This window comes from Spinacia oleracea, chromosome 5, assembly GCF_020520425.1.
Source record: "Spinacia oleracea cultivar Varoflay chromosome 5, BTI_SOV_V1, whole genome shotgun sequence".
NCBI classification, from domain to species: domain Eukaryota; kingdom Viridiplantae; phylum Streptophyta; class Magnoliopsida; order Caryophyllales; family Amaranthaceae; genus Spinacia; species Spinacia oleracea.
The window spans coordinates 34,326,256-34,398,344 of record NC_079491.1 but is presented as its reverse complement, the minus strand read 5'-3'; the positions used below and the strand labels follow the sequence as shown (position 1 = coordinate 34,398,344).

The 72,089-nt window shown below is 36.2% G+C and overlaps 6 protein-coding genes across 6 annotated transcripts in view; 5 read left to right on the top strand and 1 right to left on the bottom strand.

Annotated features, from left to right (window-relative positions):
• The first annotated feature begins 23,518 nt into the window (after positions 1 to 23,518).
• LOC110802142 (glutathione S-transferase T3-like) lies at positions 23,519 to 24,295 on the top strand. Its single transcript, XM_056829519.1, has one exon. It carries the CDS (start codon positions 23,519 to 23,521, stop codon positions 24,293 to 24,295), a length of 777 nt encoding a protein of 258 aa, XP_056685497.1.
• An 876-nt stretch (positions 24,296 to 25,171) lies between these two features.
• Positions 25,172 to 25,822, top strand: LOC110802143 (uncharacterized). Its single transcript, XM_022007572.1, has one exon. It carries the CDS (start codon positions 25,172 to 25,174, stop codon positions 25,820 to 25,822), a length of 651 nt encoding a protein of 216 aa, XP_021863264.1.
• A 4-nt stretch (positions 25,823 to 25,826) lies between these two features.
• Positions 25,827 to 29,769, top strand: LOC110802144 (uncharacterized). Its single transcript, XM_056829518.1, has 3 exons — positions 25,827 to 26,145; positions 27,352 to 27,477; positions 29,750 to 29,769. Exons 1-3 carry the CDS (start codon positions 25,827 to 25,829, stop codon positions 29,767 to 29,769), a joined length of 465 nt encoding a protein of 154 aa, XP_056685496.1.
• Positions 29,770 to 33,782: 4,013 nt separating this feature from the next.
• Positions 33,783 to 44,132, top strand: LOC110802154 (cell division cycle protein 48 homolog). The gene is made up of 9 exons (XM_022007586.2): positions 33,783 to 33,942; positions 34,069 to 34,234; positions 35,372 to 35,600; positions 40,965 to 41,731; positions 41,820 to 42,041; positions 42,133 to 42,204; positions 42,286 to 42,567; positions 43,209 to 43,568; positions 43,651 to 44,132. The coding sequence occupies exons 1-9, from the start codon at positions 33,917 to 33,919 to the stop codon at positions 43,939 to 43,941; spliced, it is 2,415 nt and encodes an 804-aa protein (XP_021863278.1). The 5' UTR covers positions 33,783 to 33,916; the 3' UTR covers positions 43,942 to 44,132.
• Positions 44,133 to 44,955: 823 nt separating this feature from the next.
• LOC110802156 (small polypeptide DEVIL 16-like) lies at positions 44,956 to 45,650 on the bottom strand. The gene has a single exon (XM_022007587.2). The coding sequence runs from the start codon at positions 45,456 to 45,458 to the stop codon at positions 45,249 to 45,251; it is 210 nt and encodes a 69-aa protein (XP_021863279.2). The 5' UTR covers positions 45,459 to 45,650; the 3' UTR covers positions 44,956 to 45,248.
• Positions 45,651 to 61,105: 15,455 nt separating this feature from the next.
• The window catches only part of LOC110802152 (exosome complex component RRP41-like), a 20,855-nt gene continuing 9,871 nt past the window's right edge, over positions 61,106 to 72,089 (top strand). Inside the window, exons 1-2 of the mRNA XM_022007584.2 lie at positions 61,106 to 61,361; positions 63,529 to 63,607. Coding sequence (XP_021863276.1) covers positions 61,226 to 61,361; positions 63,529 to 63,607 — 215 coding nt within the window. The 5' untranslated portion in view covers positions 61,106 to 61,225. The remainder of the gene's footprint in view (positions 61,362 to 63,528; positions 63,608 to 72,089) is intronic.

Sequence of the window (72,089 nt, the reverse complement as noted above, 5' to 3'; positions counted from 1 at the left end):
TTTTTTATTATTTTATTATTTTATTATATTATTAAGGAGGCGGGTACAGGCGGGTAAAAGCGGTTGGTGGATATCCACGTGGGTGGTGGAGCGGGTACGGTTATAGGAATGTACCCGCATAGGCGGGTGTGGACGAAAAAATTATACCCGCTGCGGGTGGCGGGTAGGTGATGGGTGTAAATTTTTTTGGCGGGTACGGGTGCGGGGGAGGGGGCCCCCGTACCCGCACCGCCCAATTGCCATCCCTACATTCAACCCATCTTTCAAGCCGTCTCGAGTCACAAATAAAAAAGAGACAAATGAAGAGTACATTCTACGCTCAACGTAAAAATAAAAAAAAATGTAAAAAAGAAACTTTGCAAAACGCCTCTAAAGTTAGTCTAAAAAGGGAAAAGAAGCATTTAGTGCACCAAAAAATATTCGCCCAGGAAACATTTCCAGCGCCCACACCTGGGCGCCGAAAACTTTGACGCCCCAGCCTGGGCGTTGAATCTCTCTGCTTGCCAAATTTTGTCCAGAAGTGCTCGTCATTTTATCCGCACATGCACGGAAAAATAACGAACACTTGGAGGGGTACAACACGTAACACGTATTCAGATATACTACCACCAAAAAATACATGTACTCGAAAAAAAAATATAAAACAAATTTTTGGCTTACGGCAAAGCGACAGATTAAGATAAACAAACTTCACTTATTTCACCCTATTTCAAACATTACGATTCCACTCGAACGTACTTGTTTAAAATCGGCATTCTAAGAAACTATTTTCTAGGCTAAGAACTACGCAAGACCAGATTCCAAATTAAAACTATTTAAGGCGGATACGTAGGCAATCCATGATTCGGTCCAACCAATTTGCAAAAATATTAAAGCCTATAGAATAACAAGAATAAGAAATAGAGTCCCTTATTGAAATTTAATTACTTGCAACCCAAGTCGAAAGAAAAAATTAAGTTAAAGGAAAAAAACAAGTCATCAAGGTGCCAAAATTAATGAGCACACATCGAAAAATAATAAGGGCACGTACCCTTGCCAGAAGGAGCACTCACACTCCTAGGCACTTAGCCAAGACCCAAAAGATCGCTTTGCCTAAATTGAATGGGGGCTAGCGCAAGCGTCCATGACCTCTAAAGTACTCGACTTGACCCTCCCTAAAGCGAACTAACTCACTTAAAGACCTTCTTTCACCACTAGACATAGTCGTTCGCTTAAAGACCTTCTTTCACCACTAGACACAGTCATGATCGCCAACAAGTAGTAAAGGCAGTAACTTTGCAATGGAAAAGATTGTTCTACGGCATCGCCCCATCGTTCCTTCGAACTCAGGACACCCGTTCATGGTAATTCAAATGCTTGCTAATCCCCTTGGAAAAAAAAATCAGAAATTGTCAATAGGACTTGGCACTTAACCAAGGCTCACCCTACTCAAACATATGACACGGGCATCTAAAAATCGAAATCTGAAAGCATCATTAATGGGAAGACATAACAGCAACTGGGGGCTAAAAAATTGAAATGAAAGAGCTAGGGAAAGAACTAAGTATACCTTGACCTTTTGTGCAGACATACACCAAGTAAATCTAAGTCAATTTGAAAACGATTTATATTCCCGCAATTCTGGAAAAGATGTCCTTAAAAGCCTAAAGCATATGCCAAATGGGCACAAGTATATCTTGACGCCTGCACCCTGGCTTCCAGCAAATCCTTAGACAGCATTCCAAAAATCGTAACAGTATTTTGATTCATTCATGTAATCATGTACGAACCCTTCTATAAGTAAACTTACTTAGGACACCTCGGATTGTACACAGTAGGACTCGGATTTTAAATAATTTTCAAATGATTTTTAAAAGACTTTTTCGAACATAATAAAGTGTCGTTGGTTTAAGCTAAGTATGCGTTTATCTCAATGTTGCAAGTAAGTCAAAGGCTTTCCAAATATGATTATGGGTAAAGAAAGGCACCTAGCTTTTGGACAAGGCACACTTCAACATGTGACTACCTTGACCATAGGCAATGTCGCACAATACGACATCTACAAGAGAAGTAGCAAAATCACTACCCGAACATGCCTCGCACTAAACGAGTCTGGTTCAAACTGTTCATGATCCATGTCACCATGAAACTATAAAAACGTATGCCAAGCATTATAACACCAAGCCAATCCCGTAGCTACAATTGGGGGCTTGAGAAAAACACTCTAAAAATGCTCGAAATGACGATTTTATCGCAAATTCTCGACGCTAATGCTATACATACATCATAGGGGCACAATCCTAAGCTTAATCGTGTAAAACGAACCTTAGAATGGCTACAACCCATCCCAAATTCTAAGCACTACTTAGAATATATAAAGTCACCCCACTAACAAGGGTAACTGAAAATCGCGAGTCACCAAAACTCCGATCAAACTACTGCACATAACGCTCGCCCTACAAGCGCCTGTTACACAGTCTACCTCGTTCCAAAGCAAAAGCGAAAGAAAAAATCAAGGATAAGAACCGTCAAAATATACCCAGAAATCATTTTCAACACCCAGAGCTGGGCGCCGATATCTTTAACGCCCCAGCCTGGGCGCTGAATCTTTCTGCTAGCCAAATTTTTCCCAGATATAAAAACGAGAAATAAACATCTATGAATCCTCGCATCGAACGAAGTAATAAGCCGTGCAAACCCACGCAAAAGGTGCTACACTTGTTCGAACACCTGAACGAGGCGTGATAAAGTACTCCAATGCAAAAAATAAATAATGATATACCAACACCTGGAGGAATGCTCTAAGACACGCTGTTAGGCCACACAAGCCTACGTCGCACCATAAGTTCAACCATCCCACAGTACAAGTCTAAAAAAGTAAGGCACATTGCACTAATGCAAGCACGACCAAGAGTAAGAGGCAAAGACTACTTATCGCCCAAATGCAAGCCACACGACTTCTACATTAAGGATTAAAGGTAGCAAAACATTACCTACCACGAAAAGGATAGCTCGCACCTGCACGAGCGGAACCCCAGGGCATCTGTCTCGAAAGAACCTACCAAAATCGTACGCCAAAAGGAAGCATCCCAACATGCATACTTGGGGGCTCCAAGCTACGAAACAACCATAGCAAAATAAAAAATCTCGAAGCAAATGTTTGAACAAACGAAAGGGCACGATGTTTGAGCCCACTTCATGAATGGGCCTGAACCCTATCAAGCTTCTAAGCAAACTATTCAAAATCAGTCATTGCTCAAAAAAAAATGATTCAAGCAAACTGATTAATGGACCGCACACAACGGCCATTCCATGAACGCTCGTTCGCACATACATATCATCATTCTAAGTATCGAACATTCACGAACACGTTCAAAAATATATAAGAGCGATCAAAGTCTTACACCTCAAGGTATGTTCCTCGGGCCATATAGACTCGTCCGACTATTGCAATAACTGTACACCTTAAGAGCAACAGTTCCTTAAAATAATCGCCCCAAAGCGACAAGCACCGTAGTCCACCAATCGGCTACGGCTTCTCAAGAAAATCATCACGTTCTAAAAACAAAGCAAAAAACAAAAGAAAAGAGAATACATAGAACTTCCAAGTGAAATAAACGAATGAACAAGAGGCCAACTGTGTCATCAAAAGACCAGCCCAAACAACACTTTCAACGCCCCACCTGGGCGTGAATTATTTCAATGCCCAGGCCTGGGCGCCGAAAATGAACCCAGGCTCAAAAAAGGCCCTAACTTCTATTGGGCCCTGCCGCATCCATTTGACTCGAAAATTGCCAATTTCCTTACTGAAAGTTGCACCTCACGACTTTGTCAAGAGTAGCACACCACTACGAATATCGCTCGCACTTACGAGCACGATCCCAAACACAATCAAGGACATTACAAAATGCATATCCCCAAAGAACCACTTTGACAAGAACTGACCGCCAAGCACGAGTACTTGGTGGCTCGAAAGAAAAAATATATCTCAAAAAAAAAGGGTATGCAAAGTTAAACAATATTCCAGACTATGCTGTACAAGTCCCGTGTTTGGATGTCTCAAAAAATAAAACCGGATTACGACCTCAAGACAAAGGTCGCCATTGATACTTATACATAGTCCCCTAATCAAGGACCCAGGTAATGGCAAAATTGAGCCATAAAGACTAGCTCAAAACCATGAAAGAAGATGACCACAAAGACAATGGTCCGTTCAACCATGTTGTCAACCCACATTCAGGTTGCAACTAAATCCGAGCATCCCTCGAAAGAATTCGCTCTTACAAGAATGAACAAAAAGAAATTCTCAAAAGAAATCACGATAGGGACTTGCCCACCTAAATCGGGCAAGATCGCGCCACGAACCACGCGAATCCCAAATCAAAAAGGACGAATTCAGGTTCGCTCACCTCCAGCGAGCGGGGCGTCCACCCTTAGCGGACAGGGCTCGCCCACCTTCAGCGGGCGGGGTCTGCGTCACTAGCCGCGCATATCCTCAGTTTTCGAAAAATAGAATCTTCAAAAACAAAAATGTAACAGGCTCGCCATCTTCAGCCGGCGGGGTCTACTTCACAAACCACGTAGGTCCTTATTTTCAAAAAAGCACAAACAAATTTAAAAATAGATTCGTCCACTTCTATCGGACGGGGTGTCCACCCTTAGCGGACAGGTTCGCCATCTTTAGCCGGCGGGGTCTACGTCACAAGCCGCGTAGGTCCTTATTTTCAAATTTCAAAAACAGATTCGTCCACTTCTATTGGACGGGGTGTCCACCCTTAGCGGAAAGGCTCGTCGTCTTTAGCCGGCGGGGTCTGCGTTACTAACCGCGCAGGTCCTTAGTCGCTGCAGCGATAACTTTTTCTGGTTTTCCCTTTTCCAAAAATCAAAAGGATTGGTTTTCCGTTTTTTCCAAAAAAGAGCGATGTGCTGGATTTTCCTTCGTTATACGTCCCATAAAAACAAGGGGGTTTTCTCGTTTAGCTAGCCCTGAAAATGAGAATCTTTAAAAAACATTTTTACCTCGTGGTTGGGCTTGGCCAGGCCCAATTACACTTTATAGCTTTGATTTCGAAAACATCTGTAGCTACTCCCAATGACAAAGTGAGGGAGTTTCTACGCCTCTTTAGATACTTCCAATGACAAAGCGAGGGAGTATTCTAGACTACCCGTTGACAAATCCCAATGACACGTGAGGGATATGTCGACATTTCAAGTGATGACCCTTAAGTCAAATGTTATCACTCGGGGGCTCGTGAGACCCTCGCAAAACAGGTCACATACACCATGGCTTGTGTGATGCACTCCGTCTAGTACTTTGACCATCGTCTTACTCCAAGACTCAGTCAAAGTGGGGGCTAACTGTAGACACCCACTTTTGTCCCCATTCCCGAAAGGGAAAGGTTCGATGATGAAAACATAAATCTCCACTTGACAACGCATCTCCTATAAAATAACGAATCTCAATCCCCTGTTCATTTCACCCGAAACCTGATATTTATAGAAAACTGCTATTTATGGAAACCTGCTAAAAATAGTAACTGCCGTAAAGGGTAGCTTCTAAAAGTGGCAAGTCATAAAAGATAGAAACCTGTCAGAATTAGGTGTTGCACTCCAACATAAATCCTAAATGAGATAGAAAACTGCGAGAATCCTATTCCTAATATGATTCGGAAATAAGAGTTACGTATTAATTAAAATCCTAACGAGCCTAGAGTTCGTAACGGGCCCAGACGCATTCCGTCATGAAATTGATACGCACTAAAAGACTCGATTAAGTCTCAAACGCTACGGATTTCAGGAATCCGAATCTGACTAAGAAAACAGCCCAAACATCAATTTCAACGCCCAGCCCTGGGCGCTGAAATTGCATGGGTCCTATTTTCAACGCCCAGAGGGCGCCGAAATCTTTGACGCCCAGGCCTGGGCGCTGAAAATACCAGGGTACGTGTTTTTTTCCTAATTCTTTGTGGATTAGAACTCTGCAATTCTATCTTTCCACGAACTCTTCCCTATAAATACAGCCCCAAATTCGACGTGAAAGGAACACAATACAATTCATATTATGAGTATTGACTCCAACCCATAAGCCTAAGCCTCACGCTACGAAATTGATCATGCGTTCTGTCTCAATCGATCCATAAATCGAACATAACGTATCTTGTCCCATAATTTGAGATTCGTTAAATAAAAAGGAGAAATAGCAAAGTCAAAGTGGTTAGTTTTCTGAGAACCATGACGCACCTCTCAAGGGTGCGTCGTAATGTGTCCCTTTTCTATGATTTAATTGCTTTCCTCGCCCTTTTTATGAACTGTTAAACTAACTAAATCTGATTGTTCTACTACGCCTAACAAATATAATATGTTTGGGAAATTGGATTATCATGCTAGGTCCCTTAATGCTATTTAAATCAGATAATCGCGATCGATCTAGTATTATATGTTGCATATTGCTAAAATCAACTCAGATTAGTTTAATAGTTAACGCATGTCCCTTCAATTATTTATGCTGAGCTATTAAGGATATCCTGCCTCTGGAGTTATCGACGAGCGAAGTACTCCTCTCGGTAGTTACAGTCCCCCGAACCCTCAATATCTACCTTGTGGGTGTATGTTGAGAGATCCCCACACCAGGGATCACAAGGGAACCTACGGCCGTCGTGGTCAAACATAATTGCACTCCCTTTATGTCACGATAACCGGGTTTTGTCAGTTTTTCTCATTGTTGTTAAAAACTGAATGGCGACTCCTATATTACTAGTCAATTGGGTGTAAACTCACAGGAAATCCAATTACACTTGATTGAATAAAAAAGAATCGTCACATCCACGAGGGACGAGGTCACGCATTAGCCTCGTGCTTTTTCGACCCCCTCACACGTATCAAAAAACACATGAAAAGATTTTTGTGCAAATACATGTACTCAAAAAATAAAACAAATTCTTAGCTTACGGCAAAGCAGCAGATTAAAATAATAATAAACTTCACTTATTCTACCGTTTCGAATAATATGTTTCCATCTCAGAACATATTTATCAAATTCGACATCCTAGAAATTATTCTAGCTAGAACTACGCGCAACCTGATTCTAAGTTAATGTTATTTAGCAAGGATACGTAGGCAATCCTATTTATGGATTCGGTCCAATCAAATGAAAATATAATGTGCATAAGTGTTGGAAATGAGCAAATAAAAAAGAAAGGAGAAGCAAAAGGAAAACAAGAAAAATAAAATTACGCCTTTATTAATATTTAAATATAAATAAGAAGGAAAACAAAAAGTGCTAAGGAATGAAAAACAAACACAACTGAAATAAATAAAGGGCACCTACACCCTAACAAGAACTACACTACTCGAGTTCTTCCGGATCATCAAATAAAGTGTTGTAGAGGGCAATGTTCGCAGGGTCCACCTCCACAGGCTTCTGCACTGCCTCTATATCAATCTCCATAAGAACAGGCTCCTTGACACTAACTTCCAAGGATGCCAAGGCCTCAGAAACATTTTCAGTTTGAACAGCTATAGCCCGCTCAGCCTCAAGGGCACAAACAATGGGAGGGGGAGGATTATCAACATCAATTGGATTAGCCATTGGTTCTACTAGGGGCTGAACTTTCCTAACCCATACATTATTCCGGCGACGATCTCCGCGAGAGCTTGCATTTCTTTTGTGAACGGCAGGCCCCTTCGTGTTAAGCACCTTTTTAGGCATAGAACTGGAACGGGGAGGAACTTCTTTTCGCTTTCGATCAGGACGAGCTTTTACAGTCTTAATACCATGATCGCGAGGATTAGCAGTATCACGGCTCTCATACTTGCCCTACCTCGAGGTATCAAAAGCTCAGTCGGCTCTTCATTTCGAGCCTTAGTTCTCACAGCCTTATCATCAGAACTCATCCACAACTTGTAGTTTTCGAAAGACCCACAAAGGCATCTCTAGCCACGGTCCAACGCGGGAGACCACCGTAATACTTAGCCCACGCTCGAACCCGTGCTTAGGAAAATACCTCTACTTTAGGTGGTACCGTATCGGAAAATCGGATAGTCTGCCTTAAGCCGTACTGTCGCATGACCCGGTAAGGAAAGATGTAAACAGGCTGAGATAGCCCCAACCAAGAAACATAAACTAGTGCCTCGGAACCCCCCGTCATATTAGTCAAACACCACCACGGTACCACCCACTTAATAGAGCATATGCCATGAGTAAAATAGGAGGCCCACTCGGCCTCGTCCTGGCCTTGGTGCAAATACTTTCGGTTACCCAAGGCTATAGGGCGATAACGTTTAGGATCCGCAGGAGCTTCTAAAAGCCTAAGTTGTTTCATGAGCCAAATCTGCAAAAAAAACGGGTACGATCAGAAAAAAAAAAAAAAAAAAAAAAAACGAAAGTCCTGCCTGGGGCGCACTTTCAACGCCCAGGACCAGGCGCCAGAAATTCCGACGCCCAGCTCTGGGCACTGAAAATCAGCTCCAGGCAGGGGGCTGTCGAGGCAAACGAAAAAAGGAAAGAAAAAGAAAAAATAGGCGTATTACTTTGCGCGAATAAACGATCGATTACCTGCAGCAATAAGGGGCTCCCCTTAAAAATTTCAGACTTGGCATCCTTTTTCAACTCATCCGCATTCAGTAAGGTCTCGGCAACAACCAACGGCATAATGGAATAGCAACTCTCCATCTGGCTGATCAAAGGGATCAACCTTATGTCACCGAAATCGCCATTGTTATTCGACAGTAAATAGTGGTTCAACAGGCAGAATACAAGTGCTCGAATATTCAATTTCTGTTCGGTCATATTTTTACTAGGTCTAAAGTGATGTTTTACAAGCTTTGCCAAATTAACCTTATCACCCACAACGATCTCAGCGAGCATATTAGCATCTAGTCCTAGGAAATCCCTTATGGTTGTTTTACCCTCTTCAACAGTGCCAGGGGTAGCAGGAGTAGCGTTGGTAGGATAACCAAGGATCACGGCAAATTCATCTGGCAAAGGGCATACTTCATTGCCCCGAAAGACAAAAACATGGTGATCAGAATCCCAAAAGTCCAGGGCCGCATACAGAAAATTATAATCAATATTAATTTTTTGTAAGCCTAAGAGTGCCTCTAAGTGGTATCCTTTCAACAAAGCCTTTTATGTGGGATTAAGGGCTCTTAACCAGCGCCTAACAACTCATTGGAGGGAGAAGGGAGGAATCGACATGGCAAGAGCAGGGAAGAATAAAAGCTAAGCAATAGCAAAAAAAAGAGGAAGATTGAGAGTGGTGAAAAAGAAAGACGTACTTAACCCCCTATATATACAAGAGAGCATCGAGTGACATCCCAATCCCATTCGGAAACGCGCAAAAAAATCCGGGAACTGCTGAAATAGAACTTCCAGCGCCCAAGGCTGGGCGCCGAAATTTTCAACGCCTGGCCAGGGGCGCCGGAAATGAAGCCCAAGGCCCGGATCCAAAACACGGAGCGGGAAAGGAATTAGAACCGTGTTAATGGACACGAGGCCCTGCTGTAATCAAGATCAAGCCCAAAGCACCTTTAGAGCCCGAATAGTGAAAACAAATGTTAAAACTTGTCGAGACTTAGACTCATCTCAAGGAAAAAATATGTGTACATTTTTCAAGGCAATATAGAAAAAATAAAAAATCAAGGTCATTCTTCGAAACGAAAAAAATCAAAATTAAAAAAAAATCAAGTCGTTGGTTTCTCAAATTTAAAAGCGTTTATTTGTCAAAAGATCAATCCGGGCCAAAGTAAGCTCGATGTATTAATTATTGAAAAATGAAGCAAACTTTGTCGCCCGGAAAATGAAGTCGCACTCCACGAGTTCATCAAAGTAGCATACCACTACAAAGATCGCTCGCACTTACGAACACGATCCCAAACACGATCAAAGACATTACAAAATGCGTATCCCCAAAGAACCTCTTTGACAAGAACTGACCGTCAAGCATGAGTGCTTGGGGGCTCGAAAGAAAATATATATTTCAAAAGAGAGTATGCAAAGTTAAAAAGCAATATTCCTAGACTACGCTGTACGAAGTCCCGTGTTTGGACAATCTCAAAAGATAAAATCGGATTACGACCTCAAGACAAAGGTCACCGTTGATACTTATACGTAGTCCCCTGATCAAGGACCCGGGTAGTGGCAAAATTGAGCCGTAAAGACTAGCTCAAAACCATGAAAGATGATGACCACAAGACAATGGTCCGTCTAAGCACGTTGTCAACCCACGTTCAGGTTGCAACTAAATCCGAGCATCCCTCAGAAGAATTTTCTCTTACAAGAATGAATAAAAAGAAATTCTCAAAAGAAATCACAAGAACAAATGAAATAGGGACTTGCCCACCTCAATCGGGCAAGATCGCGGCACGTACCATGCGAGTCCCAAATCGAAAAGACGAATTCAGGTTCGCTCACCTTCAGCGGGCGGGGTCTGCGCCACTAACCGCGTAGGTCCTCAGTTTTCGAAAATGAAAAGAAAATAAAGTCTTCAAAAACAAAAAAACAGGCTCGCCATCTTCAGCCGGCGGGGTCTACGTCACAAACCGCGTAGATCCTTATTTACAAAACATCAAAACAGATTCGTCTACTTCTATCGGACGGGGCGTCCACCCTCAGCGGACAGGCTCGCCCACCTTCAGCGGGCGGGGTCTGCGTCACTCACCACGCAGGTCCTTAGTCGCTGCAGCGATAACTTTTCCTAGTTTATCTTTTTCCAAAAATCAAAAGATGGTTTATCTTTTTCCAAAAATCAAAAGATGGTTTCCCTTTTCCAAAAATCAAAGGATGGTTTCCCTTTTCCAAAAATCAAAGGATAGTTTATCTTTTTCCAAAAATCAAAAGATGGTTTCCCTTTTCCAAAAATCAAAGGATTGGTTTTCCGTTTTTCCAAAAAAGAGCGATGTGCTAGATTTTCCTTCGTTTTACATCCTATAAAAACAAGGGGGTTTTCTCGTTTAGCTAACCCTGAAAATGAGAATCTTTAAAAAATTTACCTCGTGATTGGGCTTGGCCAGGCCTAGTTACTCTTTATAGCTTTGATTTCGAAAACATGTTAGATACTTCCAATGACAAAGTGAGGAAGTTTCTATACTATCAGTTAACAAATTCCAATGACACGTGAGGAATGTGTTAAACACTTCAAGTGATGACCCTAAAGTCAAATGTTATCACTCGGGGGCTCGTGAGACCCTCGCAAAACAGGTCACATACACCATGGCTTGTATGACGCACTCCGTCTAGTACTTTGACCATCGTCTCATCTCGAGACTCAGTCAAAGTGGGGGCTAACTGTAGACACCTACTTTTGTCCCCATTCCCGAAAGGGAAGGTTCGATGATGAGAACATAAATCTCAACTTGGCAACGCGTCTCCTATAAAATAACGAATCTCAATCACCCTTTCATTTCAGTCATCAGTAATGTTTACTTCCTCAAGTAAATCATCAATTACATCCTCACTATTATCATTCCCAACAAATTCAACCATGTTTATGCAACATTGTAAATTTCAATTAAGTAAAAACCCCTTTCAAAACCCTAACCCTAACAACGTTTTCAATATCCATTCTCAAGGCTTATATATTCACACTTATTTAATTATCAATACAAAATATATATATTCACACATAATTAATAATCAAGTCTCAATTCTTATAAATTACCAAAATTTGTTTTGCTCATGTGCGACTTTCAAAATATAATTGCAATTTATCAATAGCAAATTACCCTAATTCGTTAATTGAAATGCAAAATTTATATACTGATTTACAAAATTAAGATAAACACATACCTTAAATAAGCTCGACCAAATGTTTATTTTTGTGGAATACCAAATTCAATTATGCTTTCTTTATCTCTCCAAAAACACTAAGAACCCTAAATTCTAAACTAAGCCTAATATAATCGATAGAATCCTCAGTACTGTGCTTTCTATTTTTCCCGCCCTTCATTTACATAATTTCCCCCCTTTTATGTTAAATATTTGTTAGACAGTGACGTGTCGAAATAAGGGAACCAATGTGCTCTGACAAATAAGACCTTCAAAAGGTAAAAAATATCCAAATAATTCCATCTATATTCAAAATTTTCAAAATTTATATACTTGGTACAAATAAAGATCCAAATTTCGTCATTGAACATAATCAAACGACTTTTATGTCGTACCAAACTTCCTATTCTTTAAACAAATGGTACAATAGTTATCTTTATTGTATGAATTTTGTACCAAATCTATGTAGGGTACATTTTTTCATAATTGTTACATGTAAAGTACCAAACAAATTATAATGGTACATAAATTAACATTTTTTCTTCATTATATGCATTTGCTTGTATTAAATTTAAACATATATTTACATCACATATCTTAGTTTAAACATATATCTACATATTAGTAATCAGCGTAAGAAGTTATATTTGAAAAAAAAAGAATTATTATTCAGTAATATTATCAGTTTGTTTTGTTTAATCTTTTTATTTTTTTGTAGTTCAATTGATAGGGTTGAAACGTGATAGAAAATAATATTTATTATTTAATATATATTGAAATAGAATAAGAACTTCGAAACGTATCATAGGATTCTGTACAAATGTATTAAAATAATGCCCACATTAGCCATGTAATGTTATTACTATTTTTCAAAGGTTATGTCTCACCAACTCTCCATGGCCCAGTGGGAATGCTTACAAATTATAACCCTAAGATCATGGGTTCGAGGGTTGGTACGACTGTGATTACGTACTGTCTAAAAAAACAAGGTATTCTAAAATACCTTTTTTTAAGCAGTGTTAATATACCGAACCCGTCGGATATCGTTGGACAGACCAGGAACGACCTCTTTGGGGGCCTTCCCCGAACATCGAACAACCTAATTTTTTTAAGCATATATATATATAAATGTACGTACTAAGTAGTTAAGTAGGCATTGGTTCTATTTTAATGCACCCTTATGCCTAAACCCTAAAGTTTCAGAACAATTTGGTATTATTTTAATACCTTTCTTCGTAAATTTATGATATGGTACATAATACGTACCAAATATTAACATTTTTTTGCATATGTGTAGACACCTACTTTTGTCCCCATTCCCGAAAGGGGAGGTTCGATGATGAGAACATAAATCTCCACTTGGCAACGCGTCTCCTATAAAATAACGAATCTCAATCACCCATTCATTTCAGTCAAAGCTGCTATTTATAGAAACCTGCTAAGAATAGTAACTGCCGTAAAAGGAAGTTGTTAAAAGTGGCAAAGTCATAAAAGATAGAAACCTGTCAGAATTAGGTGTTGCACTCCAACATAAATCCTAAAAGAGATAGAATTTGCATTCCTGGTTTAATTCGAAAACAAGAGTTACGTATTAATTAAATTCCTAAGGAACCTAGAGTTCGTAACGGGCCCAGACGCATTCCGTCATAAAATTAATACGCACTAAAAGACTCGGATAAATCTCACAAGCTCCGAATTCTAAGAGTCCAAATCTGACAAAGAAACTCGACCCAGATCCCATTTTCAACGCCTGGATTTGGGCGCCGAAATCTTCGGCGCCCAGCCCTGGGCGCTGAAAATGCCTGGGGCCGTTTTACCTCAGGATTCTTTTTGGATCCGTATCTTAAAATCTATCTTTCCACGCACCCTTTTCCTATAAATACAGCCTCAAAACCGACATGAAAGAGGACACACAAGTGCATAACCTGAGTATTGACTCTAGCCTTAAGCCTAAGCCTCACGCTGCGAAATTGATCCAGCATTCTGTCGCAATCGACCCAAAAGTCGAACAAAACGCGTCCTGTCCCTTGTAGCTTGATGAATTAAGCCTAAATACTAGAACGTTGCTTGGAAACCCGAGATTTGTTAAATAAAAGGAGAAATAGCAAAGCCAAGTGGTTAGTTTTCTGAGAACCACAACGCAGCTCTCAAGGGTGCGTTGTAATGTGTCCCTCATATAATTTAATCGCTTTCATCACCCTTTTATAAAATTGTCAAACTATTAACTTGATTGATCTATCACGCCTAATAAGATAATAACTTGGACAATTGAATTATCATGCTAGGTATCTTAAATCAATCTAAATTAGATAATCACGATCGATTTAGTATTATGTGTTGCATATTGCTAAAATCAATTAAGAATAGTTTAATAGTTTAACGCATGTCCATTCAATTATTTATGCTGAGCTAGTAAGGATAACCTGCCTCTGGAGTATTATCGATGAGCACTCCTCTCGGTAGCTACAGTCCCCCGAACTCTCAATCTCTGCCCTGCGGGTGTACGTTGAGCGATCCCCACACCAGGGATCACAAGGGAACCTATGGCCGTTGTGGTCGAACATAATTGCACTCCCTTTATGTCACGATAACCGGGTTTTGTCAGTTTTTCTCATTGTCGTTAAAAACTGAATGGCGACTCCTATATTACTAGTCGATTGGGTGTAAACTCACAGGAAATCCAAATACACTTGATCTGACAACGTCACGCCCACGAGGGACGGGGTCATGCATTAGCCTCGTGCTTTTTCGACCCCCTCACAATATGGTATTGTTTTAATACTAATTTTTATTAAATTCACATATGGTATAAATTAAAATACCAGAATTTATGTCCGGTACTAAATTTGGTACATAAATCATACCATTCCACAAAACTGTTATGTAACGTACAAATTAAATACCAAATTTGCATCATGGTACACAGTGAATATAATTTTACTATTAATTTAAGGAATGGTACTAATGAAGTACCAACCTTAGTTTAAACGTATTTCTAGTGTACTAAATTTCAAAAATAGTATCATACTTTTTACCTGTTTTCTATCACCTTTAAATTTCACCTGTTTATATTATTATATTGGTACTTGTGTCCATTTTGGACGCAAGCTATTATGGATCAATACTTCCTCCACCCGGTTGTATGTAGAGTTATGTGCAACCATGTCATTTCGTAATTTTTAACCCTTCTAAAAGTACAAAATTTAGTTTAAAAGCACATTTTTACGGTTTAAAAGCACATTTTTACAATTTTAACGCACATATAATTTTTCAAATACTATAATACGAAGTACCTTTTTCTAATGAAGAAAAAATCTAAACCTAAGATTCATTTGTTCTTTTGGCTATAATACTATAATACGGAGTAATGGAATAAATCAAAATAGCTCTTAAAATCTCTTCGCTTCCTTTCCATAAATTAGAAGATCATCTTCCCGTTGTCGTCCCGTTATCGCTTTTGGGTCAATTGAAAACAGGCTCTCTACAATTGCAGGGGTAAGGTTGCGTACACCAGACCCCCTTTACCCCCGCTTCTTGCGGGAGCCTCTTTGAGGCAACGGGGTAATGATAATGATAATGATAATAGGTGAATAACCAATACCAAAAATTTACATATTCTCTCAAATCCTTTGCACTAAAGTTTGAGAACCCCAATTTATTCAAGTGTAGATTCTAATTTCCTAAACGGTTAGTTGTATACCTTTTAATAATATGTTATACTTCGTATTATTAACAATATGTTCTTTTAAAACGTATGTGTTTTTAAGCTGTGAAAATGTGCTATTACTCTGTAAATATGTGCTTTTAACTATAAAAATGTGCTTTTTAAGGGGTCAAAAGTAATAAAACGACCCAATTGCACGTAGATCTACGTGCAACCGGGTGTACCTTCTACTAATTGATTGATGATTGATGGCTAGGCTTACCATAAATACGATAATAGTTATTTGACCTTTGTTGTAATTTTGGTATTGCCCACGACCTCTTCCTATGCACCAAATTTTTGGGTATCATGGCCTCTTCCATGTTTATACCCATTTTCATTTTCTCCCCGATTCTCTAAATCTCCATGGTATAATTTGTTTGATACATTCTATTGCGATTGGAATGCTAGCTCAACAAGTTGATCAACATTTGTATTTCTTTTCAATCTTTGCTCTTATCATTCCAAGGATTCCACAACTCATGCATTGTGAGTGGTGACAAATCTGGCTCTTCTATTATAAATGCGGCAGAATTATACTTATCATTCATACTTCTTAAACTTTCTGGAAAACTTTGTTTTCTTCTATGGTGTCACCGAGGCTTCTTATTTGATTAATTATCTCCGTAACTCGTGAAAATTATACTTGGATGTTTTCTGTCTTTTTGACCTCCAAATTATCAAAAAATTGCCCATTAAGTTTGCAATCTAGCTAATTGTAATACTTTTTCATTTTTGAGAAATTACTTCTCTAATTAATGTATCCCAAGCATCTTTGATATTTTTAAATCCATATAAACAGAGAAATATTGTTTTATTCATGGCTGCATGCATATATAGTAACGCGAGTACGTCTTTCTTCTTATTGTCCTTGTACATATTTTGTTGTGCTTCATTAGCACTTTCGGGAAGATCTTCATAACCATCTTCCACGAGATACCATAAATATTGAGAAATAAAGAAGGTTTGTATTAAATACTCCAATAATCATAATGTTCTCCATCGAATATAGGAAGTGTTGGTTGAGAATACGAGATAGTTGGGGTTGAGTTGCTTGTAGCCATATTTTGGCTCTGGTATCAAATTTTTTGGAGACAACATGTAGCATAATGGGTAATACAATTGAAAGTACGAGATATATATAGAAAATAATATATGTGAAATAAGCAGAGCGCATCACCTACTTTATATTAATGAATTAATTATACAGAATGATAGATATATTATATTTTGTTTGTTACATGTAATTATATAAACTAATACATCAATACAATATAAATAATAAAATTCATGCTAAAATAAGAAAGGTGTGAATTTTAGTTTATCCTACACAATAAACTTTATGTTGTTTTTACTATTTCTATTGTCAGTGTTTGTTCATTGCAAATTCAGGGGGTGTTATGTTCACCTTAAAAAAAAGTTTCAAGTTCATTAAGTTCAGATAAGTTCAGATAACTTCCAATAACCTCAGATAACTTCCGATAACCTCAGATAATTCTAAATAAGTTTCAGGTCCAATAAGTTTTAATATTTTTATTATTATTATTATTATTATTTATTATTATTATTATTATTATTATTATTATTAATTACTACTGTTAATATTATTAATTATTATTAATAATAATTATAATTAATGAATATTATTATTAATAAGTATATTTAATATAATTATATATTATTTTTTATTATTATTATTAACTATAATTAATTATTGTTGTTATTAAAATATTATTGTTATTATTAATTTCACGGAGTATTAATTATTATTTTTAATTATTAATAATATATTTATAATTAATTATATTAATATTAATATTAGTAATATTTGTTATTATAATTATAATAATTACTAATATTAATAATAATTATTAAGTATAATTATTTATTAATATTATAATTATTATATTTTTTATTATATATATTTAATATTATAATTTGTATTGTTATTATTATTAATATTATTATTATTATTATTATTAACTATTAACTATTAATTATTATTATTGTTTTTATTATTAATTATTACTAATTAATTTATTATTAATAATAAGGTCCTATCAGTTCCATTCAGGTTTGATCAGTTCCAATAAGTTCAAATAAGATCCAATAAGTTCAAATAAGTTCAAATAAGTTTAGATAAGTTGTAGAGCGCCCCCTTAATCTCTTGCAAAAATTATACTCCATCCGTTCCGGAATACTCGTCTTGGTTTGACCGGCACAGAGTTTAATGCAATTTAATTGACCTATTATTTAATTATGTGGTACTCCCTCCATCCCTTTTTGTTCTTTACGTATTCCATTTAGGGTGTCCCAATTTTTTCTTTACATTGAGAATATTTCCTTTTATATTATCACATAAATGTCTAATATTCTATCAAAATTTGTGCCTAAAGATTATTTTAACCAACTAAATTCATTGGGGCATTAAATCTCTCACACTTTTTCATTGGGGCATTAAATCTCTCACACTTTTTCATTGGGGCATTAAATCTTTCCCATTTTCATAATGTCAGATTTTTTATAAAAGTGAAAACATCATAAATAAACGTAAATTGTGTTGTTTAAATAAAAAAATAGAGGAATCTCAATGCACATTAATTAGTCGTTAAATTGTGTGCACAATACCAAACGTAAACATAAAAAAAAGGATGAAGGGAGTATTTGATAGTGGGGGTTTTTTAACGTATTTAGTGAAAAATATGTCAATATTTTGCAGGAGAGTGAGGATGTATGGGATCACTAAATAAATTGTGAGGGGGAGGTGGTGGTGGCGGTGGCGGGGGGGATTGGGGTTGAAGTTTTAATGTTTTGTTAGGAAGTAGAAATATAGGTGGGTCCATGTGGTTAAGTGAGAGAAATGATATAATATTAGTAAAAGTATGCCATTATAGAAACAAAGCGAGTATTAAGGAGCGACTTTATATGAAAAGCGGAACGAGTATTAAGGGACAGATGGAGTATGAGATTTGATAGGAAAAGTAAGGGAAATGGAAGGAAAACCCTATTTTAATATACTTTCATTTTCCATTCTTCCCAAAAGTGAGGGAAGTTGGAAGGAAAAAGAACATTAAAAGCTATCAACTAAGGGACGTTCTCTTAACCTTAAAAAATAAGTTTCAGATCCAGTAAGTTCAAAAAAGTTCAGATAAATTGGAATCAAATTAATCTTATCACGCTAATAAGTTACTATTAATTAGGTCCTATAAGTTGACTTTCTCAAGTTTACTCTCTTGAAATCAGGTCTGCTTCGTCCCAGTTGAAGGAAATAATTCCCTTGGTCTAAGTTTTCATTTAATGCTAAGTCTAATAAATGCGATTCAGTATTAATTAATAAAGTTAATTATTCAGTGAGATCAAGTGATCTGAATGCCTAGCTAAAGGTCGCTTCAGTTCAAGTGGAATTAATGTTATTAATTGCACAACTTACTCTTTTCTGAACCCGTAGGTTCACACAAATAGTACGTGAACGGATCAAGTATTTAGTTGAATATTATATTCAATAAATACTCTAATTATGGATATTCGGAAATGACGGATGTTGGTTTCAGTGGGAGCTAAACAAACTGTCAAAAGGCAAAGAAAGAATATTTGCTGGAAATGAAGATATTACCGGAAACGAAAATATGGTTCATAACAGAAATATAAATAATATTGAAGTCGAAGATATTGCCGGAAACGGAAATATGTTTCGTATCGGAAATATTATCGGAAATAGAAATATTGTCGGAATAGGAAATATTACCGGAAACGGAAATATTATCGGAATCGGAAATATTATCGGAATCGAAAATATTATCATAAACGTAAATATTGTTCGAATCAGAAATAAATTCCGGAATCGGAAAAACGAATCGGAAGCACGAAACGAGCGACGGACCATTGCACGAAGCAATGGCCCATCGCTCGATGAGCCAAGCGCAGCGCCAAGAACCAAGGCCCAGCCCCAGCGCAAGCACGCCAGGCACAAAGGCCCAGCGCTCGGCACAAAGTTGTGCTTGCCTTGTGCGGGTTGTGCGTTGCTTGGTCCATGGCGCCAAGCTTGCTTGGGCCGCAAGGCTGCGTGCACACAAGACCTTGTTGGTCGGTTTGCTTGCCTTGCAAGCAGCCGGCCAACCCTAGCATTTTAGGAAAGTTGGTTTTTGGTATATTTCCAAGACTTTCTTAAAATAGTTCTAAGGTTTTGGCTCCTAGGGTTTTTTCTATTTCCTATAAATACATGGCCTATGGTCATGAATAAACACATCAATTGAAAGACAATTCAATACTCTTTGCCTATCACCTAAAGTGAGATCCCGAAACCATAAAACCTTATATTATATCCTTGTTGGTACGATTTAAGGCAGATCCAAACGTATTGTGGACTATCTACGAAGGGACGACGTTCGGCGTTCTATCTTGTTCTTGTTCGGTTCGGTAGCAGCAAGACAAAGCACGCATCACAAAGTGTGTTCGCTAAATTATGCTAAATGATTATGTGCATTTTATTTGGATTCTGGCATTTATGGTTTTTCCGCATGACTTTAGATTGTTCATAACCTAACACCAGTAAGTTCCAATAAGGCATGATTAGGTTTATAAGGCCAATTACTTAAAATTATTTCCAATAAGTTCAGATAAGTTCATGATTCATCCGACGAAGAGAACACACCCTAGTTTTTCTTTCTTTTCTTCTTACCTACACCTGCCCAAAACTGGACGGGGCCAGAACTGTTTTAGACCAGAACTATAATCAAGAAAATTATTGAACGAAGACCTTACCGAAAAAATTCTGGTATGGACCGGGCCCCACCTGTTTTTTCTGGCCCGGTCCGGGTTTAGACCAGATTGGAATGAAATTACTGAAATGCCTCAATGCAATTTTCTAGGTTATTTATTTCCCAAAAAATATAGTTTGAAAATCTTTCAAATTTTAATTCTCCATTTTTAAGGGAGTAGATATAGATGCAGAAGACAAAAGAGTAGGAAAACAACATAAAATAACACATGATTTTAGGGCACTAAAGAAGATTAATGATTTATTTAATATAAACTGGGTCAACCCGACCGGACCGGACCAGACCAGAAACCTAGAAACCAAAATTTAAAGGATCAAAGATCGTACCGGAATCAACCAGTACGTCTGGACCGAATTTTGAGCACCCCTACTTCCTTATATCAAACCAAACAATGAGAAATAAATTAACTTCCCTTTTCATTATTTTCCTTTCTCATTCCTTCTTTTTCTTTCCCTTCATTCCTTTACTAATGTAAACTTCGTACTTTGTACTACCAGAGTACCAGATAAAGTGTTGGAGTTAATTTTTGTGTCACGGGCCCACGGGAACTATTCGACGCCCCATATTTACTTATGTCGGCCATCAACTAATAACGAGACCGATTATAGCCTTATCTCTTACCTCACCACACTTAATCCTCTTTTCTCTTACTCAACCCTCCTTCTCTTTAACTTCTACCACAGTCCCTCTTGCCAGCAACCACCATCCTTTCACCGCCCCCTTGTCGCCCACTTTTCTCTCAACCCACCACCCTCTGCTCTTTCTCGATCTCTCACTTCAACACACCCAACCCCTTCACCGCCCCTGCCCCTGCCCAATTCCCTTCCTCGCCCCCTTCTAACTACATCACCTCTATTTGCGCAGAAGCACATGACTTTGCCACCATGCCTTCACTTCGTTGATGGATCAGAGCATGTATTCACCGTCCATCAATCAACCGAGTTAGCAAATCGAGCCCTTCATTCGCCGTCAAGAGAAGATCGGAGCCGATAGCATTTTTTATATATAAAAAATTTGCCTTGAAATCGGCCCGAATTCCCGATTCCAAGGAGATTTTTTCCACATGGAATCGGGTAAGTTTTTTTTTCCCGAAGGAATTGGGTAGGGTACCCGATTCCTCGCCTAGGCCAATTGGGATCCTAGTCGAATTTCAAGGATTTTCAAATTATTTTAAATATTTGTTCACATGACATCGGGTATTACTCTCGACTTTTCCTAGGTGGAATGGAACAGGGTACCTGATTCTTCGCCCAAGCCAAATCGAAAACATTACCCGATTTTTATGGTTTTGCTGGTCAAAATAATATTTTTTTTATTATTTTATATTTGTGAAATAAGTACGTTTATTAGTGATAATTAATTTGGTTAAAATTCTTTTATTATTTTTTTTGTTAAATTCGTTAAAAAAGTGAAAATTTTGTGGCGACAGTGGTGGCGGTGACTGCAATACTGGGCATAATGTTTGCGGTGGTGGTGGTCGTAGCTAGCCTTATGCAGACAATGTAAGGGTGAAGCAGTGAACGTTGGGGTGAGTGTATAGGTACGGAAGATAATCTCTTCTTATGAGTGGGCATTTTAAGTAAATATTGGTCTCGAATAGTAGGAAAATTTGCAAATTACTGCCTACTTCATTAGTGACTTTGCAAATTACTACCTAACTTGTTAAAAGTTGTCAATTACTTACGCAGGGGTTTAGTTATTGTTGTCAATTACTACCTTAGCCCATATTTCGGATAACTAGTCACTGATCATATCATAATCAACCGTTAATCATATTTTAACTATTCTACTTAATTAATAAAATTTAATTTTAAAAAAACTTAAAGTATGATTAAATGTTGATTATGAAATATTTATGATTTTTTTTAAAAAATACAAAATTTTATTTTTATTTTTAAATTTATTAATTAATTAAAATAATTAAAGTATGATTAACTGTTGATTATGATATGATTAGTGATTAATCGGTCGAGATATGAGCTAATGTAGTAATTGGCAATAATAACTAAACATCTAAATAGCAATTACGTACTCCCTCCGTCTCTTTTTGTTCTTTACGTTTTCCTTTTTGGGTATTTCAAAATTTTACATTTCCTTTTATATTATCACATAAATGACTTAGTATTCTATCAAAATTTGTGTCCAATTATTATTTTAACTAATTAAATTTATTGAGTCATTTAGACTCTCACACTTTTCCATTGGGGCATTAAAATTTTCTCATTTCCCAATATCAGAATTTTGATAAAAGTGAAAAAATTATAAATAAACGTAATTTTTCTTGCTTAAATAAAAAAATTGAGGAATCTCGATGCAAATTAATTAACCGTTAAAACGCGTGAAAAGTACCAAACATAAAGAACAAAAAGAGGACGAAAAGAGTACAACTTTTAACAAGATAAGTAGGAACTTGCAAAGTCACTAATAGCACCATCAATGGTGAGTTGCTTCTAACTCACAACACCTTCTCTCCTACTTGTGAGTTAGCTCACTATTGAGGAGGGTGACTCACAACAAGACCATAGCAAGGGGATGCAACTTCTGAAGGGGGACCTGACGCGCGGGACCCACGTTACATCCATCTTAAATCTTAGCCGTTAATCGCTGAAATTTTAAAAAAAATAATTAAAAAAAATTACCTGACAATTCTGACGCGCGTCAGCAGTACTTTGAGGTCCAACCAAAATTCGCCAAGTGTCCCTTGCTAGAATCTTTTGTTGGGTTTATTTGATTTCAACGGTAAATATTGGCATGAAACAATATGACAATACAACGGCTATTATTTTTCACTCATTAATTTTATAACGTTCACTTGATAACTTATTTAAATTTTTTTCAAAAAAATAATTACACCAACGGGATTCTTGTTATTTTATCTATAAATAGAGCCTAATATTGATATAGTTTTGCATCCTTTAAATTTTACCCTCTCTTTATCATTGTAAAATCAAATTTACATAGTATTCACATATAAATATATTTCGTAATTATGGATCTTAATAATCCTAATTACGAAAGTGGTTCCTCTCAAAATAATCAAAATTACCGATCTTCCAATTCTCCAAATTTCCAAATTAATTTTCCTTTTGATCCAAATAACCTTACTAATCCAAATGCTCAAAGGATGTTATTTTATAACATGCCTAACCAACCAATGCATCCAAACCAACAATTTGTACAACAATTCCCAAATCAATTTTCAAACCCAAATTTCCCACAACAATTCCCAAATCATTTCCAAATCAAAATTTTCCCCAAATTCCCCAAAATTATCCATCTGGTTTTATGTTCCCAATGTCACAACAATATGGTGTAAACCAAATAATTCAAAACAGACCAACAACTCCCGGGGGAGAAAGAAGCAGTAACCTAACCCCACCCGAAGATCCAAGGGGTTCACAACAAGCTGGTAATGATGTTGATGGTGCTAATGATGATGCCGATGATGATGTTGTTGAAACTCCATATGAAAGCAACACCATTGTGTCGAGAGAAAAATGGGGTGCAAAAGAAGATGATGCACTCATATCAGCTTGGATAGAATGTGCAGTTGAAGATCCAGAGACGGCAACGGATCAAAGTTTGGCTATAATGTGGAGAAACATTATGGCCTTGTATGATCAAGCTAGAGAAGATATTCCATCCACCATGCGCCCTAGAAGTTTGAGATCTATGAAAAGTCGGTGGGGAAGAATAAATAGAGATGTGAGTACATGGGTTGGTTGTTATGGTGAGGCAATAAAAAGATATAAGAGTGGCACCAACACTCATGATGAGATGACTGAAGCTCATGAAATATATAGAGGGACGTGTAATGGTGCACGCTTTGGTTTAATTGGTTGTTGGGAGATGTTGAGAGACTTAGACAAATGGAGACCAATAGACCTAGAAGTACCTTCTAGTGGTGGTGGCAATTCGAAAAGATCAGAACCTGATACTCCAACTGATGAAGGTCCAATAACTCGTACTCGTCGTCGTCGTCCTGATGGGGTGAAAAAACAAAAAGGAAAGGTAAATCTGTTGCTAGTTCCGGTATTCAAAATGTTGGTAGTTCTAAAATTCAAAATTTAGAGTCTTTTACTCAAGCCTTGTCAGAGATGAATGTGATAAAAGGAAAACACAAAGATGTTGACGAGAGGCGTATTGATGTAGCGGAACGTATGCTCGAGTATCAAAAGGAACGAGATGCCATCAAAGCTCGGAAAAAAGAGGGGGAAAAGAGGTTCAAGTTATTCAGTGTCCTTCTTGCAAAACCAAATCTATCTGAAGACGAAAAAGAAAATTATCTGAAATTAAAGCAAGAATTTGCACATCTTTTAGGCTAGTGTAGGCATCAATTAAGTTAGCCAAACTATCTATATTAGTTTTAATTGATGTAATGTTACCTTTATTGTTTTAAATTTCCTTTGTAATATTTTATTGTTATTTCTTAATGTAATGAAGTTCATATTTTTATTATAATTTCTCTATTTCTATTAACTTTAAAAATTATTTCTTGCAAATAATAATATCATTAATACTAACTCCACAATGAGAAATATTCTATACACCTGCAAAATTTACTGCATGCTACATTGAATTGTCACATTTGATACATTGAATTGTCACATTTGATACATTGAATTGTCAGAAAATTATCATCTTTTACAGTTATGTTTGCCCATACATTGAATTCTCACACAAAAGAAATCTACAAACCTGATCAGAAATCTAATATTTTGGAGTTGGTTCCCCATTTATTTATTTATCAATGAAAAAAATCTGTAAACCTTATCAAAAATCACATTTGTTATACTTTTGTGCCCGTACATCATAAACAATAGTTATTTGCTTTGAATTATTTCACAAGGTCTATATAAGGGGGTTTTACTTCATAGTTCAACACACAAATATAAGTATCATTTCTGCAACAAAACACTCTCCTCCTCTCAACAAAAAATATAACAAATGAACTCTGATTCAAATTCTTCTAGTTCATCTAGTTCAGGGTTATTTGACTACATGGTGAACGACTTTGTAGAGTGGCATGAATCAATTACTGAAAGGCGAAAAGAAGATGAATTGATCGAGGAAGCGATCTATGCATCTGTTGTTCCCCTGGTAACCTCTACTTATCAGGTCCCCTTCACTCCTGAACCTACGTACCAAAGGGGGTATGTACCAAGAGATCGAGAAGATGCTGATGTACGACTATATAACGACTACTTTAGTCCCCGACCATTGTACACAGACGATATGTTTCGCCGACGATTTCGCATGCGTAAAAATGTGTTCACACGCATTGTTAACCAGTTAAGAGAAAGTAATGTTTACTTTCAACAAAGGCCAGATGCCACCGGAATACTAGGTGCATCCCCCCTCCAAAAATGCACTGCAGCAATTCGAATGTTAGCATACGGTACATCAGCCGATGCAGTTGACAAATATCTTAAACTCGCATCAAGTATTGCAAGGGAATGTCTCTCTCACTTTGTTGAAGGGGTCGTCTCTGAATTTGGACCGGGGTACTTGAGGAGGGAGAATACTACGGATACTGAGCGACTCCTCCGCGAAAGTCATATTCGTGGATTTCCTGGCATATACGATGGGAAGCATTGATTGCATGCACTGGGAGTGGAAAAATTATCCACGTGCATGGAAAGGAATGTATCAAGGGAGAAGTAAAACATCGACTATAATCTTAGAGGTTGTTGCTTCACAAGACTTGTGGATATGGCATGCTTTCTTTGGTACACCAGGTTCTTGTAATGATATAAATGTCCTCCAGCGGTTGCCGGTGTTCTCTGATATTTGTGAGGGTAGAGCTCCAGATGTTAGCTTCAATGTCAACAGAAATACATACAATATGGGATATTATCTTACCGACGGTATCTATCCAAAATGGGCAACATTTATCCCAGCAATCAAACATCCACAAACCGGTAAGCATAAATTATTTACCAAGAAGCAAGAGAGTTACCGAAAGGACGTTGAACGTGCCTTTGGAGTGTTACAAGCTCGATTTGCAATAATACGTCAACCAGGTCTAGCTTGGTCGATTAAATTTTATGGAAAATCGTAATGGCATGTATTATCATGCACAATATGATTGTCGAAGATGAGCGAGATGGATATTTGCATTACGATGCATCGGAATTTATCAATGACCAACCTCAAAATGTAGTTGGATCATCAAACGGTAACAACAACCAACCATTTCCCGTGAGAAATGGACGATTAGATAGGCCCAATTTAAGTGGTTACATGGCGAACAGAAATAATGTTCGTGATAGGGAGACCCATATTGCATTAAAAAATGACTTGGTTGAGCATATATGGGGTCGTTTCGGCAACGAATGAAAAGATTAAGAAGACCAAAGTCGTTGTTAATGTAGATTGTATTTTAAATGTTTATGCATTTCGTTGTTTTATAAATTATGTGATCTAAATTTTATGTTATTTTAATTTTCATTCGAATTCAAAATAAATAAATTAAATAGCTTACATAATAAAATGCTTTAATTAAAAAATAATAATTAACGATGTCATTAGTTTTATTAATTAATTATGTAAGCTCAATAATTAAAAATAATTAGTACTCCCTCCATTCCTTTTTGTTCTTCCCATTTCCTTTTTTAGCATTTCTTTTTGTTCTTCCCCTACTGAATCTTTACTATTTTTGGCCATAGTTTTTTTACCAATTTACCCTAAGATTCCCCACTATTTACAAAAAATACCCTAAGATTCTACCCTTTCCCACCCACTTTTACCCCACCCACCTTATTTAATTAATTAACCTAACCCCACCCCCCTCCCTTTATAACCCGTCCCTATCTCACAATCCCTCTCTCACCTCTCATTCTGATTTCTCTCTCTCACCTCTTCGGATCTCTCTCTCTCTCTTATTTCACTCTCTCTCTCTCTTAAAATCCCTCCCCTGTTCTTGAGAAAACCCTAGGTTTTCCGCCTCTGATCTGGGTTTTCCTCTCCAAATCTCGCAAATCTGAAACGTTTTCGCCGAAAAACGTTCATAAAAATTACTCGGATTCATTTTCCGATCAGATCCCCTCTATTTTTGTCCCCTTTTTGGTCCCTAATCGTCGCTGATCTCTGTTTTTCTGGTACTTTATGGGTTCTTCTTTGTCTAGAACTCGAGGTGATTCTGGGGTGGGAACTTCTGGTCAAAGAATCCCCGATTCCAACTGTGATTGGGGATCCAAGTGCAACTGTCCCAATAACGAGCATTCCTACTCCGCCGAATATAAAAACAATCTGTATTTGGCCCAAAAAGAAAATACGAGTACTCGAAACTATTTGGAAGAATGGTTTCGGAAGAGGGAAGTGGAGCCAGGAGAGGAGGTTGAGTCAAAATATGACGATCGGAAACCCACTCCCTCAGATCTGCGTTTTTTCGGTGAAGGAGATTCCGATGAGGTATTACTTTTGATTTTTTGCGATTTTTTAAGGGTTATTGATGTCGGTGTTATTAAAATGGTTTGATGATTGTTTGCATGTCTAAAAAAGTGGGATTTGATAAATGTTGGATTTATTTGGAGTATTGTTCATTAAACTCGGATTATTTTTTGGATAAGTTGGTCTGATTTCCCATTGCATGTGTTAAAAATGCAGATCTGGTATTATTTCGAATTTTTTGGGAATTTTTTGGAGATCTGTTGGATTCATTCGGGCTTTTTATGTTATTCTTTGCTCTGTTTTCTCATTGCATGTTGTTAAAATTGAGTTCTGATTGTATTTTGTGCTCTGTTTTTTCATTGCATGTTGTTAAAATTGAGTTCTGATTTTATTTGGAGCTATTTGGAAATTATTTGAAGAAAATCGGAATATTCATGTGTTTTGTTGATCTGTTTTCCCATTGCATGTGGTTAAAAATGGGATCTGGATGTATTTGAGATTTTATTTCACAATTTTTGGGTAAAAATGGGATCTGGATGTATTCGGAAAATTAGTTGGATTTTAATGGAATTATTGTGTGATTTGCTCTCATTTATCTCATTGCATGTGGTAACCTAGGTGATCTGAAATTATTTCGCACTTTATTTTGAGTTGTTTGATGATATCTGATTTTAATTCATGGTCCCCTGTTATTTTATGATGGCACTAATCATGTTGTTTGTCCCCTATTGATTGCAAGGAACCAAGTGGGTCTGATTCATTTGATCTGGTGTATGTTGGAGAGTGTGAAAATGAGAATGCTGATGCTGTTGGGTCTCCAGGACAACTTTCATCTGGTTATCCCTCCTCAAAGAAAGGAGAAAAGGGAAAAAAATCGGCTTCAGCGTCTGATGATGCTTAGATAAGTCTGTCTCCTTTCTCCCTTTTTTCATTTTATTGAATGCTGGCTAGCTGTGGAGTCATAAGGTGGATGCCAACAACTGTGATCTGTTGTTGGCCAGGGGTGTTGTTGTTTGGATGATGATGTTGTGATTAGTTGTATGGATGTTGATGTTAGATAATGATGTTATGATATTGATATTGATAATGATGATTGGATGATGGTGTTTCCATATGGTTATGAAATTTTGTGGAATGTTGTCTGTGTGATGAACATGATTTGATGGCTTAATGTCCCCTGTTTTATGGTATGTTTTGTGTATGATAAATATGATGCTTTGGTGAGTATGAGATTTGATCAGTATAACTATGTTTTGGATTAGTAAAGGCATGAAATGAATATAATTTGGGGATAGGGTTTGAGTTATTTCAGTCCTCTCAGTGTGGCCTGGTGTTGAATGCTTAATGTCCAAGCATGTCCCTTAAGGATACAATAATGTCCCTTTATTTGTTGTGATCGATGATGAGTCTTTTTTTTGCTGAGGAACAAGTCCAACTAACCACAAATGCTCGTGCTGCCATTAGTATCAGTAATGATATTTCTCGGGCGCTAAGTGTTTGTGGTTTGGAGTTGTTTCAATGATGCTTGGGGACATTCTGAGATCAATATTAGGAGGTTTGTGATCTTCAATGATGTGATTGTTGATATTCTGAGATCTTTGTTTTGATAATTGTCCTTTAACTTCTTTTGTCGAACGGAGTGAATGTCATTTCACACAATGGAATGTGAATATCAATCATTCCGTTCGGCAGAAGAATGTTAAAGATATGATAGTATTGAAACTACTTGATCAATGATGTGTGTCAATATGTCTGAGAAATGAAACCCTACATGTTAATGATCTGTTTAATGCTTCATGTCCCATGAATCAGTGGAGGTCTGTGATGAGTCTTTCATTTGATGAGGTTCAAACCCTATGTTTTGATCAGTTCATGGTGATCTGATGCATTGTTGATTGATATTGTTATGCTTGATCTGTGATGAGTCTTTCATTTGCTGAGACTCAAACCCAATGTTCCAATAACACTTGTGCACCATTAGCATCATTGATGCTCTTCCGGAGCTAAGTGTTAGGGGATAGGGTTTGTGTCAATGATGCTTGGGGACATTCTGAGATCTTATGTCAGGTTAGACAGGAGAGGCAATTCATGTATTGCAAAACATGTATAATGTGTTTCTGATATTCAATGAAGTTAGTGTTTCTGATCTGTGATGTATGTGTTGATAACCTGAGATATTTGATTCTAAACATGTCCCTCACCACCAATCACCAAAGGGAATACAGATCATGTCACATCATTGATTGATCTAGTATCCCCTTTGGTGAATTGGTGGTGAGGTTGTAAATCATTTAGAAACAAATCTGTCAATGATGTAAAACAACTTAACTGAGAGTCAATGATGTTGCCTTGTTCATTGCTTCCTTGTTTTTGCTGCTTTGTTCTTGTTTCCTTACCATTACATCTTTTGGCACATCGGCATCCAATGGGGAAGAATTTCCATCTGAAAATGATGTGATATGCATTCTTTCCATTTGGATGCCGATGTGCTTAGAGATGTGATGTGAAAAAGTTTTTGTACTTATGCCTTGTGATCTGTGATGAGTCTTCATTTTATGAGTGTCAAACCCTTTGTTTTTCAATCAAACTCATGCACCATTAGCATCCATGATGTTTTTCAGGAGCTAAGTTTAATTGGAAAGGGTTTGATTCAATGATTTTTGGGGACATTCTGAGATATTTATGAATCTTTGTTTATGTGAGGCATATTCCATGTGTTATCAATGATGAATTGATTGTTTTTGTCAAAATTACATCTTTTGACGCATCGCTTTCAAAATGGGAATAATTTCCATCTGAAAATGATGTGATATTATTATTTATTTCCATTTTGAAGCCGATGTGTTTAGAGTTGTGATATTGCAAATGCTGCCTTGTTCTTAAGAACCCAATGCTGCCTTGTTTATAGTGTTGCCAATGCTGCCTTACCTCTTGTGCCTTGTACTTTTTCTGCCAATGCTGCCTTGTTCTTGTTATGTACTCATTTGATGTTTATTGCCTTGCCTTGATTACTATACATTGATGTGAATAAGAATGATGGAAAAAAACTTTACTAAACTTAAACATGAGATTCATTCATTGATGCTTCCAAAAGATATGCTTACAAAATGTTTTGCCTACATGTTATGCTTGCATTTAAGCTTACAAAAGTGACACATTGGTTTTACTTGTCAATTTAAAAACATGTCCCCAAAACACAAAAAGTTATCTAATTGTTTTCACCTTGCTTCACTGGTTTGCTTTCCATTCATCATAGAGTTGCATGCATTCATTAACTGCCCATATAGGTGCCTTGACTTGCTCTGGCAGTCTGCCTTCATCTTCTAAAATCTTCTTCTTGTTGTGTGGAAGTTGGTAATCATTGTTGCCTTTGTGTTTTAGAATCTCATTAGAAACAAACTGTAATGTCATCCACACATTAGACAATGTCTTAGGATGCAACTCATTAAAAGAATCATACACTGCTCCACTTAAGTCCTCCACAGTTTTAGGCATTTTCTTGTGCATAAGTGATTGTATTGACCTGAAAAATCCCAAGTCCAAGATGTTGCAATCTGGACTGTTTGCTGGCTGTTGAGTCAACACAAAAGTGAACCCATCTTGTTTGTAGTGTAGTTGCCATTCAGGATCATTTTGCAATATATGTGCCTTTGCATTATCTTGAATGATATAGATGACCTTTTCCCCTTCATGTGGTGGCCACTTTGCCTTGATTGCTGGAATTAGCATGTTGATCATCATTGCCCTTGTTTCAATTTGATTCACAGACTTCACTGGCTTTGTTTCAATGGTCCCCTTTACCCTGTTTTTTGATGTCCTCTTGGCTGCAACTGCATTTGTGAATGGAAATATGCCTATTTTACCATCAAATTCACAATTCCCATTTTCACCCCACCTTGGTCTGGCTACTGCTGCCATGAACATGAATTTTGGTATCTTGGTTCTTGAACTTGCACTTCTATGTGGATAGGGTTCATTGTTTGCAAGATAAACTCTCTGGTTTTTTTGAGTCAAATAAAACCACTTCTCATCAATATGAATGAAGTCATACATGCTGTAATATGTTGGTTCTTGTGGTATAGTGTAATCCATTATTAGTCTGAGTACCCACCTCATCCTTGCCATTTTGCATGCATCTGAAATGCCTGGATGCAAGGGACTTGAGTGTGGCTTAATAATTTTCCTCTTGATGAGCCTCCATACTGTTGTTGGTCCCAAATTGAGAATTCTTGCAAGATCTACAATGCATGTTCTGTCCCCCATGGCTATTTGTGCAATAGAGTCATATGTGACTTGAACCTTTTTCCTGCCACACTTGTGATACTTACTTTCCACCACATATGAATTCAGTGCTGCCTTCTGCTTCTTTGCTTTGTCCCATATTGACCCTATGGTTTTTCTGTTGTAATCAAATTCTATGGCTGCATCCCTTATTGTCCCAAACAAAAGAGTTTCTGAATCTGGAATTTTTCTATTCAGCAGGTACACCAAAATTTCAAGCCTCAATTCATTATTTATTCTAGGAGTCCTAGGCTTATGATGATCTGTTCTGGGTGTTGCTGTTTGATGATGAATTGGTGATGCATTTTCTGATGGTGGTGGAAAGTTCAAATCAAAAAGAAATGGTACCTCTTGAAAGTTGGTAGTTTGCTGCTGCCCTTCCCCTTCTACTTCTGGTACTTGCTGTACATATTCAGTGCTGTTTGGTACATCTTCATTAAACCCAATGTCCCCAAAATCAGCAGCAGTATTTTGAGAAGCTTGTACCAAGTCAGCAGCATCATCACCTACCTCTGAGTCAGAATCGGAGTTAATGCCATCGCCTTCATCATCAGAAAATCCGAGGAAATCGTCATCCTCTTGATCTGAAGCCATTAAGTCCCCTGTTTTTTTGCTATTTAATGCTGAATTGAGGAATAAATTTTGGTGTTTTGCTTGTATTTATTGAACTTGGTAAAAGTCAGATTTTGGTCTTTTGTGGGGGGAAAGTGACCCTATTTATAAAGGGAATTCACTATGTCAACCCCTCAAAAATTTGGAGGGAAATTAAAAATCCCCTGTTTTTTTATTTGGGGGGAAAATTTGGAGGGAAAACTGAAATCAATTGTTTGGGCTTAATTTCCAGCCAAAAAAAACGTGAGTCATTGTATGATTAAATCTGATTGGTCCATGTAACAGCTGATGGGTCCCATACCCCATGTGACTGAAATTTTTTGCTGATTTCTTTCATTACTTTAATAAAATATCTACTTTTCTCCCTATTAATTAAATACTTTCTCTCTCTTTACTTTATTCAATTTCTTACACCCAATCATTATTCTTACACCCAATCATTACTCATATCCCAATACAAACCAAGATTCAGTTTTCTTAAACCACACCCAACATTCTTTAGGGGAAGAACAAAAGGGAATGGAGGGAGTAATACATAAGAGAGAGAATGAATGGTGGGGTATTGATAAAATTAGGAGAGAGAGTGGTGGGCAACCTCACCATTGAATAAAATAAATGAGGTGACTCATAACAGTGACTCAAGATAGTGGAAAGTGATGTGGATGATGATGTGGAGGAGAGATAAGATCATATATGATTGTGAGTAAGTAGGGTAGTGACTTACCACTACTCATGCTCTAAAGATCTAGATAGTGGGCGTGTTCGGCGGTAGCGTTTGAGGTAGCGGGTAGCGTTTTGACCTAGTCAAGACGCTACTTGTAAAATTTGTAAGTGTTTGGTAAAGTAGCGATTTAGGTAGCGGTTAGCGGTTGAGGTAGCGGTTGGGTAGCTTTTGTCAAACGTTAAAATTAGTAGTGTTTAAGGTAGCGGGTAGCTTTATACAAATTTATAATATAGTTTTAAATAATATTCTTGCTTTTATTTTTATTTTTATAATATCAACCGCTACTTTTACCGAACACTCATATTAGTTACTGCTACTTTGACAGCTAACCGTTACCCGCTACTATTCACCGCTACTCGCTACTTTAACCGCTACCCGCTACTCAACCGCTAACCGCTACCGCTAATTTTGCCGAACAGGGCCAGCAATTTGAATAATTTAAAATTTTCTAAAAAATAAAATATGTAAAATGAAAAAGCTCCTTTCTTTCTACGCACGAAAGGAAGCCGTACCTACTCATCTTACAATTCTTACCCCACTGAACTGCAACCTCTATAAATATCTCACCTCCTCTTTAACTCCTTTCATATTATTCGTTTTCTCTCTCCTCTCTCTCACCGCTCTGCAATCTTCTCTGCATACAATCCACAACAAGCTATATCAATCAACAACAAGCTATATCTATGGCGGATCATGCTGAATCTTCCGAGTAAGTTTTCCATCGTCAATTATATCGAATTTCTCCCCAATTTCACAAACTTCAGTGTTCCCTGAATTTCGATGATTTTGATGCAATTTTCTTACTATTATGTATTTTTTCATGAAATTTTAACAGTAAGGGCGCGAAAAAAGACTTTAGTACTGCGATTCTTGAGCGTAAAAAGGCTGCGAATCGATTGGTTGTTGATGAAGCTGTGAACGACGACAATTCGGTTGTTTCTATGCACCCTGATACCATGGAAAAGCTTCAGCTCTTTCGTGGTGATACTGTTCTAATAAAGGTGATTTTTTTTTTATTTTTTTTTATTGAAATTGTATGTATTATGTTGTTTTTATGATTACACTCGGTGATCATAGTTTCTTAGGGTTCTGAGAAATGTGCGTTTATTGATGTTGTTTTGTTTTGAATTTCTTTGTAATGATTGTTATTGGTGGAGGTATTTTGGATTATATTATGACAAGTGAGGAGGGTAAGGATATAATTTTAGGTTTATCTAACAGAATTTATCGAAGGGCTTAGAGTGTTTGGTCGAACAGGTGGTTTTGAACATTTGAATTAGAATTAATCTCTCGTGGGTTTGTTGGTGTTCTTTCTGATGAGTTTTAACCAATTTCTGGTACGGTTGGTTTGAGGGTTTTGGTCAAGGAATTTGATTGTTCAAATGCTAACTTGAACACTTTGCTGGATACAAATGGAAAGGAAAGAAGTATAATTAACATCCTCATGGGAGGTATGGGTGTTTGAAGATGAAATGGTTAAGTGAGTTTATGTAGTTTCCCTAGTTGGATTAGGGATCTTTGTGGGTTCATCGTATAATGCGTTCCAAGTTCTGTTCGGTGTTTGGGTTCTAGGGTACATTATATAGTGTGTATATTGAGCCCCTTCTTCAGAAAGGCGAGTAAGGGTCGAGGCCAATTGCCATGTTGAGTTTATTTTGGATCAATTTAGGCTTTGTTTTTTCAGAATTGTTTGCAATTTCTAAATACCCTTATGAAAAATCTAGATAAATGCTTTTGCTAAGAATGGATCACTAGTGTTGTTCAATTTGGTAAAACCTGTAGAAGTTAAATGGTCTCATTCTTCATTTATGAAAATGAGAAACACGGGGAGTTTATATTCTTCTTTATATGGCTCAGGTGTATTCAGTTTCTGTAGGTTTTTGTCGTTTAATGGTCTCTTTCTCCTCTTTGTCAAAGGGTGAGAAGGAGAACACTGGGAGTTCATCAATATATTACTGTTGGTTTTTGTCCAGTTTGGAGGTTTGATTTGCTGGGTGTTCCATAATTATCTGTAATAATATTGGAGAGCTAGAGTAGTCTAATATTCTGATACTTACTGCCCTGTTCATGTTTTTATGAGTGAAATAAATGCTTTCTGCAGTTCTGACTTCTGTATTTTGTCCGGGTGACATTTCCAGGGAAAGAAACGAAAAGACACAATTTGCATTGCCCTTGCTGATGAGTCTTGTGAAGAACCTAAGATAAGGATGAACAAGGTTGTGAGATCTAACTTAAGGGTGCGACTTGGTGATGTAATATCTGTACACCAATGTCCTGATGTGAAATATGGGAAGCGTGTCCATATTCTTCCTATTGATGATACAATTGAGGGTGTCACTGGGAATTTGTTTGATGCATACCTGAAACGTAAGTTTCCATTTTCCATAGCATTGAAAATTTAATAGTACTAAAGTTCTAGCTGTGTGAATGATATTATCGTAAAATGCTGTTAAAATTGCAATATAATTTTTATTTTCTGCATTTTATCTTACTCCCTGCTTGTTTTGCCTATTCTTGATTGCCTGTGCTCTTCATTTAAAACCTTCTGTCAACATGTAGTTGCATGTTTTTCCGTGGAAAATTAGACAGGAGTCACAAGCATATCTAGTAGAGTAGTTAGGATTTACTGTATTACTGATCTTAAGAAGATCAACCTCCCATAGGAGTCTCAGAAGTTGCTTGTTTTGTTTATATTTGGAGTTTGGATCCTCTCTGAGGTGAACTCCCATAGATTCAGTGCAAGCTGAGGGCTGAATGAGCTTACTAGGCTACTAGCTCAGGATCAACTTATTTCTTCTTTTGATAGACTACTAGCTCAGGAGCAACTTATTCCCTTGGGTAGTAAGTAATGTGTGCCAATTTTGGTACAATACGTCGACCATTCATAGAATTTATAAATTGTTTAGCATAAAGGGTTTTTCGAGCTTTTAAATATTTTTTCACCAAAGATCCTTCTTATTCTGCTTGTTTGTTGATGCTTCTCAGTTGTCACCTAAGTTGCCTTACGTAAATAGCACTTGTGTAGCACGTTTGAAGTTTACCACTCTTGTGCTGCTAACATTACTTTTGCTGTCTGGAAATAATTGTTCTTATCTAAAAATCTTTTCAAATAGTTGTACCTGTCTTATTCTGTCTCAGTTAAAATTAGTTTAATTTCTCTTTGTAAATCCAACCAAAAACTATTTTTTCTTTTTATAGAAAACATATCTTTTTCAAAACATCCCAGAAAATTGTACTGTGTTTATGATTGTATGACTGTTTTCTTGGTGGAGGTACCGAGGTAGTATTTTCCAGTCTGTTTATTACCAGTTGTGCTCATATAGAGGCTTTAGAAAAATATCAATCTATATGTTTCAAGTCGACATTCTTGATTAAAATGGCTTTAATTCTTTACATCCTTCTTTATTATGTCTGGTTCGCCAGCTGGAAGATAGTTTCTAAACAGACTTAAATTTCTCTAGGAATTATATTTATGCCCCAAGAAAATTTAGGTGTTTGGTGAAACATTATGATTCCTTTTCTTTGGGTAGTAAAGAGCTGCACATTCTGTCATAGAAGTCGGTATAGTGAATTAGTGATGAATGAAGAGAGTTTGAGGGCGGAGTCTAGAGGAGAATTTGTGGAGTTTGGACTTTGGACTTTGGAGCAAAAAGGAAACAGAGGAGAACCAGACAATCAATCTTTACTGGGGGAGAAGTAGAGAAAAGGGAAACACAAAAAGGTAATTAGAGCAAAAAGAAAACGGAGGAGAACCAGATAATCAATCTTTAGTGGGGGAGAAGGGGGGCAGAAGTAGAGAAAAGGGAAACAAAAAACAAAAAACAAGCTAAGTGCGACTTGCTTTGTGTCACAAATCTTAAAAAAAACCTATATCTGATATTTTTGGCTTAGTTTCTTTTCATTATATGTCCTTGGGAGAAAATATTCTGATTTTGGATACTAAAATGGTATGATATTTGGAGCTACAACTTGTCTTGTAATTCCAAAGATTTCAATAGCTAGCTGATTTTGTGACTTTTGAGATTATTGTAAGCCAAAGGGGGAGGGTAGAGTTGTGATAGTCAATAGACAAGGAGAAGTAATGCCATGGAAAGGATGACGGATAGTTTACAGGAGGGGCATGATTCATAAATACCCCCTGCTTTGCTTTTCTAATCACTTATGTACTTCTGGCCTATGTTAAAGTTGCACTCAAAATCTACGTGAATCAAATGGAGAACTTACTTGTGATATGGAGTTGTCCAGCCTGCTCTAGGTGTCCGCTACTTGTTAAACTTTTGTTATAAAATTGTTTGCCTGTAAATTTTATTAGGAAGTCTTTCATGTTAATCTTAGATACTGCTTATGGTTATGTGGCAAGCATTTGTACTTGTGGTTGAAACTATGTTATTGGGACTCGAGTATTCGTTTCCAACTCGGCTATTCTATGAAATATTTTCATGGTTTTGGCCCGAAGTAAAGTGTCCAAATGTCCTAACCATATTTGAGTATTGAGTATAGTGCTTGAAGTAAAATGAAGAGTCCGATTAAAATGGGGGTGTTTATAAGGGGTAACTTGCTGAGTTATTAATTTTAATTAGAACTTGAACTAAGAATTACTTACTAGAGTATAAACTATAAACTATATGTCTCTAATTTTATGTATCTTTTCCTGATTAGGTGTATTTTGACAATTCAAATATTTATCCCTTCTTCTGGTCATTGGAGAGAAGGATAGTAGGGTGTTCTTTGCACGAGTACCTTAATAAAAATATCCCCTAGAACCTGGCTGTCCCCCCCCCCCCCCACCCCTCTTTCATTTCCTGATTGTTTATGTACTCGCTCCGTCACAATTTAATCGGCGTAATTCGTAATAGACTTTTCACGGAGTTTTATGCGATAAGTTATTGTAAGCTTATCTATTATGGTTTAATACTCCCTCTGGCCTAATTTAGTCGTCGTAATTTCGTTTTTCGTCCATCCCAATTTAATTGTCATATTTCTTTTATGACATGGGCTCACTAATATTTTATTACCTCTCTCTTCCCACTACCAAAAGTTATTGCCCCACATCCTCTCACATTCAATTATAAAATTCTCCCACTATCTCCCACTATACCTACTTTTCTATTAAAATATAATAGATTAACCTATAATAACTTATTACATAAAACTCCATTAAAAAATATTACGACGATTAAATTGCGACGGACTGGCGGAGGAAGTAGAAAAGTAGGTATGGTGGGAGATAGTGGAAGAACTTTTTAATTGAATGTTAGGGGATGTGTGAACACACCTTTTGGTAGTGGGAAGAGAGATGTAATAAAAATATTAGTGGGTCCATGCCATAAAAGAAACTATGACAATTAAATTGGGAAGGACAAAAAAGAAAATTGCGACGATCAAAATGGGATGGAGTGAGTATTTATTTGCTTAATGGGGTAGGGATGTATTTTGTTTTAGTTTTCAAGCTTCTCTTTTTCAGAAATTACTTTTTCCGATCACCCCTTCTTTCCATTGGTTGCCAATGCCCCTTTATTTATGACAAACCCAACACTCAACCAAATGTTTTTCCACCTAACATTTGTATGATGATAAATTCTTATCTTTTTTTGTTGGCCCTCAAGGTTTTACCCACGGGCATTATATTTTACCTCATCTCTTTAGTTTTCTTGATTTATGTCCATGATTGTAAGTAATGCCTTCAGCTGTGTAGGGAGTAGTTTTCTCTATGGTTCATCCGGAGAATTGTTATAACAAGTGTAAGATTGATAACAATTTGATTTGATCTCTGTGATATACATGCATTTACGTGTCCTTTCAGTACACAAGTTGTCTAGATCAATATTTTAATCTATTGTGGTTTGATAAATTTTAGAACAGTAGCGGATTTGTGTGCTCATATAACTTGCTGGTCCGTAAGTAACTATGTTTCAGTTTGCACATTAGTTGAACAATTGTATGATGTACTCCCTCAGTTCCTTACTATTCTACTTGCCGAAGGCTCCCGCTTCTAGGAAAGTTTGAAAAAATTGAGTGAGTGTAAGAAAAAGGGGGATAGCAACTGAGAAGTGTAAAAAGATCGATGGGTGTAAGAAAAAGGGGGATAGCAACTGAGAATTGCAAAAGATTGATGGGTGTAAGAAAAGAGTAAATAAAGTAAGAAAATGTGAGTGGAATGGTCAAAACCAGTGTAACATAATTCGCTTTTTCAATTCGCGGTTCGCCCAAAATGGGACAAAAATAGGCAAAAATCGACCATAATTCGCTCTTTTCGGATCGCGATTCGGAGGGCGATTAGAGAATTATGTAACACTGGTCAAAACATGTGAGGAAAAGGGGTAAGATAATAGAAGGTAAGGTTAATAAAGTAAGAGAGAGTGAATGGGAACGTATAAATGTGTGAGGAATAGAGTAAGCTATACAAGGTGTTTGCCAAAATTGAATAAAACAGAAGGGAGTAGAACTTTGTGAAACAACCCAAAATTGTAAGTGAGTAGACCATTAAGGAAGGGAGTACTAATGTTTTGCTACAGTCCCGTAGGAAAAAATTGATGTTGTGGCCGCGATCATGGTAATGGTGGTTGTGTTGAGCAGCATCATTGGTTTTATGCCACACTTCATTTTATTCATGAGATTTGGAAACATAATATTTTTAATTAACTAGATTAAGTCCCGTGCATGCACAAATATTCTAAAAATTATTTGGCTTATTTTTATAATATATTTGACTGAAATATTTCTCTCCCCGAAGTTACTTCGTAACTAATATATCTTGGAACATACTCATTTAATCATCTAATACGTAGTATACAATTTCTGTCCTATCCCGTTTACATATTTTTATATGCTTCATATGCTATTTTGACCAAAATATTCGATACACTAATATGTGATTTGACCAAAATATTGAGTAAATATATTTTCTATTATTTATATAACGGTTTGACTAAAATATTACTAAAATTCATATTTAATAAATTATTATTATGTGGCATGTATTATTTCCATAATCCATAAACAAATATATTTCGACACATAAATAGTAAATAAAAAAGGATTGGAAGTAAAAAAAGAAAATGAAGTAGTGATTTTTTAGGAAAAAAGTTGTTTGTGGGAAAATTTTGCACTGGGAAGTGACACATGTCACTCTTGGTGTCTGTTTTAGTAAATGTAATAGATAAATGAAGTAAATCATAAACTTATCCGAAATATGAGTTAAATTTATTTATACTCCCTTTGCAGGAAAATGAGCTGTTGTATTTGGGTTAGTTTCTCTCTTGTTAACCTAATCCTAATTAAATATAATTACATTTTTTCTAACCTCTCTTTAGTACTTCTTTCTCGTTGGGTAGGAGCTTCGGGTAGATAAGCTTTTTAGTGGGACTAGTGAGGGGAAGCCAAGTTTTCTTTTTAAGTAAATGCACACTTAAACATCAATATATAGAAACAATGAAAAAGCCTAAAACATGAATTAAAATAGAATGTGCAGTATGTGAATCTATAGTATCTAATCACTTCACAGCTTTACGGAATATGGTTGATGATGAGGTAACATCATTATTTATAGTAGATGTTGCTGTGTGATTTTTTATATGCATGCTATGGAATCGATCATCAGGTAACGGCAAGTTGAAAATCCTGTATGTAACACACTGACAGCCATTACATAATGTGACAACCTTGATATAGTTCTGTGTAACCATTTCCAGTGAGCTTAGTTGCTGAACCTTTTTTGTGTATGCTTTGCAGCGTATTTTCTGGAAGCTTACCGGCCAGTGAGGAAGGGAGACCTGTTTCTCGTGAGAGGGGGGATGAGAAGTGTTGAATTCAAGGTTATTGAGACTGATCCTTCTGAATATTGCGTTGTTGCCCCGGATACTGAGATTTTTTGTGAGGGTGAGCCAATTAAACGAGAAGAGGAGGATAGATTAGACGAGGTTGGCTATGATGATGTGGGTGGCGTCAGGAAACAGATGGCCCAAATCAGGGAGCTGGTAGAATTGCCATTGAGACATCCGCAGTTGTTCAAATCTATTGGTGTCAAGCCACCAAAGGGAATTTTGCTTTATGGACCACCAGGATCAGGAAAGACTTTGATAGCCCGGGCTGTGGCAAATGAAACTGGTGCATTCTTCTTTTGTATTAATGGTCCAGAGATCATGTCAAAATTAGCTGGGGAAAGTGAAAGCAACCTCAGGAAAGCTTTTGAGGAAGCTGAGAAGAATGCTCCATCCATAATTTTTATCGATGAAATTGATTCAATTGCTCCCAAGCGAGAGAAAACCCATGGTGAGGTCGAGAGGCGTATTGTTTCCCAGCTCTTAACCCTTATGGATGGGCTTAAATCACGGGCACATGTTATTGTTATGGGTGCTACTAATCGTCCAAACAGCATTGACCCTGCACTGAGAAGGTTTGGTCGATTTGACAGAGAAATTGATATTGGTGTTCCAGATGAAATTGGGAGACTTGAGGTTCTACGAATTCACACTAAAAACATGAAGCTTTCTGATGATGTATGTGCCTTCCTCTTCTCCTTTGGACGCTAATCTCAAAATTATCTCTGGTACAATACTTCAAATTTTGATTCTTTTTATCAAACAGGTTGATTTAGAAAAAATTTCCAAGGAAACACATGGTTATGTTGGTGCCGACTTAGCCGCCTTGTGTACTGAAGCTGCACTTCAATGTATCAGAGAGAAGATGGATGTAATTGACCTGGAAGATGAGACTATTGATGCTGAGATCCTTAATTCCATGGCCGTTACGAATGAACACTTCCATACTGCTCTTGGGCAGAGCAATCCATCCGCTTTGCGTGAAACGGTTGGTTTATGTCATACAAGTATTTAATTAGTAACAAATTCCTGTTTTGTTCATTGTCGTTTTCATTATGTTTATGTTTATGTATTGTCAGGTTGTGGAAGTTCCCAATGTCTCTTGGGAAGACATTGGTGGCCTCGAAAATGTCAAAAGGGAGCTTCAAGAGGTACTTCCAGTTTCTTTAATTGCCCCACTGTTCTTTATATTTTATACTGTGGACTTAACACTTGCTATATTCCTATTGTAGACTGTTCAATATCCTGTGGAGCATCCTGAGAAATTTGAGAAATTTGGGATGTCTCCTTCCAAGGGGGTTCTTTTCTATGGGCCTCCTGGATGTGGAAAGACTCTGCTGGCAAAGGCTATTGCCAACGAATGCCAGGCTAACTTCATCAGCGTGAAGGGGCCTGAATTGTTGACTATGTGGTTCGGAGAGAGTGAAGCTAATGTTCGAGAGATTTTTGACAAGGCCCGCGGGTCGGCGCCGTGTGTTCTGTTCTTTGATGAGCTGGATTCAATTGCAACTCAGGTGCGCATATTGACCTCTTTGTCTGAATTTGCCTTAATGATTTCTTATCGTTTATGGATGGATTTGGTGTCTTTTTTTGTGTAGAGAATAATTTTTATTTAATTCACTCTTCTTTCCTATGATTATCACAATTTGATGTTTGAAGCCCAGGTTAACATTTGCATATAATTTATTGCACATATTTTCCCACATGTTTTCATGGACAGGGAAGGGATTTAAGGCGCATTGGTGTAGTCTAAAACTGGACTTGGCACAATATTGCTAAGTGGTTCACAATTTATAATATTTTCTCTTTACAGGATTTCAATGTTAATGCAGTCATTAATTGGAACTTTGCGTTGATGAGTTCACGATTGCTTATGCCAAGACATTTGTGGTTCTAGGTTTGGGGGGGGGGGGGGGGTTGGATCTTTATTGTTTAAATTGCAATATGAATGTCATTGCTGTATATTGCATTTCAGATCCCATTTGTTCTTGCATTTATAACTGTGGTTGAGTTTTCCCATTGGTCTATCATGACATCTTCCTACACAATTTTTTATATTTTAATATTAATAATGGCAGTTTTGAAATGTTAGTAACTTTTCATTTTGCGGTCATTCTGGCTGAATCAAGTGTGGTCTGTGGGTGTGTGTATGCAGAGGGGAGGTAGCACAGGTGATGCTGGTGGGGCTGCTGACAGGGTTTTGAACCAACTTTTGACTGAAATGGATGGCATGTCTGCTAAAAAGACAGTTTTCATAATTGGAGCGACAAATAGACCTGATATTATTGATCCAGCTCTTCTGAGACCTGGTCGTCTTGATCAACTAATTTATATTCCTCTTCCAGATGAGGAGTCCCGTTATTCAATATTCAAGGCTGCCTTGAGGAAGTCCCCTATTGCCAAAGATGTTGATATTAGAGCACTTGCAAAGTACACTCAGGGCTTCAGTGGGGCAGATATCACTGAAATATGTCAGCGGGCATGCAAATATGCAATCAGAGAAAACATTGAGAAGGTAAGTAGTGATTTTGGTAGAATAAGTTTAGTTGGTTTTATTTCTGTATGTGTTTAATCTAAGGGTGTATTTTGAAATACAGGACATTGAAAGAGAGAGAAGGAGAAATGATAACCCTGAGGCCATGGAGGAGGATGTGGACGATGAAGTTGCTGAAATCAAGGCTTCACATTTTGAGGAATCCATGAAATTTGCCAGGAGAAGTGTCAGTGATGCTGATATTCGTAAATATCAGGCCTTCGCTCAGACCTTACAGCAGTCTAGAGGATTTGGGACTGAGTTCCGTTTCGCCACTACCACTTCTGGGACTACCACTACAGACACATTTGCTGCCTCTGCTGGTGGAGCTGATGAAGATGACCTCTATAACTAGGTCTCTCTTTTGCATCCGACCAATATTATGTAAGAGGACGTCTATAATCTGGTTTCTTCTACTGTAACGGTTTGTTTTTTTATCAACCTGTAGAATTCATCATAGTATTGAATTTGGTTGATGGGAGTAGTTAATGTGAATTATCGTAGACTTGTTAATATATATAAGATGACAAGTTGCTTTTGCTGTGATTCTACTTGTTTCGTTTAATTTCTTGTCTATCTTACTGTGGTTTGGGGAGAACTGTAGACCAGTATATCAAGTTGGGTCTGCTGTCTCAGGGTTATCATTTCTCCTGATTTGGTATAAAATATTATCTTGAACAATGATTTTCTCCTTTTCGATCATTTTCCACTCACGTCTAATCATGTTAGTTTTGATAATTATCAACAAGTAGAAAAGGGTTTTATTATTAAAAGTTATGAAAACTTAAACCTCAAAACAACGATCGGGATTGGATCATTTCCTAGAAACTGAATGGAATACGAGTGGTGGAGTACCCACTTTCTTCTGCAACTACAATAGACAGAGAATAGAAGTTTTCACTGAAGATCTTGGAACGGAAAAGAGTTAACAAAGATGTATCACCTTTGAGCGTTGCGTATCTACTATTCATATGGTAAATTTAACATAGGGAATAAAATACACTTATATAAAACCTTTGAGGTTAATTACTTATAGAATTATGTGTAACGTTTGTATCCATTTCTTTATAAAAACCCTGTGCATAAGCACGATCATTGACCACCAGTATTTATTCAACAAGAAAAAGTTAATGGAAAGAACAATGTCATAGTGATCCAGAGATTCAACTTTAGCACTAAATTTTATCCATTAGCTGCCAATCTTGGTACACTCTTTCAACTTTCTTTATTATTTTTTCACCTATTCATTTATTATTTTTTCAGCTATTCATTTATAGTGCGAACATATATTTTTCCCTCCTCTCCTCTCCAAAACAGAACAAAACCCAAAAATTCATGTTAAAACAGAAGAGACAAATTCAAAGCTTGCAATCTATTCAAAGATTCTACTTTCTACTAGCTAAAAAACAGTATTCAGATCTGGACAAATAATTAATTCATGAGATAATGCCCTTGAAAAATAAACAATAATGAATTACACAAAAAAGTAATAAAAAATAATAAATTCAAAAACAAAAAGATCCTACACATTTTCTTTCCTTTTGCTCAAGTTGACAAAAAAGTTACAAAATTGGTTTTTGTAGTTAACAACTGTAAATAATAGGGAGTAGTCTATAGTTGTATAGTCTATACTCTGTAGTAGTAATGAAGTTGTATTTGTATCTAACCTTCTTGAGCATTGTCACGCGGCTCGTGCCAACAAAGCAAGATAGCAACACATCGACGAAGAATGTAGAATTTAGTCTTTTGCTTCTTCACTACATTACTGCATTTCTTCCCGAATGACTTGTTGCTGCTACTGTTACTGTTGTTGTTGTTGCTGTTGCTGTTGCTGTTGCTGTTGCTGCTTTCAGCTGCTTCGTTCTCCACCATTCTGTTTTTCAACCAAAAACAGAACTATTTATATAAGCTGAGAGAATCTTTAATGATGGGGATTTTTTTAGTTTCTCTCTATATATATAGTTAAAATATTAGAACCACTATTTTTACTTTTTAGTGGAACAAGAGAAAAATAAGTGGCGAAGAAATGACAAGAAACAATATGAGCTGAGAACTGATAGGAGGCACTGTAGGGTCAAATGATGTGCTCAGTCTACATATATTTGGGTACGAGTGTCCACTATGTCATTTTCGTTTCTTATCTATAACATCAACAAAATATTATATCGAGGTAGGGTGTAACAGTGGCGGTGTTATAATTTCTTGATTAAGGGTTCGAAATTTTCAGACAAATATAATAAAATTAAACATCATTAACCAAAAATCCAAATTACAACTAATAATCGATGATGCACATGTGCTATTATAATAATAATAAAAGAAATCTATATAATTAAAGCAAAATGATGGTTAATGAGAGGTGAGTAAACCCTCAATACTCACTTCTCACGAGTAAACTATACTGGAGGTCCCTAAACTTTGGCAAAAGGAGCAGTTTAGTCCCTCAAGTTTCAAAAGGAGCATTTTAGTCCCTGCGTTTGGATGGAAACCGCTGCTTTTTGTTTTCTGTTACTAACGTCTGTTAAAATGAATTAAAAATAAAGGAAAATTAATATAAAAGGTAGAAAGTGACAAATAACAGTTACTTTTACCCATAAACATTTAAAAAATAAAGGCAAAATTCATATTTTCTAAAAACTAGCGGTTTAAGCTCTAAAAAACAGCGTATTTAACAGGATATTTACACAAATTAATTAACACTTTCAGAAAAATTAATTAACACAAAATAGATCTTTGCAATTTCATAACATGGTCAATCAAAATATCCCCTTGATCTCTCTTGATTAGATATTTATATGATTTCATTGGACCAAATAAATGATTATGTTTGAGTAGTTACAAATTTCTTGGGATTATGTGTTCCCTCTTACTTACCTTGCAAATCGTAGATATTGTGCAAAAAGCAAACTTAAAACCCAAAACCTCAATCGAATTCATCCGCTCAATTGATCATTAACCAAATTAAATAATGGCGTGAATAAAAAGTAAAAATAAAATTAAAGGGCAACAATCAACCTATAATGTAACAGTAATTTACCAAAATCATACAAAAATTAAACAATGGAGAAGGGATTACTTGGAAAAATTAGTCGAAATTCTGAAAAGGGTCAGCTCTCTTTCTCCGAGTTTTAAAGACGAGCCAAAGATTAGTGAAAATGTGAAATTACAGGGGAAAAATCGAAACCAACCCAGAATCTCTTCAATTGAAACCAACCCAGAATAAATAAGAAAAAAATCGAAACCAACCCAAAATAAATAAAATACAGGGGAACAAAAAAAGGGGGAAATCAGTGAAAATGTAAAATTACAATGGAATTGTTGGAGAAATCCAAGAATTAAGAAGGAGAAGAGATTGTAGAAAATCCATAATAAAAGAGGAGAGAGAAAGAGAGAGAAAAAGGTAGAAGAAGAACTAGTGGTAGTAGCAGACATCTAGGAGAAGAGAATTTGAAACTTTAGAGTTGTAGAAGAACGACAATTAGCTGAAGTTGATGGCGATAATTGCTGAAAATTTAGAGTAAATTTGCTTGGGTTACACACTAAATTCAATTTGATTAGGAAGAGTTGTGGAAGAACCTAGAAAAGGGGAAGATAAAGGGTGAAACGTGTAAATGGAGAAAAAGCCATATGAAAAAACTAAGTAAGTTGAAAAAGCTAAGTCATAATCAAAATCAGCTGTTTTCATTTATTTATACACGTGTAAATTAATTTTCCTTTTCTTTAAAGAGGTTTTATTATTATTTTATTGAACTTAACGGAAAATGAAACGGAGTTAACAAAAGTAGCTGATTCCATCCATTTTGAGGGACTAAAATGCTCCTTTCGAAACTTGAGGGACTTAACTGCTCCTTTTGCCAAAGTTTAGGGACCTTCAGTACAGTTTACTCCACTTCTCACCTATGCTACATCAATTGCCACATCATACCCACTTAAAAGCTAAGTAATCAATGCACAATTTCAATCAAGCACCAAACAAGCAAGAAAAATAAAGGAGAATTCAAACTAGGAATAAAAGGAAATATAACCATTTTAAAAAAAAAGAAATAGCAAATTTTGTATTAAATGAATGGAACATATTTTTGAGGGAAAAATGAATGGAATATAAACACAAATAAACAGGGAAACTAAAATTGGAAAAAAAAAAAAAAAACCAGGTTGTATATCTTTAGCATGAAAATTTGAATAACATAAATATAATGACGGGCTATTTCAAAATAAATCTTCAAAAATTATGAAATAAATTGAAAAATAATTTTAATCAATCTAGCAAATTTAGAAAACGTCATTTTTTAGTTTTGCATTTGATGTATACTCCCTCTGTATTTATTTAAGAGATACACTTGTCTTTTCCGGCCGTATTTATTTAAGAGATACACTTGCCATTTTTAGTAACTTATCAACCCCACCATCTAATTAAATAATCTATCTACACCCCCATCCCCAAAAATGACATGGTTTCCACTTGTTTTACTTATTAAAAGCATCAAGGTCTGACCCAAATTGAGCAAAGGCGGCCACCCCACTTGTTTTATTAATTTATTTCATTCAATTCTTTTTCTTAATACGCGTGCCCGACCAAGTGTATCTCTTAAATAAATACGGAGGGAGTATTTAATCAATTTAATAAAAAAGGCAGATACTTTAGTCAAATGGTTAAACCATTCGAGCTATAAATATGTTTCAGATAATTATTATAATAAATTGAAATTTGGTGAGAAAGCTGGGATATTGGAGGTACTTGATGAAGTTGAAGATATACCACGATACAATTTCAGGTTTAAAGACTTTGATAGCGTGCCACATTACTTTAACAAGAAAAAATCTACCACACATTGGTATTTACTTCTTTTTGAATTCAAATAAGATTATAGTTTAAACCCTTCTAATACTATAGGTAATTGATTGGATTAGCATCAAATTAATAAAAAAGACATGTCTACAATGTGGAGCCTACTTTATAAAATTAAAAAATTGTGTTGTGTTAATCCTCTAAAGATGTCTAACAGAGACAATAAATTCATTAAGTTCGTGTATTTGCATATGATTTAGTCTAATTCGACTAATTCCTAATCACTAACCGGTGAACGAGTTGTCAGATATTGGGTTCCATATTTATTAATTTGGAAAATTACGAGCAGGCCATTTAGTTAGTTTTGATAATATAGATGTGATGCATTAGTACGAGCAATTATTATGATATTGTTGAGAATACTACTAATGAACATTTTATTACAACATTACAAATAAAAATGACAATTTCTCCCTCGCTGAGAGACTTTCTCCCCAAGTTTTCTCTCGGTGCATGTTAGCTTAACGTGCACCGTAGCCATGGCAAGGAAATCTGGCTCGAAATCTCAAAGCAGCAAGCATGGAAATGGCAAAGGCAAACCTCGAGGTCCATCATCAGATTCACAAGCTTTGAAAACACGCAGTATTGAGGAGGTTATGGGGGTAGAGGCACTGGATTTTGGGCTCGAAAATGAAATTTTCACGCCAAAATCAGGTTTGCAGCATCTTCAAACTCGATCAGAAGTGAGGCATTCTTTTAATGAGTTTATGGAGGTGATTCATGGCTCAGCAAATCAGATGAAACAAGGTACTGCTCGATCTAATATGGAAGTGGGTACGATTTCAATTCCTATATTGCAGCAATTTGATGAGGTTGCTGCTACTGATAATGCACCTATTTTTGATAATAATGTTGAAATACCTATGAAATTGAATCCAGAACAGATTTTTTCTGATAATGTTGATGTTAGTGAAATTCATAGTGATGATAGTAACCCTGTTGAAATTGGTTTTGATGATATTCAAGAGGAGATTGAATTTTGGAGTTCTACTGTGGTGTGTTACATTGTGGGGGCTAATCCTCCTATCAATGTCATGGAGGGATTCATTCGAAGGATTTGGAAACAGTTGAATGTTGATAAGGTTGTCATGGTGAGAAAGGGGGTTTTTCTGGTGAGATTTCTTACTATGGACTCGAGAGATAAGGTGTTGAGAGGACACTATTTCTTTGATAGTAAGCCTCTTATTCTGAAACCTTGGAACTCTGATATGAACATGGATACACCAGAACTTCAATCTATGCCAATTTGGGTGCAATTGAAGCTAAACTTCAAGTATTGGGGGGGAAAAGGCTTTGTTTAAGATTGTAGCACAGTTAGGCAAGCCACTAAGGAGGGATCAGGCCACAATCAGTAGAGATAAACTTCAGTTTGCTATAGTCATGGTGGATGTACCATTGTCTCAAGAGTTGCCTGATTTTATTTCTTTCAGAGATGAGAATGGCATGATGGTGAGAGTTCCCATATTTTATTAATGGAGGCCAACAATTTGCACTAAATGCAAGATGTTTGGTCACCCCACAGACTGAATGCAGACAAGGTCAGAAGAAGATCTGGATTAGGAAAGCTCAACCATCTGTTTCAATTCCAGTTCAATCAACTGAGCAGGGTGAACATGTGGTTAGTCCTATTGTGGATCAAGAAGGTTTTCAAAGATCTTTGAGACCAATTAGAGTGAGAGTTGGTCTAGAAACTCCAGTTAGAACTTCTAATACTTTTTAGATATTGGAGGCCTCTTTGGTTGATAAGGAGGAACTGGTAGGAGAACAGTATAAAGGGGATGAACAAAGGATAGTGATGCCTGGAGGAGGGAACTCTTCCAACTCTAATGGATAGAGTGTTAGCTTGGAATGTCAGGGGCCTAAACTCAATTCAAAAACAGAATGAGGTGAATCACTTTATTCAGAAGTATGCAGTGGGTTTGGTGGGGCTCCTGGAACATAAGGTAAAGCTCTTTAATCTAGGGAAGCTTTATCAGAAAGTTTTTGTAAATTGGTGCTTTACTAGCAACTCTAGCTACCACTCTGGTGGTAGGATAGTTGTAGCCTGGAAGGCTGGTTGCTTCACAGTTAACATTGTTGCTGCATCCAGTCAGTTTGTTCATTGCCATGTTACTCCTGTAAGTGGTAGGAAACCCTTTTATTGCACTTTTGTTTATGCTTTTAATGATGCTGGTATGAGACAAGATCTATGGAGGGATTTGTTGTTGCTTAACACTCAAGAACCCTGGATTGTGTGTGGGGATTTCAACTGTGTTATGGCATTAGATGAAAGAATTGGAGCTCCTGTCAGACATAGAGATGTTGTGGATGTGAGCAATTGTATGCATGCTTGTGGTATGGAGGACATTAAGTGTGTGGGTAATCTTTTCACCTGGAACAAAAAGCAACAAGGTAACAACAAGGTTTTTTCAAAAATTGATAGATTTATGGCTAATCAAGCTTGGCAAACTTGCTTTCCTGTTGCTGAAGTGTGTTTTATGCCAGAAGGGCTTTTTGATCACTCTCCTGGTCTTCTTTCTGTGTTTCCCAGAGATGATGGAGGGAAGAAACCATTTAAGTATTTTACTATGTGGAAGTCTTCAAATGTGTTTTCTGATATTGTTCAGCAGGCTTGGAATACTCAGTTTATTGGCACTAAAATGTTCATTTTGATTAATAAACTGAAAAGAGTTAAACTGGCTCTTAAAGAGTTGAATAAAGTAGGTTTTACAGGTATTCAAGCAGCAGATTTGAGAGCTTATCAGACTATGGTGAGTGCACAAACTGCAATGCATAATAATCCTTCTGATAAAAGTTTTGCAGATGCAGAGTTGATTGCAATTCAGGATTATAAGGAGAAACATAATGCTTATTTGGCTTTCCTCAGTCAGAAAGCAAAATTGTCTTGGCTTAAAGATGGAGATGAGAATACTTCTCTTTTTCATCAGAGTATCAAGACTAGAAAGGTACAGAACCAAGTGTATAGCATTTATGATATGCAAGGAGAATGGAAAGATACAGCTGATGGGGTGTCCCAAGCTTTTTTGGATTATTATAAAGTGCTCCTAGGTAGTACTTCTGATAATAGAACACCAGTAAACAAGGAGGTGGTGCAGCAGGGGCCATTCTATTTGGATCATCATAAAGCTATACTCAATGCTCCTTATACAGCAAATGAAGTTAAGAAGGCTCTTTTCTCCATTCCAGGTATTAAAGCTCCTGGTCCAGATGGTTTTGGCTCTTATTTTTACAAAGATGCTTTGCATATTGTTGGGGATGAAGTCATTGCAGCCATTCTTGATATGTTACAGCAAGGAAGAATCTTGAAGGAGGTGAACCACACTGTGATTACTCTTATTCCCAAGACTAAATGTCCAAAGGATGTGAGTGAGTTCAGGCCAATTTCTTGCTGCAACACCATTTATAAGTGCATAACAAAAGTTTTGTGTGGGAGATTAAGACAAGTTCTTCATGATCTCATCATGGAAAATCAAGGAGGTTTTGTTCATGGGAGATACATAGTTCATAATATTATGGTTGTGCAAGATTTAGTCAAGCATTATGGGAGGAAAGGGGTTAAGCCTAGCTGCCTTATGAAGATTGATCTTCAAAAAGCCTATGATACTGTTGATTGTAAGTTCTTACAGGAGATGCTGGTTCTTTTGGACTTCCCAAAGCAATTTCTTGATATGGTTATGCAATGTGTTACTATTCCCATGTTTTCTTTGATGCTGAATGGTTCTATGCATGGGTTCTTTAAATCCAAGAGAGGATTGAGGCAAGGAGACCCTATCTCTCCTCTGTTATTTGTCATTTGCATGGAATATTTGTCTAGAATTCTGAATAGAGTGAGCTCTATGCATCAGTTCCAGTTTCATCCAAGGTGTAAGGGGATTGGTCTTACTCACTTATGTTTTGCTGATGATTTGATTATCTGTAGCAAGGGAGATTATCAGTCTATTTACTTGTTGCTTCAAGCTTTCAAGTTGTTTTCTAATACTTCTGGCTTAAAGGCAAATCAGCAAAAATCTTCTATCTACTGTCATGGCATGCATGAATCTGATATTCAGAGGGTAGTAGATGTTTCTGGTTTTTCTAGAAGTATGTTGCCATTCAAATATTTGGGGGTCCCTATATGCTCTAAGAAGATCTTTGTGGCTCAGTGTGCTCATTTGGTGGATAAGATGATCACTAGGATAAAAATTTGGAGTTCTAGGAATTTATCCTATACAGCAAGAATGCAGCTTGTTAATTCAGTTTTACTAAGTTTGCACATGTATTGGGCACAAATTTATGTGCTTCCAAAAGGTGTTCTTCAAGATATAGTGAAGATCTGCAGAGCCTTCCTATGGAGTGGCCATGCTTTCAGTCATAAACCAAGCAACATAGCTTGGGATAAAGTCTGTAGTGACAAGCACACTGGGGGGTTGGGGTTTAGAGATGTTCAGAAGTGGAATATTGCCTTTATGGGGAAATATGTTTGGGCTTTAGTCAAGAAGCAGGATAATGTGTGGATTAGGTGGATTAATTCAGTCTACTTAAAGGATGGGGATTGGTGGGAGTATCAGCCTGGTTCTACTGCTAGCTGGTACTGGAAGCAAGTGTGCAATACAAAGGAGCAGCTCAAACAGTTTTTTACTTGTGTAGATTTTGAGAACATGCCTCATTATTCAGTGAAACAAGTGTATGAGAAACTCCTAGGGGACAAGCCAAGGGTGCATTGGGACAAAATGGTTTGGAATAGGCTGAATATTCCAAAACATAGATTCATTTGTTGGTTGGCTGTTCAATCAAAGCTTCAGACTACAGACAAACTAGCAAAGATAGGCATTAGTCAATCTGCTAGTTGCTTGATTTGTGGCTTGGATGATGAGACTCATCAGCATCTCTTCTTTCAGTGCCAGTATAGTAAGCAAATTATTATAGCAGTACATCAGTGGATAGGTTTCTCTATTCATGGCAATTTGGTTCAGTTAGTCAGAAAAGCTGGACAAAGTAAAGCTTCAAAGTTCAGGAAGCAGGTGTATTTTGCAGCTGTTGGTGCTGCTGTCTACCTGATCTGGAGGTGTAGAAACACAAGTTTTTGGGATAATTCCATTCCCACTGTCAGTCAGAGTATGAAGGATTTGAAGCAAATGGTCAAGAGCAGAATTCAGGTTGTTCTGCCAAAACATGTAAGCAAGAGAGATAGTGAATGGTTCACAAATTTGTAATAGCCTTTTAGGCATTCTGGTTGTGTTTTGGAGCTTGTTTAGCTTTGTATTTTCTGATTTCAAGGGCATAGAGTCCAACCTAGTTGGTTTGTATGACTTGGAATTGGCTTAAGGTGTAATTGTTTGATCCAATTAATATATTTCTCTCTTGCTTAGCAAAAAAAAAAAATGAACATTTTATTATTGCCACACAGTAAACATTATAGTTAACATTGTCAATTAATATATTTGTTATACCGAGTACTTATACGTACCCGTGCAATAGCACTGGCACATACTAGTTATAATTAAACAAGGCGAGGGTGTTTAAGTTTAAAGCCTTCATCTCATACGAAGTATCAACCTATTCAAAATCATAAGTTTCAGTAAAGCAACAAATGAATTATAACTCTATACTGTAATCTTACATTTTATTGTTCAAATAATTAACATTTATTCAATTGAATAAATTTCTAATTACTAACAAATTTGCAAAAAGTAATTACAAATTAACAAGCAAAAAAAGTAGTGGAGAGATTATACGTTTTGGTTTTTTAAAAAGTTTTTTTTTTAAAAAAGAGAAGAAATGGATAACCGAACAAGAACGTTACTAAAGATTTTATAAGTTATAGTTTTGCAAATTTAAAGAAAAACCACTAAGAAAAATGAAAAAGGGAAGAGAAATGGTCCAATTGGGATTCAAACGTAAGAAAAACTTTTACCTTATAGTATTTTAAATGTAAAGAAAAACCACCAAGAAAACTAAAAATAAGGCGAGAAAAATGGTACGATTGGGATTCGAGCCCCTAACACTTATCCTAGCTCCAACCAATGAAGCGCCTGTTGGTTTTGTGATATATTTCACATATGCGTTTATTTAGCTGTTTTGTTTTACTGTTTTTAAGTTGTTAGTTTTTCCCGGAACTAGTAAGGGTTCAGTTTGAACCCACTGAACCCTTACTAGTCCCGCCACTGATCGTACAGTTAGTTGTTGAGTGATTTTTGTTTGTTGCGGTATTATTTATTTACCAGTTCTTTTTATTTTGCTTCTTTTGAGCTAAAAAATGGTGTCGTGATTAGTTGTTTGACTGCTGGGAGAGTTTTTCTGCGAAGATATTCTAAATTGGAAATAATTGGGAAAGCTCGTCGTTTGGAGGTCTTAGTCCTTTCTCGAGGTGATAGTGGTCCTGCACAAGGCAACAAGGTAAGCTGGCTCGGGGGTGTTCCCGAGAAACCCTCTTCGGAGCTCAAGTTAGTGTTTGAAGTGAGAGAAAATAGATAGAGAGAGTCTGAGTGTACGGACTCTTGAGAATTCAGGGGTTTGGCAGAGTGTTTGTGTTTGGTAAATGACTTGTGTATGGGAAAAGAGTTTGTTTTTAGAGAAATGGTTCATGTGGACGAGCATTGCCATTTCTTGTCCAGGGTGTGAGCCATGGATAGTAGGCAGCCACACTGCAGCAGGACAATGGGCGTTGATGTACTCCCCCTAGTCGTTATAATAGGAACATGCACACAAGTAATACAATTTAGTCCACTTGACTCAATCCTATGATACTACACAAAGTATAGTAGACAAGGGGTAAGTATGGGGTCGAACTCTCGGGGATCAAGCGTTTTCCATACTTGCAAGACACATATAGCTACTAGGTACAATTTACTCTAAACAATAATTAATGGTTGGGTTGTTTGCACAAGTTGTCACTAATTGTACAAACGGGAAAACAACAATAATAAAAGATAGGACTAAGGAAGAGGGATTCCACCTAGTATAGCTATGACAAGTCACAACTCTTGCACTATGAATCAAAACATGAAAAGGACCTACGCACCCTATAAGTACGTGCCAACCGATTTTCACCGGCGAGACACGCTTCTCCTAGCGGATAGTCAAAATGCTCCTAAGACATTAATCACGACACTATAGTCATCTCAATCCACCCTAAGTGGGTGAACATCGACATGAGTGAACACATAATCCTACCTAGCCCCGATGGTCACGGTCGCTAGACTTCAGAATACACTTAGTAATATCTCATAAGAACGAAGTGATAAATACCCCCCAAACCCTCCTAGGTACCACTGTAAGTCGCCCAAGGGGTGTAGGAAAAAGATTAAAGCATTGAGTCGGCTTTCCGATGGTCATACTACTAAGAGAAAGGCCCAAATCATCACAACAATTTATAGAAAAGAAAATAGTACAAGAGAAAGAGAATTATGTCATAATTCTGCTAGAGGTCACCCAACCCCTAGGCCTAAGGAAACTACTCATACATAGTGGAACTTAAACATATAAGATCTAAGCAAACCATACATGAAAACACGACTTTCTATTTTGGGTAAAGAAATTCAACTTAAAAGATGAATTTGAGGATGAACACCAAAAACATACCAAATTGGGTAAAGAAACTCAACCACAAATCATGAACTAAAAATCCAGAAATTGAAACTAAAGCAAATGCATAAAAAGATGTAAAGGAACTAAGCATGAAAACAAAAGAAATTACTTGAATTGGAAGATCAGATCTTGTTCCCAAATGTGCAGAAATTAAAAATCTAGAAAGAAATAAAGTGGTGGGAGTGTGTAAATCCCAAAGGAAAATAAAATGACAGAAAAATGGGTCTAATACACACTCCACACTTGTGGACTTAAGCGTAGCCTTCTATTTATAATAAGGGGAACATGTTCCCAAAAAGTAGGGTTACCGTAGGACCTTTCACAGGCATCATCCGGTCTTGCACGAGTCGTGCACCTTAACTTTTGATTTTTCTCACGAGCCACTGCATGCACGACCTTGGTAAAGCTGTAAGGTCCGTGCAGCGGGCTGCGATGTACTACGTCCCTTAAAAAATCATAGCTCCATTTATACTCATCGAAAATGGGCGTGTGATCACTCGTTGGAAAGGTATTGAGATAAGATATCACCTCCAACTAGAATCACCTCAACATGTTGAGTGGATCGGGATATATGGGCAGTTGAAGTTGACCCTTGTGCAAGTACTCTCTCGAATCCTTCCGCAATGACTTCAAACTATTCGAGGTGTTTCTCGTTTGCATATATATTTATTTGTCCCATGTAATTTAACTTGTGGGAGCCTTATATTCTAGATCCTCATTCATGTACAAGTACTTTAAAGTTGGTGATCAGGGGGAAGCAAGGAAGCCTTGGAGCTACGGTCTCTCCTCGTGGATGTGGCTTTTCTCTCTTTTAGATTAGCGAGACTCCTTATTCCATTGCCTTTCTTTGACTTGACCAGAAAATAGGGAGAGAAGATCTCTCCTTACAAAATAAGAAAATAAAGGCAAAGTAGTAGGATTTCCTCTTAATGCAACTAAACTACGCTAATATGTACACATAAGAGATCTTATTTGGCTCCTAAATATTTGCAAATTACAAGCACATCAGGGCCTGCAACAGTCTGTGGGGCGATCTTTGCTTGGGGCGACTGTTAACATAGGTTGGTCTTGATGCATTGGGCAATTATGGCAAGTCGCATTTGGCGAGACTCGTCATCGGACTTGTCTTCATGTGTATGGGAGAACATTATGGCTTCCCGTGTTAGGGGAAGTATTTTCTTGGGTGACCATCTCCATGAGTTGTCCTTAGTGCGCTGGGAAATGAGGGCTTATTGCAGGGGCGAGCACTTGTTGCAGGCTCGTCGCGCGCAGGCAAGCACGACCTATTGTGCTCGGGAGAGTCGTTGTGTTGGGAAACCATCACCATGGGTTGGTCTTAATCCGCAGGGAGACGATGCCTTGTCATAGGGGACGAGCACTCGATACTGCGGTTTTTCGTCGTGCCCGTACAAGCACAACCTATTCTGGAAATATATATGAACTATTTTTCCAAAAGATTCTACTATTTTGTACAGTACTAAATATGGACATAAAATTTAAAAACGTATTGTTTATCATAGACACATTTTGTCAGCTTTGGTAAAAGCATGTCATACAATTATTTTTTGTTACTTTTGTTAGCTTTTAAGAATTCTTTATTATATCAACTTTATTAGCGAATGGGAGTATATAAAATATAAACAAAGACTATAGTGCTATGCTGTAGAAAAATTATCTCCTAAAGGTTACTACACCTAAATTTGGTATAAAATTAAGTTTCCCCCTTACTTCCTAATATATATCTCAATAAATTCCTATTTATCTTCTATAAATTATATTTTGCGTTGTTTAACGAAAAATATTATTTTAAATTTTTTAATTGCAATATAGGACTAATAAGATTGCTAGCTAAGAGTATGAAACTAAGTTAAGTAGGGGTGAAAATTTTCCTCAATGTCCATTAGAAAGAAGGGTTTGGATAGGATAATATATCTATGAGATAAAGATTTTGTGCATATTTTTAACTTCATAATCTTTTCTTTTGTTTGAATAAATTTCGTTCAAATATAATCTAAATTTTTTATTAAATTTAGTTCATTAATTACGATTGAGGCTATGATTAGTGGTAACCTGCTAAAGAGAATTCAAGAATAATACTTTGGGAAATACCGAATTATTACCAATAGAAAATTTTCTAACTCAAAATTTATTGGTGAACAAGAAGGTAGACCCCTTGAGAAAGTAAATAAAGTACATAGTACAATCTAACTAATCTATACCTAGTATTTAAAAACTGAAACCATATGTTAGAATGTGACATGTAATCATATGTTATAATGTGACATGTGTCATCACATCACAATCTTCTCTTAAAAAAAAGGCAAAAATCAAATACATCATTATTAATGTACATGTCCTTGTGTTTAAAGAGGGAAAACTCAAAAGACTTCCCCTCCAAAAAAAATAAAAAAAACCTCAAAAAACTAAAAGACATTCATACAAATAAATAATCATAATTTAATGAGCTACGTTAAATTGTTATTAATATTTTATAACAATAACATTAATAAACATTAGTTCTTACTAAATAGAATGCATAAGAAGCTAAACATCTTGCCAGGATGAGCCATCAACTTCCCATCTTCAATGCACTCCTTATAAATAAATTGATTAACCACGTACCATTTTCGTTACATCACTTGCACAATCAACTATATATAATCACACATTTTCAGAGGTAATGTGTGTTTTACTTTGTGTGTGTATTCTTTTTTTTTTTCTATGGCAAAATAACAATTTTCGTCAATTTATTATGATTATTTTAATAACCGTTTGTTTTTATAGACATTATATTATATGTTACATTTTCATCATTCACTAAATGTTGTTAGATTAAATTAGTAATAACCTTAACACATACATAATGTGATTTTATTTATTTATTTACTTATAACTTACATTGAGCAAAAAATTACGAATACACATAAATAATCTAAAATTTCATAATATCTATGTTATTGTATGTCGAACAATGTAACTATGAAAGTTCTTATAAAACTTTACAAAATGCTCACGTGCATTGCACGGGTCAAAATGCTAGTTTTATATAATATGGAGTAAGAAACATCCTGACTTTCCTAATGTTCCGCAATCTTTAAAATACCTTACAATCTAAAATATCTTGTGCCAAATATTATATCCTTGATTACCAATATCTCATATTAAAAGAAAAAACCAGTACCATGTGAAAACCAAATAATCTAACTTAATCACCAATATTTTATATTTTTATTTTTAAATGAAGATTTGAATCATATTGGAATTTAAAAGTAAACGTTGAAGGTAATTAGTAGTATCACATTAATCCCAAAAATTAAAGGGATGTAACATTTGGAATTCATAATTTATAAATATTCTAAACAAAGTACAAGCAGTCAAGCACCTAGGATCCTTCCTTCCAATCCATTTAGGATTATAACGTTAATGTTTTGATATAGTGTTAACCTACAAACAACTTATTCCGTCCAACGGAAAAACGGTTAAATTAGGAGAGATATGTAGGATATAAAATTTTATTCAAACCCATTATCTAAATTTATGAATTTGTCGATGGAACAATTTAACAATACATCTATTGAGCACTCAAATTGTGGTAATCAATATAATATGAATAAATTACTAGTATACGGTTAGTGTGAGATTAGGGGACAAAACTTTGCCAAAATCTGAATGAGCTAGAAGCGTAACCAACAAAACATAATGAAAATAAATAGTTAACCAAACCAAAAAAACTGGAGGGAATACTACAATTCTCATTATATTAGACTTATTTTATTTTGTACAAATTCAGTATTTGGATTTGTAAATAGTGTATATTGCATGGTTACAAGTGCACATGTGTTACAACATGCTTATGATTAGATCTAAATGCTCGTGATATGTGGCTCAAATTTTAATTAGTGTTTGACAACAATTTTAAAATAGTAAAATGCAATGTCAATATAAATATTTAAGTTAAATATTTAATTTTGGCATCACTTATTATAAAAATAATGTGTAGCAATTAGAAAAATGATACTCAATGACTTATTTTTATGGACTTGCAATGTTTTTTCTATATTTATTGTTATCAATTTTATTTTTTCACTCATCAATATATTAAATTATAATTATGTCGTCATTTAAAAAATTTAAAAGTTGTCAAATAAAATATCAAGAAAGAGACGAATATGATGAATCATACGAGACAAGTAATATAATTGGAGTTTTTTTATTTAATTGCATCATGCATCTTGAGAGAATTCGATCTGGTAATTTATCAAATTGTAACAAATTTATGATTAACCTTCTAATGTAGTAGCATAAAGTTTGATATGAAACTTTGCATATTCAATGATTTGTAAATATAAAGCGTAAATTTCTTAAAACGTGTGTTGAATGAGTTGTAAATTTGTGATCTTCGAAATAAAATTATCGTAGTGCATCTTAGAACTATTTTAGCACGGAATAATTGGTAAACTTTAGGAGGATATTTTTCCCATACATTAAGATAGCCACTACCGGGGATAAAATATTAGCAGAGTGATCACATGAGAAACTAATTTAATATTATTATATTTTAGTGCATTTAAAATTATTTTCCCATTTTTGGGTCTTTTCATTATTATATTATTGGGCGGCCTATTGACTCTATAGAATAATTAGGAACTCATTTGGAGGGGATTGTAATTGTATGTTTGTCCACTAATTATGAAAGAAAATTGGTTCCAATTCAGAGTTAAGGTTACCTTAGAAATCAAAATGAATGTTGTGTATAATATAGATTGAACATGTGTATATTTTACTTTTATTTTTTATAAAAATGAGTATGCAAATCCAAACAAAAATATTGTAGTTGGTAAATTAACAATAAAGGGTGAAACTATAAGTTTAGTGTTTTAAAGCATACACCAATAATAAAACCATTGCCAGTATAAAAAAAAAATGATAAAACCATCAAAAATTAGTAAATAAAGATTGAATACTTAAGCAATAAGATTGAACTACTAACATATACAAGTTATAATATCTTTTAAATCGTGTAATTGCACGGGTATTATACTAGTTTGGTACTGAAAATGTTGTATTTGGATCCCCACTTGAGGTTAAGCCTTCCTTATATGTGGGTCGCCAATCTTAGGCTCTTATAGAAGCAAAGCTTGGCACAACGCCGCTGCGCAAGGTCACACTGTCACAGTGTCAAAAACTAGCAAAGCCCTGTTGCGAGAGAACAAGTGAGAAAACCATGTCTTCTAGAGCAGGAACGACGCCATCAACATACTCTCCTTCAACCCAAAAGAAGAAACCCCAAAAACCCACTTTCAATGACTCTAATGGAGTTCGTTCCGATGGTCGTGGCTTTTACCAGTGTAGACCTGCTTGTATGTTCTTTCTTTTCCCTCTTTCTACCCTTTTTAATTCACTATTTTAGCTTCTGCATTTTGTTTTTTTAATTGGTTTTCGCTTTTGATTCTAATTTTCCTCTCTTTTTGGTCATTTCATTGTTATTATCATATTGCATGTAGTGTTCTGTGTTCGTTTTGGCTGTTAATTTGTACTGGTTTGTTGGTTTTTCTTGGCAATTATTTCTGGGTTTCGCGGTGTGTTTTCCTATACATTAGAGTTTTTCCTGTGTGGAATGATGTGTACATTGTATAATTCTTTGGGGTGTAGGTTAAGAATGCGCTTAGATTATCGAAATTTACTCGCATTACTTCAATTCTAGTCAAGATACCTCGATTATGTTGAAGTTTGAACAACATAGTTGTAGATAAAAAAGGTAAACCAAACTGAAAGAGAAGAAAATATCATGTTATATATTTTCCCAGATGGGCTAAGTCGCCTGAAATATGAAAATCATGTTCAGAAGTCTTTCAAATTACAAACATGTTCGGCAGTGTTTCATGAATTCCATATCTTTGCACCCATATTTAATTCTAGAATGATGTACTGGTGTCAAAAATATTGAGCCTTGGCATGCCCCACCAATGGGATATGTATCCATAGCCAAAATTGTTACCGATGTATAGCTAACATGGTTTGCATGGAAAGTTGATTTTATGGTGGCTTAGTTGAAAAATCATGACTTGGTTTGTGGCATGGATAGTTATTGTCTCCCCACCTCAGAGCAACATGGGGATAGGGTGGTTAATTGGTTACACCTTTGGTCGTCTTTGGGTAGGGAGCAAGGCAGCAAGCACTGGTACCTTTATCATCATTCAGTTAGCAGAAGAACAATCAACACTCAAGAGTGTAAACAAATGACGTTACTTAACTAGCTTGCTCGGTTAACTCTCCTACCATTTTCCTCTGTTAATTTCCCCTTAAACAGACATCTTCTTAACAACTTGATATGGATTTTCTTTTCTTCTTAGCTCTCCAGTATCTTAACTGATTTGAGACATTAGTGGTGGAGTGGTGGATAAGAGCCTTAAGAGGGTGTATGAGATTGGATGCAGTAAATATACTTTAGGTGCAGTTATTTCTTCCTTGATTTAAAGTTTATGTTAAGGTATAGTTAGCCTTTAACTTCTTGAGTTGAGAACCTAATTGTGTCTTGTGATGGGCCAATGGATGTCTTTCATATGTAAGTGGAAGAAAATCTAGCAGACCTAATGAATTTCAAGAGTTTCAACCTAGCTTACCTGTCAAAACTGGACCTGTCTATACTGCCTGCATCGCCTGCATGATGCCATGATATAAAATTGTTGTACCTATACTTGATTAAATCGTTGAAGTGGTTTTTGTTATCCATGGTTTTGTGTAATTCATTTTGGCTTGGACTACTCTTGGTGCATCTTCATCGGCTAGCTCACTGTAGAATGTGTAGGAACTCGGACTTGCAAGAGATTCAACCTCGCCTCTCTAAAGTGGCTCCTACCTTCTATTTGGTGGGGAGGGCTAGGGGCAGTGTTACCTAATTCTCTAATCACCTCACGAATCGCGAACCAAAAGAGGAACTATAACATGAAAAAGGTACAATGTTGGTATAATTTAGCAAATTAGGTAGCGAATCAGGTAACAGTTGGTAGGGATTTTTATTTATGCAATTTTTTCTGTTCTAGTAGACCGGCTTCTTCCTTTGCACCACAAAATTGGTAAAGCATGGCTTGCTACACGCAATGAATAATAAGTAGATGATAGTGAAGAATGATTTTAGTCAAGTGTATTGTTTTGTAGTAAGTGTTTAAGTCTTTTGAGAAATGGGCATTGTCTTGTGGTACTTTGACGGTGTGATTAGGTATAGGGAAAGGTACACTTTCGGTAATACAAATAAGTTATACATTTTTAGCTTTGGGAGGAAGGCAGCTAGGGAATTATACATAGATTAGACCAGTTAGAGAGGAGGCATGAAGGAAATATTGATGTTTAGCTTTTGGTTAGAGGTTGTCTATCCACTTGAATGTCTGTGATTGTAGCCCCAATTTGATTATTAATTGCATGGAATAACAAACAACTAACAACTTTCCCCAAATTCTTTTCTATTTCCTCATTTCTGTCTTTCCAGTCTATTACAAATTGCTTATTTAACGCTTTCTTTATTTGCAGACTTGAAAACTGGTGCTGTCAGCGCTGCTGGTGGTTCTGCATATGCAGAATTTGGCAACACCAAAGTCATTGTGTCTGTGTGAGTATATCTATGCTTGCATATAGACTGCAATCTCCTTTTAAAACAAGGAGTTCTTTACAAAAGACATGATTCCAAATTAGACTACTTAGTGTTACACTGTTACTGTGTTAGATATTAGTTCCATGGATGTGTTCAAGTGTGATGTATGTTTGTTTTTACTTTCCCCATTGCCTTCTGTGCGTAGCTTTCGAAAACCTAGATTCCAGGGACGAAGCCAGAAACTCATTCCAATGGGGGCCGAATTTTACGCCATCAAAATTTTCAATTTTTTAGTTTAATCTATATTTTATTTTATTTTATTTTTGTTCTAAAAATATACTTGTATTCGTGTAAAGTAAGCTTAATGTTCTTTTAAAAAAGTAGCTCCATGAATAGTAACGACTGCAAACTTTGTACAATTTTAAGGATATTAAGTGTAAAATTATGAAGGGAAGTGAAAATGACAGCAGTTGCTAGGATTTGATCTCTAGATCTCCAGGCACTCAACAAGTCACAATGCATTCCCCTTTACAACTGAAGCAAGCTCATTTATTGATCAATGTATGGCAAAAATTAACTTTATACAAATTGTGACAGGGGCCAAGGCCCCCTTAGGCCCTACGGTAGCTTCACGCCTGCTATAAAGAGACTGGTCAAAAGGGAATGGTTCAGCTTTATGTTGCTTTTCAAAGAACTTGTTATATACATAATGTAGGATTTTTAAAAATGGAACTAAGTTAAGAAAAAGTATTTACTAGCTCCTGGGTTATGAAATATGGTAAGTTTTGGTAACTACAGTTGAATGAATTTTTGTTTCCTGTTTAAGGAGAGTGGAAAATGATCTGCTGCAATTGACAATGGATTTTACCAGGTTGGTATATATCCGCATGGTCATTGATTTGCAGAAGTGAACTGGTTCCCTTTGGAATGCCTAATAGTTTGTGTTAGTAAATGCAATTTGACACATTTCTAGTCAATACTGCAAACTGACACTAGCCTAGTTTCTGGTTTACCATTTCATTGGGTCCTGGGTCTCCTAGAGTCTTCTGTGCATGGTGAGAAACAATGAAATTTCTGCAGCTAATTGAACAGTTCTTCCCAGTTCCATGCATTGTGTAAGAAATCTCAGAATAAGTTGTGGAATCGCAAACAATTGATTTTGTTATTGGGACACAAAGGAACTTAGAATCACTTGCAAGGAGATGTGAGACTGGAGGTGTTCACTATAAGGTGTTGAGGGTTTAGAATCATATCAAATAAGATTGGTTTTTGGTAATTTGAAAAACATTCAGACTGTTAATAATGAAATTGTGCAATATACTCTGGAGTTATGTAAATTACCTAGGAAATTGCTACTGATAAGTTGGTTTCGTGCAGCATGATTTGAAGTTGATATATGGAGTGTTCCTTCTATGTGAGACATATGGAGTGTCAAATCTGGTGCAACAAACAAGTATAATAAAAGCAGATGATTTTTTATTGTTGTTTGAGACCTGGAGAAAATTGGTCTATTTCACTTATTCTACTGATTAGAGATAAAAAGTTGGGTTTCTAATATTGAGGTAAAGGTGTGGAACTTGTTTTGGCTGAAGTATTCTTTCTTGGGAAGTGCAGGTCAAGGGCTTCTGTTATACGGTGGCTGAAGTTGTCTGTCGTCCTTGTTTGTATAGTAAAACTATGATATTGGATTCTTTAAGATATTTAGGGGAGATAAGTTGTAGTACTAAAGTGTAAGTTAGAAGTCAAAAGATGGATGCAAGGTCCTACGGCGAAGAAGTGAGGTGAAGGAACCGTCAATACATAAAAGGTCGGAGCCTTATCTGGAAAATTTATGTTCTTAGTGAACACAAAGGATCAAAGTCAAATGAAAATGAAGGGTCTTTGTAAATAGGAAAGAGTGTCTATTTATTTTGGAGAAGCCAGGATGTATAACTACGGGAGACATATCTGCTCTTTTATGGGTTTACACTATAATATGCTTTTACCAACTCTATTCTGAGTGTAATTTAGCTGCATCATTTTCTTCTTTCTATTGTGCTTTAGACGCCGCACCAGGAGCAGGAAGGGGGGGGGGGGGGGGTGGGAGCCAAAATTTTAGCCAACATCTTGATTTTCTAGATTCAATTTTTTGCTTTCAGAAAATATGCATCTTCAAGATTGGATTTCTTTCCACTTAGAATATCATGATTTTGACGGTTTTAGCACCTAATGTGAGTTGTTTAAGGTAGTTGATAAGATTTATTTTTTGAGCTCCTTTTCTCGTGGATTCTTAAACTTGTTACTTTTGCCATCTAAAACTTCATATAGTGAAATTTTTCCGGTGCAATGGTTGGTTTTAGCTATATTAAAGTGCTATATTGCATTTTTATCCTTTAGAGTCATTATCATTATAGTCTATTTTAGTCATTGTCTTTGAACACAAATTTGTTTTAGTGTCTAACCTCATGTACTCATGTATACTGCCATACCCTATGCTTTTGATTGATACTGTGGAGCTAATGAGCTATCACTCTGTTTATGTTATTTTGCATGCGTTTTTAACTTTATTTTATTAGTGTGCCGCAAAAGCATTGCTGGTTTTCGTTGTTTTCAGTATATTAATACATGTATTTGTTGAGGCACTAACTTGCTCTAAATTGTAATGTTTATATGGTTATTTAACAGTGTGTTTGGGAACTCTAGTTTAATCAGGAAAAATGTGTAAAATTGTGGAAATAGGAGAATTCCTTAATTTTAGCTTATTTGATAATTTAAATGGAAAAGTGAATATGTGGAAATCTGTGGAAATCAACTAGTTATATTTTGCCTGATTTATTTTTCACACTTTTCCCCTCAAAAGTGATGGGAAAACTGTGGAAAACAAAATTAAATAAGTGAAAAATATGTGATATTCCAATTTCTCCAGCTTTCCGTAATAATTAGCCTAACAAATTAAAATTTAGAGATTTCTACATATTTCTTCAGATTTACTTTTCTACGGATTTCCATAGTTTAACTTTTCCTCACATTTCCAAGTTATTTTTGTTCCCAAACACCGTGTAAGTCACTATGCGATGGTGGAGTAGGAATAAGTGAATTCGCAGTTTACAGAAAATTCCATGTAACTTTTGTTTCAATGACAGAATGATGAAATACTTTTATAGAGCTTGAACTAGTTAGTTTCAAAGGTGATATGTACTTGGGCCTTGTCCAGTTCAACCTAAAAAACTAATACCCGTTTAAAAAATTAGCTTTAACCAATAAAATCAGTTTCAATAAGTAAAGTCAGTTTAATAATAATTGAAAATCAGTTTTGTTCAGTAAATATCAGTTTTTATTAGTGATGAGATTGGACGTGACCAGCCAAATCTTCTACTTCTCAAAAGAAGCCACTGTCTGCCTTGCATGACTGGATTCCTTCATTTATGCACACCCCTTGTGAGAATCACCCTTGTACCACTGGCCAAGCAAACAGCCACTGTTGTAGTACTAAATAGTATTTAATCAAATTCCAAAAGTTCTCAATAGTAAAACCCGAGTTTCTACCTATGTCATAGAGAGCTACCTATCAATCTAATTTTTTCTCGTTTTTCCAGTCGTTTGGTAGTCTAAGATGAGTTGGATACAAATGCTATGGGCTCCTGTTATAATTAACATAATTACAACAGAAAATGTAGGAAGAAGAAAGACATTTGATTGATAGTAATGGAATTACAGAAAATAGATGATAGGGATCAAGCTTTTTGGTGGCCTTATTCACTCCCAAAAGCTAAACAAAGCTAAATCAACACATCAATATTCTGTATGCTTTTCTCTTTGCCTACTCTCCCTAATTTATAGTGGACTATCTTACCCCTCAAGCTGTCCTTCACCAACTGGTTATGCAAAAACTAAACTACCTGTTCCTATTAGGCTAGTTCATTATGACTCCACCCTAAGACACTAGGCTGTTCATCTTGCTTCAAATTTTACATAACTAATCTAGTGACAGCCCTTTAAATGAAGTGTTTCTTAAAATTTTCTAGTTTCCAAGGTATTCTAGTTGACTATAAACGTGAAGTAAATAGGCAACCTTTAAATGAATTTAGCCGGGTTAACTAACCTCCCCGTTTTGACAAGGGTTTTAGATTTCTGTCCTGCAAGTCCCTCTGGAACTTCTGGAAACTGGATTCCAAAAAAAGAAGTCAACTTGGCAGCCAAAGAATAAAATTGACCTTCAAAAAGTTTTGGATTTAAAATTAAGAAGACCTGAATATGGAAAACTTTACAGCCAAGGAACGGCTTCAGATTCCATACATTTGAAGGACCTGACCAGGGATCAACACCCACTTGTACAAAGTAAATCTTGAAACTGTCCATCAACATCAACTTCTTCTAATTATTTCTTAATATGTCGTTGCTCCTAAAAAACAGAAAATGCATATCTCAATCAGTTGGCCCAAGTTTCTCTCATTAGTTTCACATAAATTCAGATGAGTGATATCTCCTGTTGGTGACTGTTCTTATGCAGATGTTGGAGCCAATGCTTAACTTGCCTTTTTTATTGTAGCGTAGAAACCTACTGCCTCATCCACCAACATTCCTCAATAATCCTCGTTCACTAAGAAATAAAATCAAACCATGAAATTAGAAAGAATATACACTCCTTCAACCAAATTGGAAAGCGGACCTTCTGAAGGATATACATAAAAAACATCCCAGAAACGTGGTCACTAGCCTGACTTTCTTAGCCTGTTCTTCTAATAACACTGACAGATATACTTATATATGGCGGTCAGTAGAACTCTAAATGAAGAAAATTTTCTTTGAACAATCAATCTTAGCATGAGATGTCATATGTAATTTCATTCCTCCATTATTTTGGAAAGCCCATCTACTAAAGGTGACACCAAATCCTTACAAAATTGCAGTCGTAAGCCGATATTATTGTAGCAGAGACTCTAAATATGCCTGAAAAAGTATCCTGGAAAAGTATCTAATATGCCTTTCACAGAGGGTCAAATAATATTACAAAATATTATATTAGACATTATATGGAATATGGAAATAATCAAAATAAAAGTAAAAAAATGCTCATTAACTTAAGAAAAGAATCAATAATTAAAGTATATCAGTACTCTATTTTTAGTCATCTTAAAGAATAATAATTCATATAAATATTGCATCAGATATACAGAAAGAATTAAAATAAAATTCAAGTTTATTTAATTTCATTAGGAAACTTTTTATTATTATTTAAATAATAAATAAATGAATTTAATAGCATTCGTTCGTGCACGGGTTCTAAACTTGTACCGGAATAAACTTTAGAACCTCCAGTATCTTCTATAAAAGTTGATTGTGGTCCCGACTATGACCGGCATTCTATGAACAGTCCCTAATATGGATTATCCAAGCCTCCTAGGTTGGACTACGGTTTGAAATGCATTGGACTCTTGTAGGTAAATCCGTGTCACGTGATGGATATTTAATGGTCACATTTTTTTTGACTTTTCCTTTTTCTTCCTCTGTTACTCCTTTAATTAACCCACTTTTTTCTTTCTCCATCAAACCTCAATCAATTTCCTGAAAACAGAGTTGATGTACGCTCATGACTCATCGATCCCCTATTAGCAAAACCATTACAAATGCAAATATCATCCAGATTCTTCCTCTTTGAACGTTCTTGTTGGATCTGGTTTTGGTCAAGGGAACTGGGTTAACACCTCCCTTGGCTTCGCTTTTCTCCCGCTTCTTCCTCGAGGCACAAATATTTTGCAACTTGCAAGGGGAGATAGACTGCAGGGATTGGAGTACCATATAAAATATTGCGGATGCGGTCGCAATCGCGTTAACGGTTGTATTATCGCGGAAACCACTTGTAACGGAAAAATAGAACGGATCGCGGCTAACGCGGTATGAATTTCTCAAAAAAATCATATTACTAGGTTTATGCTTTGTTTATACCTTTTACGTTTAAAAGACATTATTTCAACACAACCTAACAAACCCTATTATAATGTGAGCAAGGGACATATTTTGTGAACAAATCATTCATTATCATTACCCCATTGTCTCAAAGAGGCTCCCGCAAGAAGCAGGGTAAGGGGGGGTCGGACGTACGCAATCTTGTTTTTAAAATACATAACTAACGACTAAAATATTTTTCTCCAATTTGTACAAAAAACGGTGTAACGTGAAAAAAAGCGTTCTAACGCGGCGAGTCACCGTTATGTAACGGGCGACGTGGGGAGAAAGATGTGATTTTTGTCGCACCGTTATATAACGAGGTGCGCGGAACGGTAAATCCTAAATCCGTTGTTACGTAACGACCGAGTTTTAATTCCATTGATTGGGCCAAGAAGTCGTTGTCGTCTTGCCATTGAAGAGTGTCAAAGTTTGCAATCACTTCGTCCATTTTAAGTGAAAAATCATTACCAGGCGATAAACTGGGGTCTAATGTGGAATGAAAAGGGTTCCATTGCACTCAATGCTTCTAGAATCTTGCAATGGTTGACGACGAAGTACATGAATTCGTGCATGTGGATAATATTTTTTAATTCAAATCAACAATTAGCAAACTGGAGTATATAAGAAAACTGGAGATTAAGGGGAGAGACAGCGAGGAAGGGAGAGACCTGATTGAGTCGGAAAGTGGTTGAATGAGTGGTGCGAGGACCTTTTACATAGCTATGGTAGTCCTAGATATGCAGAGCTGTGGAGGGAGGGAGAAAGAATTAAGGATGGGCATTAAGGGAGTCAACACAGTACAAGACAAAAGAAAAATTGTCATGTGTTAATGTGCCGTCACATGACACATGTTTACCTACAATAGCAGGTAAACCAGTTGACAACCCAAAGCCCTCCCCATCCAATGCACTTCCAACTATGGTCCAACCGAGGATTATCCATATTTGGGACTGTTTATAGAAGATCAGTCATAGCCGGAGACCATTTTTATCAAATTTTCCTTATCTTTTTTCTGTCTGTACTTTACATGCAGTTGTCCGGTGGATATCTGACGATATCATTGACAACAGCCTCCTTATAAATGCAGCATTTACTTTCCGCTTTCAGGATAACCTAAAGTCATTTAAAACACTGCTGCGCACGTGGCTTAAAAATGCAGTTTAAGCATTTACTTCTTGCAACTTCTTCCCATTTGCTCTTACTTATCATTTCAAACTTCATCTCTGTATGTATAATGTCTGAAATATTGGTAAGCTAATTGGATGATGTGTCTCCTGGTCTTTTTCCATGAAATTTTATGGAGATGACTTTGTAGCTTTGACTCTTCTAGTCTTCTCCTTTAAGTTCTAAAATGTGCAATACATATCTTGCATATGATCAGAATGAAATGTTTTTCTATGGTGGCTACATAAAGTAAATATGTTATATTCTTACTAGGATTGCTCAATGGCTGTCATTTCTAACATGATTTAGGGTTTTAAAATTGCTCAAGGCCAAGGGTTGTCATTTTAACATGGTTAACATTTCACTTTGATTCTTTTCTTGGTACTATCTTTGACATTCACTTCTTGTAATCTGGTGGTTGCATTTTTAATCTTTCTCTCACATTAACCATCTGAACTATTGGATACATCCTGTGGTTTGTAATTAAGAATCAAATTTACTATTCCCCAGATATGGGCAGAACAGTTTGAAACAAGAACAATGGTGACAACAAACCATTATCTATTGAATGTTACAACTCTAAAATCTGAACCGCTGGAGAGTCACCTTCTGGATACCGTATTGCTAACATCAAACAAATAGTAAAGCTTATTGTTATTAATCTCTATTCTATAAGGGAACTCCCCATGTTATTATGGTAAATGATATTTTAGTGCCCCCCTATAGAATAGTCTATTATACCCTCGTTCACAAGTGAATTAATAACAAACCTTACCCTAAATTAAATCAAGAGTAATTAAAATCATACTTGCCAATTTGGAAATAAATTAAATAAATTCAATCTAATCTTTATGATTATTGCAACACAACTTATGATTAAACTAAATTTGGGGATAACATCAATTAACCCATAATTCACGTCAATCACCTCTCAAGAAGCCAAAAATAAGTAGCATTTGTTTACTATATAAACTTAACCCCCTCCCCATCCTAATCACTCAAAACACAATATGGAGTATATGTTTCGCTCTCCCTTTATTTGATCTCTAATGTATGACCATGTTATACATTTACTTGATAGAATATTGAGCATATTATTAGTTGTAGTTGAATAGCTACTAATTATACAAATATAATATCATTTTTTTTTATAATTACGATCTTACAATCGTACATTTGGTGGATCTTAATCGATCATTTCATTTCAAAGTTTTCTAACCTATCTCTTTTATTGCTTAATATTTTCATAATTGTTTATTACTTTGTAATAACTAATCAAGTTAATTGTGATGAAATCTTGCAATGGGTGTTAAATCATTGATTAAGATACTTTCTGAAGAAAAAAAGAGGTAGTCATTCTACAATAATAAATATTGGTTTATTAATGTTGGTTTACATGCATTCTAGA

Bases quoted from the DNA above. Each gene is read 5' to 3' on its own strand.
- LOC110802143 (XM_022007572.1), top strand. From the start codon at position 25,172: ATGAACTCTGATTCAAATTCTTCTAGTTCATCTAGTTCAGGGTTATTT.
- LOC110802142 (XM_056829519.1), top strand. From the start codon at position 23,519: ATGTCACAACAATATGGTGTAAACCAAATAATTCAAAACAGACCAACA.
- LOC110802154 (XM_022007586.2), top strand. From the start codon at position 33,917: ATGGCGGATCATGCTGAATCTTCCGA. The intron at 35,601-40,964 runs GTAAGTTTCCAT...TATGCTTTGCAG, and splicing joins GTTTGATGCATACCTGAAAC to CGTATTTTCTGGAAGCTTAC. The intron at 43,569-43,650 runs GTAAGTAGTGAT...TTTGAAATACAG, and splicing joins TCAGAGAAAACATTGAGAAG to GACATTGAAAGAGAGAGAAG.
- LOC110802156 (XM_022007587.2), bottom strand. From the start codon at position 45,458: ATGGTGGAGAACGAAGCAGCTGAAAGCAGCAACAGCAACAGCAACAGC.
- LOC110802144 (XM_056829518.1), top strand. From the start codon at position 25,827: ATGCACTGGGAGTGGAAAAATTATCCACGTGCATGGAAAGGAATGTAT. The intron at 26,146-27,351 runs GTAAGCATAAAT...TTCTTTGTCTAG, and splicing joins AATCAAACATCCACAAACCG to AACTCGAGGTGATTCTGGGG. The intron at 27,478-29,749 runs GTATTTGGCCCA...TATTCAATGAAG, and splicing joins GCCGAATATAAAAACAATCT to TTAGTGTTTCTGATCTGTGA.